Source organism: Photinus pyralis, unplaced genomic scaffold (genome assembly GCF_008802855.1).
Source record: "Photinus pyralis isolate 1611_PpyrPB1 unplaced genomic scaffold, Ppyr1.3 Ppyr1.4_LG4, whole genome shotgun sequence".
In the NCBI taxonomy this organism is placed as follows: domain Eukaryota; kingdom Metazoa; phylum Arthropoda; class Insecta; order Coleoptera; family Lampyridae; genus Photinus; species Photinus pyralis.
The window spans coordinates 3290168-3360119 of record NW_022170511.1 but is presented as its reverse complement, the minus strand read 5'-3'; the positions used below and the strand labels follow the sequence as shown (position 1 = coordinate 3360119).

The 69952-nt window shown below is 35.3% G+C and overlaps 3 protein-coding genes and 1 long non-coding RNA gene across 6 annotated transcripts; 2 read left to right on the top strand and 2 right to left on the bottom strand.

Annotated features, from left to right (window-relative positions):
- The first annotated feature begins 26138 nt into the window (after positions 1-26138).
- Positions 26139-43776, top strand: LOC116167975 (tyrosine-protein phosphatase 10D). Its single transcript, XM_031483601.1, has 18 exons — positions 26139-26175; positions 26253-26510; positions 26779-27063; positions 27115-27490; positions 30902-31089; positions 31137-31670; positions 31721-31990; positions 33866-34147; positions 34192-34470; positions 34521-34930; positions 38131-38397; positions 39278-39584; positions 39774-40008; positions 40057-40243; positions 40294-40551; positions 41018-41166; positions 41213-41448; positions 43329-43776. The coding sequence occupies exons 1-18, from the start codon at positions 26139-26141 to the stop codon at positions 43358-43360; spliced, it is 4590 nt and encodes a 1529-aa protein (XP_031339461.1). The 3' UTR covers positions 43361-43776.
- Positions 43777-46928: 3152 nt separating this feature from the next.
- Positions 46929-49248, bottom strand: LOC116168628 (protein claret segregational-like). Its single transcript, XM_031484560.1, has 3 exons — positions 49115-49248; positions 47824-49058; positions 46929-47531 (listed from the first exon to the last, which is right to left on the bottom strand). Exons 2-3 carry the CDS (start codon positions 49042-49044, stop codon positions 47025-47027), a joined length of 1728 nt encoding a protein of 575 aa, XP_031340420.1. The 5' UTR covers positions 49045-49058; positions 49115-49248; the 3' UTR covers positions 46929-47024.
- A 1334-nt stretch (positions 49249-50582) lies between these two features.
- LOC116168963 lies at positions 50583-51241 on the top strand. Its single transcript, XR_004144889.1, has 2 exons — positions 50583-50637; positions 50926-51241. It is a non-coding gene; the product is annotated as an uncharacterized LOC116168963 (long non-coding RNA).
- Positions 51242-52480: 1239 nt separating this feature from the next.
- Positions 52481-67030, bottom strand: LOC116168962 (leucine repeat adapter protein 25-like). Of its 3 annotated transcripts, none has more exons than XR_004144887.1 (2): positions 66889-67017; positions 52481-53029 (listed from the first exon to the last, which is right to left on the bottom strand). XR_004144887.1 is itself a non-coding variant. In XM_031484991.1 (2 exons), exons 1-2 carry the CDS (start codon positions 67019-67021, stop codon positions 52757-52759), a joined length of 324 nt encoding a protein of 107 aa, XP_031340851.1. In that variant the 5' UTR covers positions 67022-67030; the 3' UTR covers positions 52481-52756. The 3 variants fall into 3 exon arrangements, 1 of the variants encoding a protein (XP_031340851.1); XR_004144888.1 differs by lacking the exon at positions 66889-67017 and adding an exon at positions 56896-57525; XM_031484991.1 differs by having other exon boundaries at positions 66971-67030.
- Between the last annotated feature and the right edge of the window lie 2922 nt (positions 67031-69952).

Sequence of the window (69952 nt, the reverse complement as noted above, 5' to 3'; positions counted from 1 at the left end):
AGGTTTGGATTTAGAGAATATAGGCAACTGGTGATGCACATGTAATTCAATGGGGCGTGCATTGCCTCAGAACTTCATTCACCATTCCATAAGCAAGGGGTGTATATGATCGGAAAAATATGCATTAGGTAGATAGATGTACAGAGCATAGTTTTCCATACAATATAAACTGATATTTTGTCCATTAATATATGTTTAAAAAATCTAGAAAACATGCGTCAAAAGAGTTCATAGTTTAGGAATTAATTGCAAAAATTAAGGAGCATTTTAAGCAATACGAATGTATGGGATCGGTAGCGTGAATACTTATCTATATTTTGGCAATTTATGTGAAGCTCAAAAGTTTTCATAAAAAAAGTGGTGAATGAAGTTCTGAAAAATGGGCATGTAAACTGGAGAAATGGAAATAAACTACGCAGCTGTGACTAATATCGCGGTCAACAGTGTAGCTTCTTTCTCACAGAGGGTGCCACCAAGAGTTTCATGAAGTCGGTAAAAAATACGATAAAGATATGAAATAGGTACCTAAGCGCTTTTATCTTGCGATGGAGTTGTTCTTACTTTTTAACTAGGCTAGTACCGTTGAGCTAGTACTGTGTAATGGGGATAACAAAAGACAAAAATTTACGAGCAAAAAAAAACTAGCAGGCTATGTAAGTTGCCTATGTTAAATCATTTAGCGATTCTCTTTCAAGGTTAAACAGAGCCTGCTTGTAAAAGAATTTGCTGACATCAAGAAAAAGATCGTTCACTTGCTTCGAAATTTATTTGGTTTCTCTTTCCTATTAATTGCAAAAGGTAACCTCCTCTACCTATCGTTTTATGAAATAAATAATAGAAATGGGGATAGGTAACATTCCTTTATAACAAATATCAAAATTTTACGTTATTTTTAGAACAAAGGGCTGTTGAGTGTTGTATATTGTTGTTGATGTCTGGCAAGTTGCGACCTTGTGTGGGTGTTTATTTGTAATGCGATTTGTTTGACCGTCTTCCTTATTCTTTATCTTTGCTTATTGCACTTTGTAGATTAAAATACCGTAATTTATAATCCATACCTTGTTGCAAATTAAATTTTTTGAACTTCAATAGTACCATTGAATAAAGCTCTTTATTCAATGATAGTACCTATTACATGTTATTAGTATTAGTTTAGTCAGTTTAGTGTAATGTGTAATAATTGACCTATACAGGGTGATTCAAATTCAAAGGCCACCATGGGGATCTCGGGAACTGTAAGAGATAGGTAGTTTACATTTGACAAAGTTACCCTTGATGGTAACATCATCTAGTTTTAATAAGAAATAACGTTAATTCGTAAAAACGCAAGAAACTACTTACGTACGTTACTTAAGACAAAGGCAAAAAAGATGTTTTACAAGCATTAAAAACATTGATGTATACATTTTTGAAATCAGAAAAAAATTCTCTATCAAATCACACAAAAAGTAAAAATTACTTCCATAAGAAACAAAGTTGATTATAGTTAACCGGAGACGAAACGTCAAACTTCAAATTTAAAAGTAGCATCTTGTAGAGGGAAAAAAGTGGCCATAATAATGTGTCATTTATTATTAAATATCTTTGTAAACAACTATTAACTTCAGTAAAAAACAAAAACGATTTTCAAAATCTCGTTTTTTCCGGATATCTCCGAAAGTAGTCAGAATTTCAGTTTCAAAACTGTTTTTGTTAAGCATCAAAATACACAACTTTGCCAAATTTACCACCTACCTATCTCTTACATTTCCCGAGATTCCCATGGTGGCCCTCGAATTCGAATCAGCCTGTCAATTACTAATTTACAAAAGACCATCCCTCGAATGTAAGACATTGGGAACAAATGTATATTTAGGTATAAACGGCTAAAAAATTTAAAAAAAATCGGTATACCGTATGTCCCCGGATTGACTTTACAAGAAGAAAAACTTTTACTATACTTTTTGACAAAAATCCATTCTCCATAAAAGCTTTTGCTTGTTCTAATTCGAAATGTCCCTACCGTTTCAGAGAAAAATATAAAAAAACGAAAATATGGTTGAACTCCTAAAAGTCAAAACGCGTCTTTACTGTAATAACATTTCGTTAGTTACAAAGTCTTCGTTACCTGTTATTTGAATAGGCACTAGGATCGTTATAACTTATAAGTATAACAAACACACTTCGTAATGACATTGAATTTCATTAAGTGAAGGAATCAAGAGTTTTACTGAGGGTCCTCCCAAACAAAAAGCCCCTGTCGCCACTTGTGAACCAATTTTACGACCTTAATTTTGAAAGTCCCCCATGCCAATAATTATGCGATTTTTACTTCATAAGTTACGTTACAAGCGTTTCATTATTCTCCTCAAGTTATGTGCGGTAGAGAGCTAATTATAATTTTGTTAACCTAGCAGTCTGTAAGGAGCCGTGAACGACCTTGCGTTTGTGTTTTGTATCTTCTTGTCGACTGTCGTGTGGTTATGCAAATCAAATTGCATTTTTTTTAAAGCACCCTCTGTGTTGTTTGGGGCCCACTTAAAGAGAGTATAATTATTTAAATATTTGTATAGAAAACTGCTGTAGTTACGCTATTCATTATTAGGTACCAGCACATTCTAACGAAAAAAACTTTGTCCTTTACTATGGGTACTTCTCTTTTCAGGCAATCCCAGCCTTAACTCTAATTGCGAAAAAAAACCTTCGCGTCGAATGATACCGGCTCTTAAAAAGTCAACTTTCTCTCGGCGGCTTTTTTCCTAAATTGCATTTTAAAACGAGACGAAACCCTCGGCTGCAGTTGAAGTAGGTAGTTTCGGATGCTGTTGCTATGCGTTTATATCGATCATGAAACCAGACGGCTCAACAGACTGGGTAATTTATTAACAAGTGCGCGACTTACAATTTCATTAACTTTTAACCTCCCGCTCACCGGGAGAATTATGATTCAATTGTTTCCTGTTTTGATATTTATTTCTCCCTAGGTTAATTTTGAGTTAACAAAGCACGCCAATTGCTCACCCACCCCCATGGCACCCCATTTGTATTATGTTATTTCCTTGGTTATTTCTTATGGTCTAATACGCTGGTCCTAGTCTTTTCTTAAAATGTGCGTTTTACATACTACAATTAAGGGTGGCTCTGTAGTAAACTACCCAAGAACTTTCAAAAAGTGGCTAGTATTCGTATTTTCCTTCAGTGAATGAGTCACACAAGATCGTGTCCACAGATTTTTACTGTAACGTTTCGTCTTTGAGAAACCATCATCAGCTTCCTATATTTCTATATGTGGTGTTCATACGACTTTAGTTTACCCTGAGATTCACATACCCACGACTACAGTGCCCTCTATCCGTGACCACCCATTTTGTATTGAAAGCATAGGGCGAATAGCAGTCCATTGCTACTATATGGTTAAGGTTCTTTACCCACTGCAGTCATGTCTTTTTTTCCGGTTCATATTATGAAATTGATGATGATTTCTCCAAAGACGAAACGTTACAATGAAAATTTGTGGGCACCTTGTAGGGCTTAAAAAGTGCCTATTAGCGGAGCGTTGTTGGGCAGAACCCTTCTGACTGATGGGAAATTTCCGAATTTTTAAAACCATTTCACTATGCTAAAATACCCAACTCTGAATCCGAACTCGAAAGGAACTCGACCGAAGGCGAGAGAGGAACTGAGCAGAAATTTTATAATCAGAGAGCAACTTGCATAGATATTTAAGAGACACTTCAATAGAAATAGAATCAAATCTTTAGCCGGAAATGAAGGGATCTGAAAACTTGAGAACTTGAAAGGAAGCATACGAACAATTTGCTAGAAAACTTAAACGAGTCCTGATAGGAACTTAAGAAAAAATGAAGCTTGTGGCGAACGTGAAGAAAGTTTGAGAAGAATTTTGGGAAGACTTGACGACAAATTCGGAGGACACTAACGGTCATTAACGGAAGTAAAACGGCATTAAAAGACTTAAATCTCCAAAATTGTCACCTTATTTTCAAGGTAACTAATTAAAAGAGAAACACATTCCCAAAACCAACACCCTATATCTTTGTTAAATTCTCTTTTAAAAAATATAACACAGAAAGGATGACAAAAAAGGACTGAAGTGATTCAAAAAGATTTAAAAAAATAAAACAGGTGCAAATGAATAAAAAAATACAACAAATGTCAAACAGATTTTTAAATTTTTTAAATATTTATAATCTTTTTGAATCAATGTTGAATTTTTTTTTAATTTTTTAGGAAAGAATTTAATACAGGGTCTCTTAAATTGAGTAGGATAACATGGCTATCTTTGTTATTATTATACTTAACAGATTCGGTTAAATTGGCAAAGTTGTGTAGTTTTTGATGCTAATGGATGTTCCGATACGATATTTTGAAAAAATATATCGTTTCGTAGATAATTAAAAAAAAGTGAAAATCTCCATTTTTAAAAAGTTCAAATATTTTAGTAACAAAGAGAGCTATCGAAAAAAGTCTCAAATAAAAGTTGCAAGATTAGATGGGATAAATTCAATGAACGTAGAAACATTTTTTTAAAATGGCGGTTTCCGAGATATTGACATCAACTTCCTTAATTTAAATGGACGCCAAATTGGATCTTTATGTCCCTCGATAGAGAAAAAAATTACAAAACCAGTGATACTAAACACTTAGTATTTCATTTGGGAATCAACCTTACAGTTTTGCCTCGAAGTTTACAATGTATTTCTTATGGAAATAATTCCATGGCCGTGTCGATGGTGACTATGCGAGACAATAAACGAACGAATTTGGTTTCAATCATAATCAGCCATGGAATTATTGTTGACGTCAATATCTCGAAAAACGCCATTTAAAAATATCCATTGAATTTATCCCATCGAATCTTGCAATTTTTATTTGAAGCTTTTTTGGATAGCTCTCTTTGTTACTAAAATATTTGAACTTTTTAAACATACCGATTTTCACTTTTTTCCAATTATCTATGAAACGAATTATTTTTTTCAAAATATCGCATCGGAATATCTATTAGCATCAAAAACTACAAAACTTTGCCAATTTAACCGAATCTGTAAGTATAAAAATAACAAAGATAGCCAGGCTATCCTACTCAATTTAACACACCCTGTATATAATAATGGCCTACATTCAATTTTAAATGAACAACGAATCATCCATGGCTATTTCTCAATAAACATAACAAACTTGCATGGAATCACAGCATTTTGGATATGGTGTTGAAGTAATAAATTCAGACGATTTTGACATCGCTTTGTCAAAGCCTATGTGGTAATTTGGGACCAAAAGTGCGGGTGCCGGGTGCACAAATGTAGATTATGAGGTTCGTGCATGAGTACGGTCATTCGGTTGACCCACTTTTGGGAAGAAGAGGAGGGATCTCACGTACGTAATGAGTAAAAGAATAACATTCATGTACCTGCCGTACGTTTCTCCGCCAAAATTGGTGCATAAATAAAATCTCTTGATCAGTTTGTATGGGTATTCGGAATTAAATTGCGGGCGCACAAGTGGGTACTTGTATGCTCAATTTGAGCTTAATTAGTTCACTCGCTTCGGAGGAAAAGATGGAACACTGGACGGATATAAAAAAAAAGAACAATATCAAAAACACCTAAAAAAGTCTTAAATATCCATTTAAAATAAACAAGTTGGCATCAACTTCTATGTCATTTTCGAGATAGCTAGCGGGCATTCGTCGTGGGACAGCCTGTATAGTAAATGCAAACTCTTGTTGCTTTTCAGTAGCGCAGCTATTATTATAATTGACCGAAGTCACTGTGCTCCGATGTAGGCAAATAAACATTTACTGACCATCAATACTTGGGATTCAAAAGTGATTGAGAGACCAATTATATTATGTATTAACATTGACTAATGGAGGGGTATTAGTCAATGGTATTAACAAATAGTTTAACTTTTAAGTGGTTATGAGCTTCCTAAAATCGTTTTTGAGTGCATTTCAATCAAATAACTCTTGCATTTTTCAAGATATGGACTTCGGATTTTGTTCAGTGGGAAGATCATCGCTACAACACTTGGATATTATCGAGGATATTATAATCGCAGTTATAATCGATGATGAAGGAACGTAAATTTTTGCCCTCAACGACTTTTGCGTACATCTAAAGTAAGAAACAGTATGGGTTCCAATATAGATCCCTGTGGTACTCCCATTTTAAAATATGGGATTCAATGTTTAGAGTGAATTGTGAACCTGAAAATCACTCAATTACTTGAATTGTGAATAATTCTTACAGATTAATATAATTAATAACAAGAGAAGTTCATGGGAATTCGACCGGATGAATGTTAATGTTAGTTGTAGATTCATATTTATTTACTATTGATATTCCAGGTAACCTTTATAAAACTATAAAAATAATTTTTCATCACTTTCACAGAAACTGATACGAAAGTGACTCACCAACACTATCAATATCAATGCTACGCCACATAAATACTCGTATGTTAAAATTCTTTTTCGCTTTCTAAAAAAATGTGCAATTAACCTTGAATACATGGTTAGTCATCCAATTTGATGTATTTCATTTTTGCGGAAAATTTATGTTATTTTTCGAATTGTAGTACCTACACTTTTAATGGGACTTTGTCTAACCTTCGTCCTTCGTTAATTACGACCTGTTATTAGTACCAATGTTGAAATGCTATCGTTATTACTCTATTACCACAAATTGGATTTTTTTCTAAACCGGAGAATTGAAAACCTATCATTAGTCACGTACTAGTATTGTCTTATGGTTTTGCCAACAGAAGGCATCATTCGAATCCTTGTGGTTTAAGCGTAAGCACCCAAAATGCCAAAATTTTTGTTTCCCATTACAGGTTGATGTCACCGTGCATAAATGTCGAAAAATTACAATTGCCTACTGCAAAAGCAAAGAAGCGAAAATTTAGAATGTTGAGGAAACTTTTACCAGCCCTGAAAGGACAGATCGGCGAAAGTGAGGCAGCCATTAAAAAGTGATAATTGGCCACACGAAGTTTGTGCCTTATTCGTTCCGTTAATTAATTATCAGAGGTCATTGAAATAACAGAACTATTTAAAATATAAGACGGCGCGCAACTTTACGCCCGATTCGCCACTTGAAATCACAAATTTGAAATCGAGTGCTGTGCTGTAGTCTATGAGTACATAGTTGTGCGGAGGTCGAAACGAATATCTCGAAAGTGTTGGAAAAGGATACTCATAAAGGGCGAGTGGAACGACTGGACGAGGCATACCTACTGACCAAGGTGACTTCATAACTGACGATGTGAAAGATTAAATGGAAATATTTCAAAAACGGAGTGCCGAAGGAAGGTTTTCCGAAGAATATAAGGGCTTGATTCTTCTTGCATTTTATAGCTTAGATATAGCAAGTGTTAGCTTTTTATATCCACCATAGTGCCCCTACTAGGTACTAGAACCAGGGGTTACGTCAATAATGAAAATCTTCGTTTCTGTGGCAGTGAAAATCCGTATGTGATGGCCGAAGAGCCATTACATCCACTCAAAGCCACTGTGTGATGTGGCGTTCACACGGGAGCAGTGATTGGACCGTATTATTTTATCATTATGTAGACATGTAGGAGGGGAAATATGACAATAATCTTTATTTATTTATTTAACGAAACGGTTCTTATTTCCTTAATTACTCGCTGAAAGAATTGCAAGTGGCGAGGAGGTCGTAACTGAAATAAATAGAACACATTCGTTCACACTCTTATAAATTCAGGCTGTCGTTGGGCGGTTTTCTGTTTCCTTCAAATACCGGAAAGACTGATGCGAGCGATTTGGTGGTGACGATATCGAAACTCCCCTTCAGAAACCGATGAGAGTGTGGTTAACATTTTTTACCGAAGATGCCGATCTTGTGCAAGCTAACTCAGATCTGAAGGCAACTGATTTCCGACGTGAACTGACCGCTGCTTGTAGCGAATGTTGCGGTTATATAGGTCCCGTTGTAGTGAGATAAGGACGGTTCACCCATTAAGGATAACGCGACCCGTTACAGTTTCTTTGGGCACACCCAAGTGTGCATTATAATTTTTGCTTTGCCGCTGCTGCACGAAAATGCGCCAACATATTTAGAAGCCGTGAGGTAAATCGATTGGATGGACGAAGACAAATATTGGTATTTTTCCAAAACACTTACGCCCGTGATATTGTCTCCCCTTTATTTGTTGTTGACAAAGCATTTTGACCTACGTTTTTCCGGAAATACGCACTCACAATATAGGAACGGCCCTGGTCCACTGTTTTGTAGGAGGCCGTGTTCTCGAATTCTTTATTAAAAGTAGGTGTGTTTGTAATTCTATTTGGAAATAAATGTGTTCAATATTGCATTTGGTCAGTTTCGGACTTCAATCAATTTCTAAGGCGTGTTCTGTATCGAATTTTTGCCATAACACTAATCACGTAAGTCCCACAGGGCACAACATTGGGACCTATAATATTTATTGTAAGTAGTGTGTTAGTCCGTTGGGATATAATGCAGTGCGACGGGGTATAAAGATTTCACCTATCATGCTTTATTTCTTGTTTCACTTAAACATTCGGAAACGAGACGTGGTATACTATACCAAGGTCTTTGTTTACACATAATCGTGATGTAAAAAGAATGTAGCTGATGGAATAACAGACCAATCGAATTGCGGATCAGTAATTTGTCCGTATACAGTTAGCGAAAGCACAACAAATTTGAGTGACAATTAATTATAATAATTATGTTAATCCGTACAGCATAAATCAACGAGCGGAAATTAATGATTTGCACATTTACCATTCTGTTCGAAATAATTTGTATATTTTTATAGCATCTCGTTAACCTCCTGAAAGTGCTAGTTTACGCAATAACTGTAGGGCGGCATGTGTGCTAAACTCTTACGTAACGCTTATAAAATTTCTGATAGTGAAGGTAGCTGACAATGACCATCCAATTATTGGAGCAGGACATATTTGTGCAACGTTACTTTATTATGTATCCTTTTCTGTACGTAAACCATGTAACTACGAACAATAGAACACTAACCATCAATGTCAAGGGTACTGTTATTAAATTTATAATGCATGTAATCAAAATGTAGGTCATTTACTTGTATGATTTTTTCCTGCAGCCTCACTTGTATTTTGTACACAATGGCTCACAAAAATTGTTTTCGTGGCATTCACTTGGACATTTCCGACAAGTTTCGTCAATTTTCGTATAATCTATTAGTGTCCCTTGACCCATGGTACTATTTGTACCACTAATTGTGTGTCCTTGTAACGTTGCAGTCTACTTCTTTCCTATGTGATTACAGCTTATTGAGGCGTTGCATTGCACTCTATTGCATTATAGTTGATAAAGCACTCCTTTCTGTAAAGGAAAGTGAAGGCATCTGTGGAATGTTGGTACCACTGGTACAGGTTGAATCCATTGTAATCATCATGCATATCAACTCGTATACAAGATATTCCTTGTACAAATTCTTCTCCCTTAGCTTTCCCTGTCTCTCTTCTTGGTCCGAAGACTCTTTGATATTAAAACGAATAAACGATCAGACATCGTAAGCCAAAGAATTAACCCCTTCCGTATGTAAGTACATCATATTAGGGAACACCCTCTATATGAAAATTGAGACCGATTCCGCTTACAGAAGGTGGGAAAGAATGAAAAGCATTTGTTTTGTTAAGACTTTTCATTAGAGTACCATCCCCCTATGTGTCGCAACTGTAGAGAATAATTAAAGGAAAAACAGATCTTGGGGTTTCAAAAGGGTAGGGTTTTGTTTGTTTATCGTATGGGTGGCACTCCCGGGTTATAGACGTTTTCAGATCGTATCAACAGCCGTTTGCGTGACCTAACGACCGTCGTGGTATGACTGCCGGAACCGCCAGCTTTACATGGCCTTCGAAGCATGGTAGTCAGGAGATGTTCTGTAACACTAAAGAAAAGGGTAGCCTTGGCTGAAACCCCGCCCACTCAAAAATAAAGACAAAATAAAGAAAATAAAATAAACTGAATGCAGGACCTACCATGAAAAAGGAAAAGCTCAAGAAATAAGCACTAATTAGAAAAAGAAACACATATTAGAGAATGCAGATTGAAAATCGCGACAGAGAATGAGGAACGATTGACACACAACTGAAAGAGTAGAAAAAATTAGTTCACTATACAGTGTGAACATTTTGTCTCGAACACTGAATGCTTATCTTCAAAACTACGTTTTTCTGAACAGAAGCTTTTTATGGAATTCGAAAGTTTGCTACCAATCTACGCCTTTAAATTTATTTGTGGTCAGTGGCGTACTTCTGCATGGCCAAGAGGGGTTATTTTTTTTAATGGCAATTACTTCATTTCATTACATATCCTTAAAGAGTACATTTTTTTTGTATATAGCAGCTTATAAAAAACTTCTTTTTATGCTGCTATATCCAAAAAAGAAGAAGTTAAGAAACCGAAACTGGTTGTTGATATTTAAAAGAACATTAGAACAGTAACTTTCCCGACAACGGCAATCGGCAATACCGCTTTGGAAACACCGGTTTCTGAGTGAAACACTTTCCGAAATTACCACGGAAACGGGAACAGGGAAAAAGAGGATTTATTGACTCTAATAAATAAATTATATTATGTATCGGTAAACACATAAATACAGTCGTTTGCATTAAGATGAGCTTTTTCTTTATTCTCTGTCTCTGTCATCACATGTCGACATGTGAGCGAGAAAGAGATGGAATATAACATAGTTGGAAATTGGTTCACAAACTAGTGACATAAGCAGTCTCATTTTTAGTGCAATCATCCTTCCATGTAAAGAAATGCATATTTTCCATAAAAGTAAAAAAATGCACTATTGTGGCCACTTTGTCCGCCCGTCCCTACGGCTGTCACTATTAGAATATTATTACTTTTGTTATGGTGTCGAAACTGGCACAAAGGAAGGATTTTTTCAGTGGCACTTCTGAAAAAATCTGTTTTTTTTCATCCATTTTGCCGTTTATTGTGCGTACAAAATCCTATATACGCTTGTAGCATTTTGATCCTTGTTTATCCAAGATTCCAACATGAAGCTTGTTAATTTTAATGATAATAATGATAATTCATTTTGGACAGATACATAATCAAATAATCGATTTTTGAGATTACTCGTCAAACGGTAGATAATCAGTAATTGATCTTTTTGATTTTTTTGTTTCGCATTTGGCATCTGTAAATTTTGCAAATTTTTTGGTCTGCGATGTGACTGAATGCTTATTTTTTTGTTTCAGGTGAGTCATAGTTCAATGTCGTTTTAAACTTCGGTAAGTTGACTTCGAGGTTCACTTTGTATGAATACTTCTTGTATTTCGGATGTATATAATTATGTGCGATTTCATACCGAGTAGTAACTTGATCAAGATACCCCAGGAATTTATTTCCATGCGCGGGCGGATAGGGGACGCTAGGCATTTGTGCAACAGAAAGTCACATGATGCAATAGCCGGTCCGGTGTATATGGGGAGGGAGTTCTATTTCCTTATTCTAACACATTTAAATTTATTATTTAATTCATAAATTATTATTAATTTCAGGAATCGCTTTTCAGACTATGCGATGCGGGAATAACACGATGCCGAAAACCCGAAAGTTCTACGATATTCCGTTGCTTAGATCTTGATCGATTAAAATGCCCCCGAATAGCCGACAATAAGCTCCTTTTTGAGAATAAAAAATGCGCCCTTGTATGAGCATCCTATGTGAATCATTTCCTAAGCTATTTGGGCAAGTAATAGGTTAATAACATTTAGGTTCGTGCGACAGCTATATGTTTTACAACTTTTGGAAAAAAGGGTACGAAACTTCGATGGTCGACAACTAAAAATTTAATAATCAGCTTGTTGGTCAACATTTAGAGGTGGTTTTCTTTTTACACGTTGAATTATTATTATTTAAAATCGGACTCGCAATTTTGCAATTTTGCCGCCGAAAGGTTTACATAATGAGAATCACATTTTTGCTTACAAACTAATTTCGACGCTAATCCGACATAAAACAATGCCTACCAGGATCCTTAATTTTACGCCTCCTCCGGCAGAAAGTTGTGAAGTCATCAACTTGAATTTAGGTTCTCTGTGAGACAAATTAGCTGCATGAAATACCATGAGTGCCAAAAGGGTCAGACAAAATAAGCGTGTATTATCTCATATTCTCAGTGTGTAGAAGATGTTCGACCACTATTACAATTTGGGTTAAATCACTGAATCTGATGTATTTGAGAAATCAGAAATTTTGATGGAAGCAACGCGTACCTATTATGGCAACAAACACCAAGTCCTATTGAAACACTACAATTCCCTACGACATACGTAACGAAAATTTGGGCGCTATATAAAGCTGTAATTACAGGGAAGATCGCAGTATTTTGCTCTGAAAATTGTGTAGAATTTTACAAACGGCGCGTCCGGCGCTTGTTCAAAATAACGGAATTTTTCCGGCTTGGACAACTTCCAATTGGCAACCTTCATACACTATAACTATAACGATTTTGCTTACTTTTATATAATATAATTTATAATCATTTTTCTGCCTAAAAAATAGACTAACGAATTTCTCTTCATTTGTATATCCATGACCGTTTTTGGAAAACAAAACTCGCCTAAAAATGTCTATTTAAGTGCGTGGAGGTGGATACATATTTCGATTTGCCATTCGAATAGATTTGAACTTTTAATGTTTTCAATAGCCACAAATTATATAAAAGGTAGGCTTAGTATTATTAGACCACCTACATTAGACGCGTTTGTGAGTCACTGACTTCACTGTTTATGGAATTATAGAGGTTGTTAATCTAATTATTTTGTATTGGTATCATCACATTTCAAATAGAACCCGCCGTTTTTTTTAATTTAAATTAATTAAAACAAAATCGTTTAAGTATTGCGTAACGCAACTCCATTTAACTTTTCTTGAGCCGATGATGGTGTTGTGGCTATTATCAAAATAGAATCGAGTTTAGTGTCAGATCATCGACACTTCTAGGGCTGCCTACTCTAATTCTCAGGTCGACATTCACCTTGTCATAAAAGCGGATACATACTTGAATTTATCTGCAATTGATTTCCTCCCACATTTAAACCAAAGTGCTGGCACTTATGACAAAGGACTTTTTTTGCAAATGAAGAAGGTTTGAGACTAATTCTGCCCAGGTGTTGGTGTAGCTGTAGACCACTACGTCACAACTATCACCTTAAAATAAATGCAACTGTTAACAAACCCTACTCTTTGCAACTTGCAACTTCCATGATTATATACAAGTAAATTGGCGTTTTTGCCAAAAATTCTATGAAGCAATTAGAACAAGACGATAACGAAGACGAACATCTTGGAACCTAGTGAATACAAGGACACTATTGAATGACCTTCAATGTCAATATCAAGGTCGAATTCAAGGTCATTGGATTCGCAACTTTTTGTACTCGTGTAACATTCGACGTTCCACAGTGCTGTTGGGAATATAGATTAAAATAATCCACTCGGTAGAAAGGAAAATATTGTACGTACTTAAGTAAGTGTATCCTTGAGTAAGTGTAATGTATCGCAAACGATTTTTTTTACGTGTGCCATGATTTTTGTAATTTTTCTAATGGCGAGCCTATCCGATGATACAATAGAGAATGTTATATTTATTCGCGATTCAGATTAAAAGTACAGTTATGAGAAGACCTCCATTTTGATAACGATTCTTTATTTACAATGGCCAAAAGTAATCAATATGGTGATGGAAATATATACAAAACAATAATTTCGCACACAATACAAAAATTTGCAATTAATGTAATTACTCCTTAAAGAGCAAGGATACTTTAAAACGTCACATTTTATCACAGTACTTTCAAAAATTTTAAATGAGACCAATGTAATTATGCAACCAACAATAAGGGTAATTTAAGAAATCAATCTTTAATTGTCAACAGTGCAATTACACAACAAAAAATAGGAAATCCTTTAAATATCTTCAGCTGCTATCAGTGTAATTACGCTACAATTAATACCTTCTCAAAAATTTGATTTGCGATCACATAACTTAAAGCGGCATATATTAAAACATGCCGCATCCAAGTATATTACGTCCATTCTATGTGTCAGAAAAATTTAAATCGTCATTTATTAAAGCACGATACATCGAAAAGTACCTATTATTCATTTTGTGGTCAGTGTAATTATGCCACAAATAGTATGGTTTTTAATCGACGTAAGGGAATGTCGGCGAATTGTAAAGTTGTACGAGTGCGCTAGTAATTAATTGAATGATAAATTGTGATCTTTATTTGTAAATAGAAAATAGCGTGTTCAAGCTAATTCAAGACAGCCTCGAGTTCTGAAGAAAAATGCCTTTCAGGTATGATATTAGGATGAAGGGATTATATTTTCAAGTCTCAAAAACGGCATGATAAACGCAATTGTCTTTAAAATTAGTACTTCACCTAAAGATCTGATAGACTCACCCTATGTTTACAAAACGGTCCCAACTACATTCGCCATTTGTAAATTACATCAACGCCTCTAAGTAGTGTTAATGTGAATCGCGTATTAATTTATGACTGTTTCAAACTGTTCCAAGTAATTCCCAATGGAAACATCAATGAAAAAATGCATCTCGATTAATCGTGGTTCGAAAATTAACAAATTTTATTAAATTTTGCTAATGTTACTTATATGTCAACTCGTATGTCAAGTAGTATCAGTGATACCTGTCTGTAGTTTCCATTAAAAGAAAAACAAATTAAGCGTGTGAACATTTTGTCTGAATGAGGTACTTTTGGATACATCTCAAGAAAATGTATCACTTTTCCTTTGTAAGTATCGACTTCCGACACTCCGGTCTCGAGATATTCGCATTTGGCTCAATCAACAGGTGCGTTTTGTCAAGACTCAAGACTTTCCATCATATTTCGAAAAGTTCATAGAAATCAATTACACAAATTTTGCACACCTGAGGTAAATCTTGGGCACAAATAGACAAATCTGATCACGAGAACTCTATCTGGATCGTACAATGGATTCAACTAAACTCACAATTAACTGATTGATAAAGAAAAGAATTTATTTCGAAACTCGTACGCAAAAACTACTGAACAAGAACATGAAATAAAGAGGGACACAAGCCCGTTACATTTACCCCGCACGCAGGTGGTCGACACAAATAAAGAAAAGTCAGTTTTATCAAACAATAATCCCTTAATCAGGAAACTTCCACTTTTCTACTCCATTGAAACAAGCTGGCTTAACACAATTTCTAATTTTTAATGCAATAGCTGTTCAAACGGGAAAACACTTTGACTTCTATCACATTCTAACCAAGTCTCGTTATACACTACAAACTGCTTTTACAATGTAACCACATTAATTTCTCACAAGACACTTCAACTGCATCTGCACTGATTAATCCAATATCGACGAAACTGCGTTTTAAACAAAGAAATAACAATTGCTCGACCGGACGGCGAGACAGCCGCCTTAGGCTAACCAGCCCCCCTTCTTCATCTTTTTTGCTATTTAAGGTAAACCATTACTCCACAAATTCTTACTTCCGACAATTTCAATACATTAATAAAACACAGCGCAACGCCCGTCCCCACTTACGCCGGAACTAATGCGCAAAGGAATCTGTATTTTCGTTATCTCTTCTAACAGCGATAAAGACATGTTCTTTAATTAATTTTTGACCAGATGTTTAACGTTCTAACACGTAATTTTTACATCTGACCATTTAAATAAACAAATTTACACGAACGATTAAATTTAACCAAAAATTAAACAATTAAAAACAAAGCTAAAAAAATAATAAATTCCGATAAAATAAACCAATTCCATGCAACTTTTATTTGATACATTTTTATGTAACGGCTGATTAAACCTGCAGACCTATTGTTGCATACCGTTGGGGCACTCTGTAGAGGACACAATGTTGGAAATCGAACGTTGTGTTCCATTACGGTAAGTTTGTTTTTTCGATTATGTATGTTGGCGAGTGGTCCTGGAATACGGTTTGTGAAAGCTTGAAGCGCGGTAAAGTCCTTGATGTCGGTGAATCGGATTGGTGGTGTAAAATTAATTTTATTGGTGAAAACAGTTGTCAGTCCCAGAATGGGCGTCAATCAGAAATGTAAAGTAGTGGGATTTTGGTTGTTCGGAGAGAGCCGTCCGGCAATTGAGGTTGAGTCCCGAGGGAGTCCGCGCCAAACCGTGATAGACAATTAGCGCTAAGTTGCCAGTTAAGTCGATCACCCGTGGAATAACCGTGCGGGGTTGTTTTTATTTTGTGTTAGAAAAGCACGCGTGGAGCCGCCAACGAACTTAAGTCAGCCACCGGGAATTTGTCGCAGGGTGGGTTTTATTGTGTTATTTGAATTTGAATCGCAATTAAGTCGACCACTTGTACCGGGGAAACTATTACGATAAATGCGAACAATACCGTAATATTATAAGCTTCTTCAAACATTTTCAGTTCTTCTCCATAGATCCCTCCAATGCATATCATCCTTTCGATTTTTTCCTTTCTTAAAATTCTTTAGATGTATCACATTGTTTGCAGTTTCCTGTTCTTTTGTAATTCTTACGATTTTTCAGCTTTCACAGCTTTCATAATCTTCCATTTCGTCGGATCCTTCGTGAACATTATTTACTTTTTTCCAATTTTTCAAATTTTTCGTATTCATCTGATTTCTTTGATTCGCAAGGGCCTTCGGATTATTACGTTACTTCAAAAAAATACACTGATTCCATAAATCGTTCAAGTTTTTCCAGTCTATAATGTTCTTTTGATTCTTATGATTTGTCGGATTCCTCGTCAGATTCCTAAGTCCCTACGTGCTCCAGATTTTTCAATTTTTAATTTTTTTAATTTTGGGATTTTCATATTCTTCTTTTTTTTAAATTCTCCCAATTCGGTTCTTTTGAATTCGTTTAATTTTATTTTTCTCTTTGAATTCTTTAGATTCCTATTATCTATCCGCGCAGATTTTTGAGATCCTACAAAGATGTTGGATTTCTAAGTTGATTTAAATTCTTCAGATTGAGATTCTTGTGTATTTTGTATGTTGTGACCAATAATGAGGAGGGCCATACACTCGTTATTTTAAATGCTATTGTATTTAAGTGCTATTGAAAATAAGCAGGATTAAAAGTTATAATCGAACAAAAGAAATATAAAAAAGTCTCAACGTATCCGTGATTTTCAGTAACTTCACATTGTGCAAAGGTAGTTTGAAAATTAACACTAACGAAACAAGAGTAACAATAAATCATATTTTGAAACTGGCATGACATTTAACCAAACCATGACTTTATAGGTTAATTAAATTAAAGACATTTTCATGGAGTTGAGGCGTTGAACTTGTTTTCGATTCAATTTCTTAATCATTAAATTAGTCGACAACCACAAACATTGCGTTGCACATCGATGAAATTTAAGAAAGATAATTTTCAATTGTAAAACTTGCTATGTTATAGTTTGTTAAATCTCACACATCCATACACCATGTTTAATGTTTTTTAATTACACGCTCGTTATTCGAGCAATTGTCGCATTTCTAATTTTAACCATGAAGTTAAAAGGTAGGATTACGACACATATAAATTTCACATTTCAATTAGCAGCCGCTTTTACTTTGGCAATTACGAATTGTCTTATATAACAACACTATTCATTATGATTCATTTTTCGTCGTGTTCCTTCTGTGTTGAACATCATCTTGTACCATTCGTATTTTCGTAATTTTATGGTCAATTTTTTTTAAGTGTCAGACTGACTTCTTGCCAACGCACTCTTTATGTCACATCCCTACAAACATTAAAGTTTGGGTTTCTGGTGGCAGGTGGCACTGTTATAGGTTATACGAGGTGAGCTCAATTGTTTTATGATGGACTGTACTATGTAACGATCGTGTTCTTAATACTGTTCTATGTAGACGGCACCAACAATTAAATGGTTACCTACACGTTATACAATTGCCTTACTTTCCTTATTTACTCTTCCTGTAAATCGTAAGTTTATTTTCTCAATTGAAATTCCTACTACCAAATACAATGCTGGAGGTTACCGCGTTTTCTACCTATATTTAAGTAATACGAATAGCATTCTACCTCTTGACTAGATATTAAATTCGGGAATCTTTCGAATAGAAAGAGTCGTTGTCAAGCTAAAATAAATAAGAAAGAAGAAATTCTTAACTTTAGGCCGATTTCAATATCCTTTGGAGCGGTATAGTCTATGGGTCTAGTTGTTGAAAACCAAACACTTCTAAAAGGCGAAGGGGCAGTACAGAAAAGTCGTTGTCAAAGAATGGTTGGAACATTTTTAAACAAATTGGTCACTACACAATCTCACAAAACACCTGTCCAGCTAGCTCAAAACAAATCAAACTTGAAACTTAGAATTTAATAATCTCTCCTTATACACTTCCAGCATCTGTAATAAAGAAAGATCCCAATATTGACTTAAATTAATAATTTAGAACTCGGTAATCTCGGGCACCAATAGAAAACAATCTGACATGAAAACTATCCAGATTCAAATAAACGTACGATTAATTGGCAATGGCAAACATTTATTCCGAATCACAATGTAACGAAATTAAGACAAAAATCCCTGAAAAAAAAAGAAAAGCTTACAAAGCTTGTTTGGGCATATTCCCCACACGCAGGCGGCGGCAAATAAAATAAGAAATCTTAAAATTACTTACAGTTTTTATTCAGTAATCTAAACAATCTGGTCGTACAAAGTTCGCGATATTTAGGCGTACTTGCCTCACACAATACTCGCTTCCGGAAACTTCACTTTATAACAAAGAATTACCTAGATGGCAAACAAAACTGGCTTGATTAATATGACCAGATTTTCGTTGGCTGTTCAGGTGGTAGAACCTTTTAACTTTTAATAAGAAGAGAACCTCAACAACAGTTTTCGTCGTACTACACTGGTTCCTTTTTCAAGTCCACGAACATTTTTCCGAAATCGGATAACACACAAACTTCTATACCACTTTAATGAACTTGCTTCTGAATGACGAATTGCGTCCTCAATTAAACAAATAGAATTGAATGCCCGTAATTTAACGTAACAAGATGTACACTTTTTTACCGTCGCGAAAACTTCAGGCGCAACAGCCCTGTTTTTTCGTTGTCTCCAGTATTTAACGAATCACCATCACAAACATCAAACGCGCAATTCTTCCAAACACCATCCTACTCTGTCATTAGCACCAGGACACGGGCGTTAGGGAAGTAATTAATTTTTACCTGGCAAAGCTCCTTATCGCAAACGACCACATTAAAGCATCTTATCTAAATTTAATAAACTTCACAAAAGCGGTAGAGTTTAAACAACAAGTAAAACGAAAATTACACAACTACAAACGATTCCAAAAGTAAAAACAAACACGGGAATATAAATTCAATACACAATCCCTTAGATTTACTTATTAAATTGAACTAATCTCATGTACAGGATGTTTGAAAAATTAAAATCGTCACACCTGTGTTCTGCTTTTTAGAACTGGCGAATTGCGGAAGTCGCACACTGATACATGCCAATTTAAAACGTTCATACTCAAATATACAAGGGTGATAACCAAATCGCGAAAAAAGCGTTTAAAAAGCATCGTGATATATTTATAAGAAAAGGCAGGAGTGATAGATATATAAAAGTAAAACAAATGTCACCACGTGTACATTACGGCTAATATCGTGGTGACTGCTCGGCTATTTGTATAGCTGTAATTCCCGCAATCAACAATAATAATCTATTTTATGTTTCAATCCAGCTAATTCTGTTATAAATAATACGCTCAAAAGTCGTAATATATTGTTGTGTAAACAACGTCATGTAGACGTTACTTCGATCTAAACACCAAAAATAATGGCGGAACACCCTGTGTATGAATGATTCATTATTAAGTGTAAGTGTGCGGGATTATCTACGAATAAGTACAAAGTTGGTTTATTGCGTTTGAATTGGAATCTCAGTGTTTTTTTCCTTTTAGTAAATGCGTGCTCAGATATGATCGCTTTTGTAAATTGTTTCTTTAGATTTGTGCATTTGATTGTAAAATATGAAATTGCGTGTTAAAACGTAGGGACATCTGGTCGTTTGCGATAAGAAATTTTGTTTTCGAACGAAATTTAGTTAAGGCACGTGTTCTTATCGCTGTTACGATGATGTTCCTTCGAAAATGTGATTATCTGATCTGATTGTGTTTGGCGGTTGTAATCTTTCGCTTGTATTCCATATAGACCGTTTGATTTTTGGAGGGCTGTAGATGAAGATCGAAATTGATTGATTTTTAGCGCATTTTCCGACTTATACCATAACGTATATTGTAAAAATCAGATGTGCGCATGCATAAACTGGGCAATGACATCTTTCTTATTTATAGAGATATTTTTTGGAAATTTTAACCACAGCTAGTAAAGACAAGCATATCGCATATTATAAAAATCAGATGTGGGCATTCGCCATACTGCGCAATGTCAAGTTTATTATGTATTTATATATATTTTTTGTTGAAATTTTAACCAAAGATTCTTCCAGTAAAGGCGAACATATAGACTGTAAACATCAGGTGTGCGCATGCGCCTCGGCATGCGCAGACTGCAAAATGCTAACTTTCTTATTTATAAGAATATTTATACCATATCTCATTTTCCTTTGTACACATAAATAATCTGTTACATGATTTCGGGAAGTACTCAATTCATGGAAAATGCGCTAAATTTTGTCATTTTGAATTTTTGTTGCATTCTTATTAGTTTTCTTCAGCCGCAATCCTTTAGTATTAAGTTGTTTTTTTTTTAATCAGCTGGATATGAATGTATTTATCACCTACTGACTTCATATCTCTGGAAGTGAGCATATCTGCAGCTAAAAAAAGCACATTGTTTAGCATGCATGCTTCATTGGGAGTGAAAATAAGCTAAGAAAATAGTTTGGATTCGATTTCAATCACTCTTGTCAAAAAGGTGACACGTTCCAGAAAGACATTTAGAAATCACATAAAAAAAGATGAAAGGCGATTGATGTAAAAATAAGGGACCACCTTCGTGAGTATTGTTCTATTTTAGTACAAGTAGAAATGACACATTATTGGCAAGCGGATACTCTCTGTTTTAGTACATCTCGGTAAAGTGAAATCCTTTCACACAAGGTCTTTGACGGATAAACAATCGAGGAATGACTTACATACAATGTAAACCTTTTACATATCTACCTATTTGCGATTATATTGTAAATAAGATCAACTTTCTAGCTACCTACTTTTCGACAAATCAGATGTATTACGTTCGTAAAAGTGTAATACACACACACATTACGCTCGAAACAAATAATTGTGATTCAACCTCCAATAAGTAATTTGAAATTCTATAAACAAACGCTATTGTTCATGCTGAATGTTAATTCCACTATTCTTTAAACAAAGAATTTCGAAAATGAAAAAATGTCAGTATGTTGTTAATTACTTAGAATGTGCAATTAAGTCACATCAATGGGATTTTCTATTTAAATGAAAAAACGAACAACCAAAAATATTCCTGCAATGCAGAAAACTGAAAATCTGTAGCGTAGTTAGATTAAAATCCAAAATAAAGCACATTTATAATATGTACTTGAATGAAGCGATTCCGATTGGCTCTTAAAGAAAGTAATTACTAGACGTCATTTTGAACAGGCTGTCAATTAAAGGATAGGTAGGGATTGATATGGAGAAAATTTTAAGGGCATTCGGAATTGAGATACGGAAGCGTTAACCGTACTGGTCCAAATATAGTTTTTTCGGATGATTTGATTTTCAACCACGCAAGTAACCACGTTGGTTGCCGCCATAGAATTTGTTCTAAGGTCTCCAGGGTGATAGTTGCTATTTTTCTGGCATAATACAGCCAATTTTTGCAATTTTAAAAATGTGAATTTTAAAATTTTGAGAAATTTTTGAAATTTGGGAGTTTGGAATTTTTAACATTTTGACAATTTGGGTCTGGAATTTGAGATTATAGATCGATCTTTGACAGTTTGGTGATTTCGTGACTAACATTTCTGATGATTTGGGAATGTTTGATTTTTGAAATTTTGGATTTTGAGATTTTTTAAATTTTGGGAATAGGTGTACAATTCTAGAATTTTTGAAATTTTAGGAATTTGGAAGTCGCAAAATCTCAAATTTTTTAGTTCCCAACCCAAATTTTAGAATTCCTAAAATCTTAAAATTATAAGATTCCCAAAATCTTAAATTCTAAAAATTCGTAAGATTTTGTGATTTCTGAGTTTTGGAATTTTGAGATTTTGCGATTTGTGAAATAATATTTTACTTTATATTCTTGAAATAATATACTTATTATAATCTGAAAGGTTTTAGTAAGCTGAGAAAAAGGATCGGTGCAATCGGCAAAAAAGAATGGAATGATTCTGAAACTGAAGCTGAAGAAGCGGAAGAATTCGAAGAACCCTCTTCAGTAAAAAAAACGTGCACCGAGACTGATGGCATTTGGACCGTATAAAAAAACATAAATCTTCACACAAAATTGCTAGAAAACGAGCGAAGAGAATGTGTTTGCACTGAATTACCTAATAGATTTCAAAATGGGGACACTGAATGTCAAAGTTTTTCGATTGATAGACTTTGAAGCTATAAAAAATATTTAAATTTCGCGGAAATATGTTCCCACCCAATCTTTCAATTGGAGCAAATCCAAGAATTAGTATGTTTAAAAATCTTGCTTTAGTGTTAATTTATGTTGAGAATAAAATAGCGTCGCATGTGTACGACATTTGATCGCATAGTCCCGTAGAGGACTCCCGATGATATTTAATCACCCATGAACACCAGCTTTGGTAATCCCGGAAGGTAGTATTTAATCGGGAAGCCTTGACCAACTCCTCTCGAAATAAAACCACAATCTTTAAATTCGCACCTGTGCTGTGCGTATTTAAATTAAATCTGATCGGCCGGTGACAAGTAGGTTAAATTCATTTTAAGTACACAATGTTGCCGCAGATGTAACTTTAAATGAAAAGTTAATTGGTGGTGAGAATAGAAAAGAAAGTTTACAGTTTGTACAAATTTTCGTTCATACCGACCACAATTCGAATTGCGACCTAGATAATGAAATAGTACATTTTAATGAGATTGAGATTTTTAATAAATTACAGTTTTAAGGTCGCTCGTTTGAATAATTTAATTGGTATCTCCATGGAAACGTAATGGTTTTTTAATTTCCAATCTACCTACAATGACGAACAATGTATAGCCAGAAGCTCAAAACAAGGAAATAACAGAAATCCGGGAAATGCCAAAGTTACGATGAGTGAAAAACAACGACCATTATATCAACAATGTCACAGCACGTTTAGTGTAAAGCAGGACAATGTCATAACACGTAAACAGGACGTTACAACAATTAAATGTGTGTTTTTTTGTTTAAACATTAACACAAACTGGAAAAGACAGACGGTAGCGTGTAATAAGAAGAAAGCTAGACGAGTCACGCGTTGAAAGGTGATGATTGCCAAAATATTTATTTTACAACCAACCACTACATTGATTGAATCGCGCTAATATTAGCAACGGCTGGATTATAACATTCTCAATATTTGCCAAACATTGTAGTGGAGCCGCTTTTAGTTTATCTCCAGAAATAAACATATTTCTAATTAATTTAAAGAATTTTGGAAATGTTTTTCAACATCGAAAAGGGCATACCAAAACCTTATATCCCTCTGTACAAGGTTTTAAGGAAAGTGGTCGAAGCATAAAAAAGTTATGGATGTTTAGCTGTTTGGTAGGGACAGGTGGACTCTAAACACTTATATGCAAGAAGAATCAAGTTCTTAGGAAAATTCTTCGCAGTATTGCATCTTCCCTTTGTAAATACCTTTCATTGACACTGCGTTTTTGAGATATTCACACTTAAGCTTCCACAGCACTAGTAAATATGTCTCGTCCAGATGTTCCCATGGTTTTTTGTAAATATCCTCCTCCGGCACTCCGTTTTGGAGATCTTTGCACTTAACATCACATTGACATCACCATCAGTAGCTATGTCTTCGCATTCGTACTTTGTGAGTAGATACCTCCGTTTTCGGGATATGAGAGATTATAACCAATTTGGACCAGACCGAGGACCAGACGCATTAGTTGATAGAATTAAAACTTTAAATGTGAATATTTCAAGAAAGGAATGTCGGAAGAAGGTACTTGGAAAGAAAAAAAGAGAATGAGATCTAACTGTCGGTGCTGTCAAAACTTGGAACACCTCGAGAGCCGAGTGTGGTAGGAGACAGATGTTTTATTAAGTGAAATTTGACGGTCAAATTTGTCTTAAACATTATGGCGAGTAACGGTGAACTGATTTTATTTTACTTTTAGCGCGTGAGACAAACATTTGTTTGTTTTATATTTTAGTGAAACTCCGATAGACACCGAGGCGCCATGTCAGATTAGTCATCGGTGATAAAGAACGAAAGATGAATGTGACGCAATCTTTCCGGGAAATATGTTATTCTCTCGGTTATTCTAGAATGCTCGAGAATATTAGGCAGCACTCGAGAACAATGGGATTTGCTATATATAAGCAAACCAAATTGCGATTCAGGACAGTTCCAGTTTCAACGCGAAAGTAATAAATATTTTGCGCTGTTATAAGTTGTGTATATGCGGGTGATAAATAATTTCTTAACTTATAAATCAATTTATTATAAATTTATTGTTAATTAATTGTAAATAAAATAAATCATGCAATTAAATTACGTTACAATATGATATACACCTTACTTTGCACCAAAAATACTGTAGTGAATAGTGGCTGAGAATTTCGTGTGAACATTTAAAAGTGACCATAACTTCTAGAATTACGTTCTGAGACGTGTTCACGTAGTACTACTGCACCGATAATGATTGTTATTAATTATTATGATCAAATATATGGTGTAAGTACACATTATAAGATTGATGGCAAGCAATTAAAATTAGCTCTCTTAAGTAATAATTACCCTCGAGTGACTAGTCAGGCATTAGTTTAGGTTTCTCCATTTCTAATGCATTATGTAATTAATAAATTTGCATATTTCAATATAAAAAAGTACTTACATATCTTTGTAATAACGCAATTAATTATGGAATACCTGGAGGTAAAAAGGATTACATTACACATTTTAATTATTTATTAATTTAGATAAGCGCATATCGTGCATACAAACGCTGATTATTATCATCTCAATGAGGAAAAGAGTTCCGTCATTTGTTTATCAAGACAATCACTGTATACAGAGTGTGAAACAACTTTTTTATAGGTAAACAAATTTCATTGGCATGCTTTATTTATATCCTGTTTCACACAGTAACATTGGAAGCATCTGCGCTTCTTGCTCGGTACCACATGGATTAATTACTTTCGTGTATTCGACTTCCACAGACGATCTATTTGATAAGTGATAAAGCATAATGATTGTGAAGCCGTGAAGGATATTTATTTACATAACATTATCGTTAGCAGATTCAATACCTATTGTATTCTGTGCAAAGATCATACTATACAAAAAACAGAAGTTGGAAACTGTTGCTTTCAACAGGATGGTGCACCCGCACATATCGCTCTGATCGTGCGAGCATACCTATCGCACAATCTCCTGGCAAATGGAAAATATGTCCAATAGATCGTACGATTGAGGCGTTGCGCGCGGGTGCACCGTCCTGTTGAAACCAACAGTTTCCAACTTGTGTGCCGTATATCGTTTTATTCGTAATAAAAAATATTGGCCAATACAGTATGTACTTTTTTACGGCCTATTTAAAAAAATCAAGCTGATGATGATCTCTTCGAAACAAAACGTATTGAAAATCTCTCGTAGGGCTCAAATAGTGATAATGAGAAAGTGTTTTTTTGTATCTGTTCAAATAACATCAGAATCGGCCAATATCGGCTTTTCTGGCATAATAATCGGAATTTTCTGGTTTCCTTTACATACTCTTTAATTTTACAACTTTGCCCTAATTTGACCATCTTCGTATCTTCTGTGATTTCCCGGTTTCCGAGATCCCCAAGATAGACATCCTTATCTTGGACACAGTACATACCTACATACCCGAGTACATACCTACATCGTTAAAATCGTATGAATTAAAACACTCCATGACTACCGCTTCAAGTGCGCCAAGTAACGAAAGATGTACCCCGCTATAGTCAAGTAGATACCACCAAGTGTACATTTACTACAAACAAGTGAATATTACTAATGATATTCTGTTTTGTTGCAGGTTTGCGTAGACAGTGCCGAATTAGTAATCCACATTCCAGGGAACTTGGGACAAGACGGAGTCGTTTACCGCTTAGATTATTATCCTCCTCATGGCTATCCCGCACCCAACACAACGATTGCGTCTAAGAATATTAGAGATGTTATCAAATTTTCGCAGGCCTTACCTGGGACCAAATACGACTTTTGGCTGTATTATTCTAATGCAACTCATAATACGCTTACATGGACTGCTAATTTTACAACAGGTAGGTAGCGATATGTAATTGAAATATATTCAATGCTAATTTCCAGGTGGTAACAATGGAAATTAATTTTTACTACTATAATCAATTATAAAGTTACTAAGATTGTAATTAATTCAGTTTGTGGTTTATGTTCTATCCAGTGCTAATGCTAAAAGATCACAACCAGAGTATTTTAGATCGCTTTAAATGCTGCAAACAAAGTGTCAGTTGGTTTGAAAGATCTGAGCAGAGACATAATTTTGATTAACATGTATCTGTATCATTCCAGTGCCTGATCCACCATCGAACCTGTCAGTATCGGTTCGAAGTGGTAAAACCGCAGTTATAACATGGAACCCTCCGCTTCACGGCAGCTTTTCAAGTTTCAAGTTAAAAATAAATCCTCTCACACCATCTCTAGATCCAAAATCGGAGTCTCTAACCATAGAGAATTTGGAAACGTCATCCTACATTTTAAGAGATCGTACACCTGGCGCTACGTATCAGGTGCAGGCGTTCACAGTTTTTGAAGGAAAGGAAAGCGCAGCATATACGTCTAGGAACTTTACCACGAGTACTATATTGCAATTGTTGTATTGCCCACGCTAATATACCTCATTTTCAGAACCCAACACTCCCGGAAAGTTTATTGTTTGGTTCCGAAACGAGACAACTTTATTAGTTTTATGGCAACCTCCATATCCGGCAGCGGTTTATTCACATTACAAAGTATCTATAGAACCTCCTGACGCAATAGATAGCGTGCTGTACGTTGAAAAAGAAGGTGAACCGCCTGGACCGGCGCAGGCGGCTTTTAAAGGTTTGGTTCCGGGGAGAGCGTACAATATATCAGTACAAACAATGTCCGAGGATGAAATATCGACACCGACAACTGCACAGTATAGAACGGTACCATTAAGGCCGCTGAATGTTTCATTCGAAAAAAATTCAGTAACGTCAAATTCGTTTATTGTTCACTGGGAAGCACCTAATGGCAAAAGGTAGAAAATTTTAGTCATAGTTGATTTAGGTACAGGGAAAGAAATTCACTCTTATGTTTCCTTTTTTAGAACAAAATTGCATACAAATTTAATAAAATAAGTTACGCGCATTTCATTGTCAAAATCGTCTTGTTATTTTCGAAAATGCAGTCTTCGCTTGAAAGTGTCGCGCATGCGCAAATCGAATTGAGCCTACAAAAGTTTTTTTTAGTTTCTGTTTATAGAATATTCGAGTGAAGTATTTCTCATACAACGTGTGTGTTTTAACTGAACACTATCTAAAATAGCCCATTTTATTATAAAATTAGTGATAAGGATTTTTATTGTATTTCCTTAATTAGTGGCGATCCTTGCTCTTCTATGACTACTTACTCTGTTACTACCTTTTCAAAAAATTGATTTTTTAAGAGAAGTTAATACATTTTGCGTTTCATTATGTATGAAGCAACTATTCCAACGACCATTTTCCTTGAGGTTAAATGATCTTTGGAGCGCATGGGGGGAAGAGGGGGGAGAGCGAGTTTTTAAATAATGAATTGTTTGGAGTTGAATTTGGGATGAATTTGTAACCTTTTAATTCAATACTAAGGTATGAGTGGGCAGGGGTGTAGAGAATGGAAACTGTCAAATTCTGGAAGAAGTGGATCTTTTCATACCCCAATTTTACACTACTGCATCAATTTTAAATGTAGAAGCGTCCCAACCTGATGTAGGTATCCCAGCTTCACATATGGATTCAAAAGAAAGTGTTGTCATTTGCTCCATAGAACTGACTACCTAATTAATCACCCACGAGACAAATTCTCTACCGGAACTCGAACTGATAAGTGTAATGTTGGCGGAAAAGTTTTGGTAGAGAACAAAATCATCATCATATTTATCTGGTTGCTCGTTATCTGTCTCCTGGTGAACCATTTGGGATCGTATTCTATTGTGTGAGGGTATAAAGGTGCGTTTAGACTTGAGCACATACGAACTGAGCGTGCGCGCACGAGCAATCATCCGCGTTCGGACATGTGCGTTTAGATTTGAGCACGCACGAACTGATCCACTGCGAATGGGCTGATCCGAATTGTTTGCATACAAACATAGCAGGCTTAGTTAGTTACTTTTTTCCCGATGATCTCATAAGATTTTTAACATTTTTTGAACTTCCTAGGTGTCTCATATATTTTGTGCTAAAAGTACATTACTGTATTTACACTTGTCACATTTAAAAATAAAACAATTTAAAAATAACATCAAAGCTTGGAGGATGTTTTACATGCCATAAAACAGAAAGCTTTTGATACTCTTGCAGCAAAATAAGTACCATATCTGATATCATTGCTTTACTTCATGCCGAAACAATAGAAAGTACAACAATGCTCGCTACTATTCCACCAGAGCATTTACTTCTCCTGTAGGTATCCCCACCGAGTCTCCCAGGAAGTGGGCCAAGGCCACTATGGCCCCTTTCTCACCCTGTAACCGTGGTAATTTCTACTGCAACCAGGAGCCTTAACACAAACTATAGTCCAGGCTATGTAATATTTTTTACAGAGAAAATTAGTTACCGGTTCAAACCGGGTTTTTGCATGCTGCTGAAACGATTAGAAATTGGGGAAAAATAATTAAAACAGCTGAATTTTTCCGCGGGTGAAATCACGGGGGTTGAAAGGGGTGGAAACTGGTATTTTGCAATTTGTGGCAAAACTATTAATTTTACGCGAAAATGTTCAATATAAAAGTTGTAGAGAATAAAAAAATGAACAATTTTGTATCTGCACTATTTACACATAACCTCCAATTTTCCTAGAAAAACCGGAAAACCCTTTTTTTAAATTTTTATTCTTATTTTTGCGAAAAAAGGTCGTAGAGGCTTGAAATTTGGAGAACATAGCTTGTTGTGATAAAAAAGGAGACAACATTTTTTTGCCCCTTAAATTGAACAGTTTCCGAGATCTCACGATTTCTGAAAAAAACACCTCTTTTTTAAGGGGATGAAAAATCTATTTTTTCATCGTACAGAGGTGCGCGGGGTAGCAAAATTTTCTGGAAGACTTATATTTTAATAAACAAAAATAAAAAAATATTATTCCTATAGCAAAAATTCGAGAAAATCGCCAAAAACACAGTTTTAAGATATACACGGTTTTTGACGTGATAAATCAACGTTATGGATGTTAAGAAAGATTTTTTCGAAATCTGTCTACTCTTTAATGTTTGCTTAAATATTCTCTTTTGTTATCTTATACTCAACTGCATTTTTCCCAGACCCAGCGTAATCGCATCAGCCGTAAAACAGGCAGGAAGAATAGTTAGTTCAAGAAGCAAAAGAATTCGATTTTACTTCGAATTGCTTTTATTGCGGTAAAAATGCAGAAAAAAGAAATAATAAAGACGTTTCAATTAAGGCAGTCTTAAAACTGTTCCCCCAGTTTTTGCCGCTTTTCTTAAAATTTTTCTATTGGAATAATATTTTTTATTTTTGATTAATAAATGTAATTCCTTACGAAAATTTTGCTACCCCGCGCACCTCTATACGATGAAAAAAATAGATTTTTCATCCCCTTGAAAAAGAGGGGTTTTATTCAGAAATCGTGGGATCTTGGAAACGGTTCAACTTTACGGGCCCAAAAAATTATCTCCTTTTTTGTCATAATACAAGCTATGTTTCCTCCAAATTTCAAACCCCTTTTTCGCAAAAATAAGATTAAAAAACGAAAAAAACAGTTTCCGGTTTTTCTAGGAAAATTGGAGGTTATGTGAAAATAGTGCAGATACAAAAGTGGCTCATTTGTTTAATCTCTATAACTTTTACATTGAACCTTTTCGTCTAAAATTAATAGTTTTACCACAATTTGCAAAACACTACTTTCCACTGTTTTAATTATTTTTTCCCAATGTCTAATCATTTCACCTGCCTGAAAAACCCGGTTTCGCCCAGTAATAAATTTTTTTTGAAAATAAATTATTTTAGAGCTATTTAGCCTGGACTACGTTTGTGTCGTTACAGGTTAACTAATATAATACTTAACTAATAATAACTACAAGTTATAAGTAATCTGCCTGTAACTACAACTACAAGGGCCTACTTAATTCGGTATATGCAAATGAGTTGTGTTATGAAAAAGCAAGCCAGCTTCTTCGAGGGGTTGTTCCGTTTGGCCTTTTTGTTCCTCTTCTGGGATCTGGGATGGTGCATTTAGTTTGCGTTTTCACTTGTGGTAGTGCGTTATATTCTTAATTTTCTATCTGTCTATTCATATTCATGGTGATGATTTTAGATACCAGAATTTTGTGGGTACTAGCATTGCTAATTTTACAACAAAAAAATGCCATAGAAACAATTATTGTGTAATTGATAACATTTTCTTGCGCGTAAGCGAAAACAACAGAAATATTTTACAAACTCGCCTTTTTTTTCAGTGAATTTGACAAATATCAGATTTCGCTGGGATCTGGCCGAAAGCAACCGCCCGTTACAAAATTAAGGGAGGAGCCACAGGTTTGGGAATTTAAGGATAATCTAGAACCGGGAAGAACCTACCAGGTGATTGTCAAAACTGTATCTGGAAAAGTTACATCATGGCCTATGTCCGCGGATGTAACCTTGAGTAAGTAAATCTTGTTCTATGATCATTTTATATTATTTTGTGTGCAGAACCTTTGGCTGTAATCAACTTACGCGCTCATAGCGCCGACCAAGATGGTAACATCAATATTTCATGGTCGGAAAATCCTGACAGTTCGCAGGATGGATACATCATATCTTATCATGAGGTTGAGAGTTCCAATGGCGACAGCAACACAGTTACTACCAATAAAACCAACTTGACGCTCGATACTTTACTTCCCGGTCGAAATTATTCCATTGCTGTTAGAGCAGTTTCAAAAAAGGTTGAATCAAACGAGAGTAGTTTATATGTAATCACCAGACCGAGTGCACCAATAATTGAAGATTCTAGACCTCTCATTGACGGTTTGAATATTAGTTGGAAATCGGACGTCAACTCTAAGCAGGATAAATACGAAATTCATTTGGTCAGAAATGACACATTGGAAAAAATTGTTAAAACGACCTACGATTCACGGATTATTCTCACCAACCTGTATCCCGGGGCTGGATACACCGTTCGACTGTATGCCATATCTCACGTGCTGAAAAGTGAGCCTCACGAGTACTTCCAGCCTGTCTGTAAGTTTATAACGTAATTGTTTTCCGTGTTTCTAGCATTTGCGTTTTAGTTCCTAGACCTCCACGTAACATGATAATCGAGAAAACGACCACCAACTCTGTCATAGTTCAGTGGGTTGCGCCGAGCGATTCTTTAATTACAGAATACGCAATTAGATATCGCACGGACACAGACCGAACCTGGGTTCGTCTGCCGGCAGTCCAGAATACGGAAGCGGAAGTAACAGATATGACGCCAGGAGAAAGGTACACAATACAGGTCAATACGGTCAGTTATGGTTTGGAAAGTAACGAGCCACAGCAGTTAAATCATACTGTTCGTAAGTATTACAATTTTCTTAGTTGTGCTCAGATAAAGCGCCAATTTTAAACATACCATAAAGATCAAAATCAATACATTACCTGAATTATACGCTTAAATCAATAAATATTGTCAGATGCAGGTAATACATCGTCAGGTTTATTTATGATGCAAACTTTATAAGTTACAATTTAAAAAACATAAATAATTCAATGTAAATTTCGAATTGTAACTGAAAAATCTCTCATAAATTTAATACACAATTTAAACGAATATTCTATTGATAAATTGAATTATAATTTACTCCAAACTGCAACGATATAAAAACAATTGTACAGAGAAAAGCAAACGCAATTCAGTTTATTTAATATACGAAGAATGCAAGACCAACCTTATCTCAGCTGGTGTAACTGTGACGTCATAGGACAATGCAGAAAAATGACCTTGGTTTCCAACATAATTATGGCAATGTAGAAACGACGACAAAGGCAAGATTATGACGAGAAAGGCCTCTTTCTAATCTTGCATCCTTTTCATAGTAATCTTCAATTTCAATCGTATTAACAACAAAAGCTTTCCATGTATTGGCGGTCCTCTTCGTACGTGTTGTTGAAAATTATTTCTCATTTGTTGATGTGTATGGAAAAGCACTCTTGGAACAATACTTAATACTTTTTCCACTAACTAATTAGACGCCACATAAAAATATACGTCAAGCTCGCCCTGCATGCTTCAATGAATGCGAATAAAGCGCGCGCACGCTCCCATTTGCCTGCGAAACCGATAATCCCGACAATTTAAATTACAAATGGAAAATGTAGCTGTATTCAGTAGAACGTTTGATATTGCAAATTTCTATATACAAAGTAATTCAAAAATATATATTCAAGGTTGTTACTTGCATTAAACAATATGCTCTACTCCTGTATCACCTTTTTTTAAACTTACACTATTGGGGGTGGGAAATGCTTGCAATGAGTGCACCATTTATTACTAGAATGCGAGCAAACTAGAATTATGAAATCTGGCTCTGACCCGAACAAAAAACTTTTTTGTCAGTCTGGCCCCTCCAGTATCCAGAAATCTGTTGCTTCTTCAGCCCAGTCAGAACTCAATTAATCTCGATTTGTATTGCTATGTGCCCCACGTTGGGCACCAAGTAAAAATGCTATGTGCAATGGAAAACAGTCACTAAACCACCCACAAGCCCCTACCCAGCTAGCTCAATTTAAACTCTTGTATTAACAAAACCTTTAAAGGAAATAATTATAATATTTCTAGGGCATGCCGCATGCCCCGCCTCTCCCTTGACGAAAATCCGATATTGACGTAAACGTTACAAATTTGAAAAATTCATCAGCCTGAATCGCCTCCACAAAATTCTAAAGAATTAAGAAATTTTTAATTTGCACCTGTTATAATTCTGGGTACAAAATAAAAAAGTTTAACACGTTAATTTAAATCATAGTGTTGGGCTCGATTAATCACAGATGAAACAATGAATTTGACATAAAATAATCAGACTGAAAGAAAAACAGACACTCAGAACCAGAATATCACATACCACGCAAACAAGCGATCGATAGATTAACGCAAATCTTAATTACGTAAGGGTCAATAATCCAAAATCTTCGGTCGTAACTGCGATTTTCAAACAAACAGACACAAAATTATGATTCCTTGGGACTTCACTTCTTCGACTACAGTGAAACTTCCATTTAAACGCAACCGACTTCGTTATAATTACCATTATACTATTGACCCTTTGATAGTGGATCTATCTAGTATCTAGTTAATATCTACAATTAAAGCAGATTTAGGTGATCAGAAACCTAAATTTATAATTAGAATGTCATTTGATTGCAATGAATTGGACTAATTGGGTTTATTTTAGGCCCTAATCCGGTATCAAATATCGCACCACTTGTTGATTCGAACAATGTCACACTGGAATGGCCACGTCCCGAAGGACGTGTCGAAACTTACATTGTAAGATGGTGGGAGGGCGGCAATTCTAGTCAAATTAATAAGCGCAACGTAAGCCAAAATCAAAGTGGCACCGGACCTGTTCGATTGTTGGTCGGCGATCTTATGCCAGGTCTAGAATATATCTTTGACATACAAGCGGTCTCGAATGGTCTTCAAAGTGATGTTACAGTTCTAAGAACTCGAACAAGTAAGTGTGACTGTTGAAGAAGACGTATTCATTCTGTTTTTTAGTGCCATTAATACAGTCTGAAGTTGTGGTGGTTAATAACCAGCAATCCACCGACTCTATAAGCCTTAGATATACACCTACTCCGCAGGTGACTTCCAAATTTGATTTGTACAGATTTTCGTTAACGGAACCAAGTATACCAAACCAAGAAAAAGCGGCTAACGATTCTGATAGATTGGTCACTTTCAAGGGTCTTATTCCAGGTCGTCTCTATAATATTACAGTGTGGACTGTTTCGAACAATGTTGCCAGTCAACCACTACAGCGCCAAGATCGACTATGTATGACTAACCGGTCATCTTCTCGACTTATGGTATATTTCTGCTTACAGATCCTGAACCGATTACCAGAATTAACGCTACAAACATTAGGGACACAGAAATTACGTTAATATGGGATTCTCCACGTGGCGAGTACAATGCGTTTGAAGTGCAGTACTTAACATCCGAAAATTTCCTTATACAAAATTTAACACTGCACAACTCCGTAACAATCCACGATCTAAAACCTCACCGCAATTATACATTTACTGTTGTTGTTAGAAGCGGTACTGAATCAAGCATCTTACGAAGATCTCTTCCGGTGTCTGCTATTTTTACGACTAAAGAATCCATACCGGGGAAAGTCGAGAAGTTTGAGCCCATTGACATACAACCGAGTGATATAACATTTGAATGGTCTCTTCCAAGTGCAGAACAAAACGGTATCATCAGAAAGTTTACCATCACTTACGGTTTAGAGGTAAGCTTTTAGTGGCACAAAAACTACCTAGACTTAAATTTGAGACATCTAAAAACTATCCATTTGCTAGGTGTAAATGATTAATACTATGTTGTTTAGATGAAACATATTTGATGTTTGACAACCAAAGTTTTCTGCGTAACAACTAAATTTAGAGCATCCTAAGAAAACCATCTGACCAAATCGTATCAAATTTAACTGACATTGTAACTGTAAAAGACTGCAAACCGCAATGCTATCTAGCTTGTGACGTACCCAGGCCAGCCCCGAGAGACCGCGCAACTCGCGATTTAAATTCAAAACTTTCCCTCCTAAACCAACTGAACCCATCATGGCACATGATCGTCTAGACAAAGCTACCTAACCTGGCTAGCAAAAGACTAGGACCACTTACTATGTTGTGTTTTTAGAGTAGGTACAAGATATGTGTTGCTTGTCAGAGTGAGGATCAAGTAAGGAATACAAATAAAACTAGTACATGCGTTAAAAACAGAGATTTAATCAAAATAATTCGCATTGCAAGATTAAATTTAGAAAATGGTAGTTCACTGAGTACAAATATAATATAACAATAGGCTGGGGAAAAAAGAACTGAGCAAGAAAAAACCAGCTAACAAATAATAATAATAATAATAATATTGAACTTGATAGCATTAGTTGTCTGTAATGACATGAATGCATATTATGATGGTTGTCAAGTAAATTATATACTGTCGAATCATAGACTCCATTGGAATTCCTAAAGAATTAATATTTAAAACATAGCATTAAAACATTGCAATAAATTCACATAATAAATCCCACACGGAGTAGTTGGCCTCTCAGAAGAGCCAGAAAGGATACCTCAATGAATACAAAACAACAAAGGGCCCAACGAGAACACGCCGTACGCTTTTAGCAGATCCCTGCGCAAGTGAGGCCGGGACTTGCCTGCGCCCTTATGTACAACTAAGCGGGCCCCAACTCTTTCATTCACACATGTCTAGGGCCAGTTCAACAAACTAGTTATAAAGTGCAGGGTTATAAAAAACTGAACGCTAGGCTCTCCCCCATGAGTACTGACAGTAACCGATCAAAAGACAAATCATGACATAACAAAAATAACAGAGCAAACTAGCATGCATACATAATCATAAACAAAATATATAGCATTTATGTAGGCTTCGACAGTTGACATATTTGCCTTGGCGTAACAAAGATTGACACAAACTCTATATTCGGTTGACTACATGTCAAAGGTCGACTAAACGAATTGATTAGCAATATCGGCAAGAGGGCTCTTTTCTAAGACACAAAAAAGCAGTACAAAACATACAGGGTGTTTCCAAATTCGCGCACACGGACTGTGGGATGGTGTTATACAACGAAAACTGAATAAAAAGTTCCTCTACCAGTTTTTGATTAGACCGGCATTTTTTTTTCGACGTGCTGAAGCTTGTTTACTAGCCGACGGCGGAGATTTTGAACAACTGTTGTAATTACGTACTCGTCATAATTATAGTTTATTTTGAACCTTCTTTTGTTTTTAAAAATGTGTTATTATTAAGTTTAACCAGTGGCGCAGCGTAGGGGGGGCGGATATTTTTTAAACCGCGGTAGCTCGAAAAATAGCGGTCTGATGGAAAACTGGTAGAGGAACTTTTTATTCAGATTTTGTCGTATAACACCATCCCATAGTCCGTGTGCGCGAATTTCGAAGCACCCTGTATATCTTTGCGTATGTCAGTTGTGAAATTTAGCCACCCTCTGCTACGTCAAAGCGAGATTGTATATCGGTATCAAATATAGCACAATACATATTTGAAACAAGTCATCCAGCCAAATATTAATAATCATAATTACCCGGTTCAAATACATAGAAGGAGCATAATGTTAAGTATCACATTACAACAAAACAAAGAAACATGTTGTGGCAAAATATTAATATAAAGTAATTAATTCTCAATGCCAAGTGCAATATGAAACAATCAACGACCTAACGTACGTCATCGCTCCCAGAGGAAGCACCCTGTAAGTAAACAGTAAAATATTCATGCAAAAGAAAAGAAGTGTGCTGCAAAAAAATCAATTACAAATTAACAATGTGGTGTCGATGTTTGCAAATACAGCATCATCCATGAATCGCTATAATATTTATTAGATTGTTTAATTCTGCATACTCTCATGGATCATCGTCTCTAAGAGAACATACTGTACCTAAATATAAATAACAGCACCTAAATCTGTCAGGAATTCATACTGCGGGTTGGCAGGTAAAACCAGCCCTAGGAATAAAGGGATACTGTAAATTGAAAAACAACATTTGCGCAGAAAACATAATGGAATCTTGCATTTAATTCAAAGTATGATCAACATAATTATTTAAGAGCAATTTGTATTTGTAATGCGCTATAAATGACAATGCCCATGCTGTATTGGAATGTCGTTAATTTGGCAAATAATCTAACACGATCATATAATTACTAGATGGATGCGATAAATGTAAAGATAAAGAATACAGCACCAGAGTAATTACAATCGAAACATCCACAGTAACGTAACACTATGTTTGGCACTTTTATTGTAAATTATGGCCCATTTGAATGTAGGGCGGAGAAGAAAAAAACACGTGTTCCACGGAAACGAAACAAAGCGCAATCTTGAATGGGACGGATTCGGGAATCGAATTTTAGCGGGCAAATGTGGTTCCATTACAATCTATAAGTAGGATAGTAAGAAACAATGGAAGGAAAGTGGAGAAGAAATTATTAAAATGGTATGGATATGGTCCTAATAGGAAAATAAGGGAATACTTGCAGGCTAAATCATTAGAAAAGAAAATGTTGGGAATCCCAAGAAAAAAGTTAATAACATAATCACACAATAGTACACTAAAACAAAAAATAGCTATTAACTGGAAAAATAGGTAATAGGTTATAGGTCAATTAAAAATTGATTTACAACAGAGTAGCAGAATTACAGGAAGATAGTAGTGGCTCTTTAACTTTTCGTTTTTGAAATAGGAACACAAATCTGTGTTAGACAACGTTACATTAACATCGAAAATGTGATATGATCTGATCAGGTGGTTATCTTCGGGCTAGTCTTTCAAAAAAATGTTGTCCCAATGAAACATAGAATTGATCATTCAAATCTTTGGTACTTGAATGAGACTACACACTTGTTTGCAACGTCAGAATGTTGGCACACCTTTTTTGCAGGGTTCAACTCATACGTTACATAGCGATTTTGCCTCGCACGAATTTAGGGGAGTTATAAAGCAGCTGATTCCCGGTCGTACTTACATGTTCAGAATACAGGCAGAGACGCGAGTCGGCTTTGGCCAAGAAAGCGTATGGAAACAGAAAATGCCTATCTTGCCTCCGCCTGTGCCCGGAACGCAGGTGTTAGCGACGGAAGTTTGCAAAAGTTCAACTACTATACAAATTAGATTTAGGAAGAACTACTTCAGTGAAGCAAATGGACCGGTAAGTTTCTCATTTCTTTTTGTCATTGATCTTCTTCTAGCTTCACTTCTTTTTTTAAATTTGTACTGTGCAAGTGCGTTGTTCTACTCGAACTTTTCCAATCAACCCCATTCCAATCATTACTTTTAAATGCAGGTGTAATTCAAATTGTCAATGTATAGTTTGTAGTTAAAAATTGGAGAAAATATTGATTAGGTTTTATCTCTACTATTAACCCTAGTTACAATGTTTTCAATATATTTAGTTCGTTATTTTTGAGTTCGATGACGATTAAGGTGCGCATGCGCAGGCCGGACAATATCATCTTTCTTATGTATTTCAATATTTTGTAAACATTTTAACCACAGATGTTTCTAATAAAGTTTCAAACATATCGCATATAGTAAGTATTAGTTGTGCGCATGCGCAGACTGCACAATGCCAACTTTCCTATTTATGGAGATATTTTTTGAAATTTTTAAAGATGCTTCTTGTAAGGTTAAACATCAGTTGTGCGCATGCGCAGACTGCGCAATGTTAACTTTTTTGTTTATAGATATTTTTTGGAATTTTAACCACTGATGTTTCTAGTAAACGCAAATATATCACATATTGTAAAAATCAGATGTGCGCATGCGCATTGCCATCTTTATATATATTTCGTTTAAACGTTAACCAGAGACTTCCCTTTTGGGAAGTACTGGTCAATTCATGGAAAATGTGCCTTAGCGCGAAAGTATTTTTGCTTGTTCATTCCTCTCAATGTTTTTGGAGATGCAGTGACCAAAAATGCGCTTGGAAATTCCTTTCCCATTGATAATTATTTGTTAATCCACTGTTTATCAATCCATCCTAAGGTGTACTTTAACGAGTACGCTAAACCTGAGATTTTGCCTTTCAGGTGGTATCATATGCGATTATTGTGGCGGAAGACGACTCCAAAAATTCATCCGGTCTCGAAATGCCATCGTGGCGCGACGTTCAAGCTTATTCAGTGTGGCCACCGTACCAAGTAACCGAACCGTATTATCCATTCCAAAACAGCACCATTGAAGATTTTACTGTTGGAAGCGAAGTGTGCGATGTACGCCAGCCCGGCTATTGCAACGGCCCTCTTAAATCAGGCGCTACATATGTTGTCAAAATTAGAGCGTTTACCGCGCCGGATAAATTTACAGACACATATTACAGTTTCCCAATTCAAACCGGTATGTTATACTTGTTTATTATACGTTATTTGATTAATAAGTTTTATGCTGGCTACCTATTTAGGATTACTGAAAGTGCGTAAGTAGACCTTCACCTAATTCCAAAATTGATTACTGTGATGAAAATAGTTTTCTCAGTAATCAATATATTGATTACCACAAAAGGAATTTTGTTTTCTTTTTTTTTAGATCAAGACAACACGCCAATCATTCTGGGAATAATAATACCAATAGTGCTGATAGTTTTCTCATTTATCGTAATGATATTTATAAGACGTAGGCGAGCGGCCGGCAGGAAGGCGACCGAATCTCGCACAAATGATAATATGTCGTTGCCCGATTCTGTTATAGAAACAAACCGTCCTATACGAATAGAGAACTTCTCAAATCACTATCGAATTATGTCTGCCGATTCTGACTTTAGGTACCTTGACAATTTGAAGAGCCTTCGGTTTTAACGCTATTGTTGTAGGTTCAGTGAGGAATTTGAGGAATTAAAGCATGTGGGACGAGATCAACCTTGCACGTTTGCAGATTTACCTTGCAATAGACCAAAGAATCGATTTACCAACATTTTACCATACGATCACTCGAGGTTTAAATTACAACCGGTCGATGATGAAGAAGGTTCCGATTATATAAATGCAAATTATGTTCCTGTAAGTTTTCAATTCTTGTTATTTACATCCACTACTGGTAGAGTTTGTAGGGGCATAATTCGCCGAGAGAGTTCATAGTAACACAGGGACCTTTGCATTCTACAAGAGACGATTTCTGGCGTATGTGTTGGGAATCAAATTCACGTGCAATTATTATGTTAACACGGTGTGTTGAGAAGGGACGAGAAAAGTGTGATCATTATTGGCCATATGACACAATGCCTGTGTATTATGGTGACATATCTGTACAAATTTTAAATGAATCCAGATATCCAGATTGGAATATATCTGAATTTATGGTGTGTCGGGTGAGTATACTTCTCTTTTACTTTTACCATGCAAATAACTAGTAGTTCGACATAACGCCACAAGGTGGTGCCAGTTCTGTTGAATGCGCGCACAACCCCCGTATACTACAGAAGTAGTATATTTCGTATATAGAATTGATGTGAGGGCTAAGGCCTCAATATTTTGTGACTTACTGCTTTAGAACAACGACTTTGAGGTCCTCTTCCATTATATTGTTAGAGATTAGCTTGTCCTTACCGAAGACGCTGTGAAAGCCGCATGACGGTCACAGAAGACCGTCATATATAGCATCCTCAGCTACACTGACCTTGTGTAAATGATATTTGAGAGGAAGAAGACCTGTAAGGGTCCAAACATCTATCTTGTTGAGGGCTGTAGGTAGATATAGGGAGTCATATTCTCATCACTTTCAGAACTAACGAAGTTAATGATTGAGGTGGCTGACATAGTATCATTTTGTTCCAGGGTGATATACAACGTGTAATACGACACTTCCATTTCACAACATGGCCCGATTTCGGGGTGCCAAGTCCACCACACACCTTAGTTAGATTTGTAAGGGCATTTAGGGAAAGAATTGGCGCTGACCAACGTCCGATTGTGGTTCATTGCAGGTAACTTCGTAGTTACTTGTCCATTTTTAATCCACTTTTATTTTAGTGCGGGTGTCGGAAGATCGGGAACGTTTATTTGTTTAGATCGTATTATACAACAAATACAAATTGCAGATTATGTTGATATATTTAGTATAGTTTATCAAATGAGAAAGGAGCGTGTATGGATGGTACAAACAGAGCAACAGTATATATGCATACATCAATGCTTATTAGCTGTCCTTGAAGGAAAGGAAGTCGGCGGTCAACCGCGCGAAATTCACGAGAATCAAGGATTTGAAGGTAATGGATTGTGGTGCGATTGGTACGTTTCCTGTTTGTCTGCAGAATGTGTTTTTTGTTGCTAAATTTTTTAATATTGAAATCGTCTAGAAAACATCATCACATCCTGCATTCAGTAGGAAGTAATACTTTCTTTGTAAATAAATGTATGTGATGATACGAATATAGAAATGGTTATCCAGATCGTTTGGCATTGTATAAAATTTTTACACTGTGGTTCAGGAAAAGGTGTCGGAAACGGTGGACTAAACCCCGCGATAGGTTCAGGGGAAAAGGAAAGATAGTCAGTGTACTGGATAACAACACACCTTATCACTTTTGATGGTAACTGCTTTATATCTTAGCACGCTTTCGTATTAATTTGTTTATAATTTGTTTGCATGCTGAAATGTAATTAATGCTTCTGTATCAAATAAGCTGCTACATTTGGTAATTTATTACTTAGCTACATTTAACATTTTGAAAATTTTTGCTTGCCGCATGGTGTAAAATTGGACGATAATACGGGAATTCTTAATTTTTAAAAGTATGGTTCAAGATAGGATGTATCTTTACAGGGCATTATTAGCGATTTGCGTTTTCTACATTATTATTTCAACAATGTAGAGGTCCCTTTACGACATTTACTCATGGACAGAACACAAACGGATGGTAGGTAATTGCAGGATATTATCTAGAGATTGAAGGATAGATTGGTACACTTGAAAACAAGAGATGAAGAATGGCATACGATTTTCAGGAAATTTTTTGATCACATCTTATCCATAAAATTATTAATAGAACAATAGTAAAAATAACGAGAAGCGGAAGCGTCACGTTGAGACCGTTTTTTCCCTTTGTGAGTACCTTGTTTGGATACTCTGCTCTTCAAAATTTGTCCTACCTCTGTTACTATAGTGATCCGAGTCGAATGTGGTACGGTTTATATGCGTCTTAGGGAGACTTATTACTTTCCACTTGAGAGTGCTGACTTCTGACATTTCGTTCTAGAGATATTCCCATTTGAAGTGTTGTAATGTCTAGTCATTCTCCTTTTGGAGTATCCTCTTTCGACACTTCGTTTGTAAAATACACACATTTGAAGTTTTAACCCTTAACAAATTTTAAATGGAACCCCCTGTATATTCTAATATATTTCAATAGAACATAACATTTTGGATAGAATGACGCCTCATACGTCAACTTTTCACATTTTTAAAATATTTAAATTTATAGATACCATATTTCGTCGAGATAGCTTTGTATCTCTGTTTAGACCCCATTTAAGTAAGTAGGTTATACAAGGGCGAACCTGGCTCAGTTCAAAGTTGCTCGTCTTGGAAAGTAGGTCAAGGTGGTGCTCACGGTCAGTCGCAGTTTCAAGGTCGTTTGACATTTGGCGGTTACCTTGGAAAGCAGGTCAAGGTGAAACAGAGGGCAGTTTGATCAATTCCCCTCTAGGGCGCCACGTGGACGGCGACGCGTGTGTATGTACCTACTCCCCGCATTGGGACATCGAATAATGTTAATCATGTCATAGATAGCGGATAGCTGTGCTTGATGCAATTCTGTAGAGCTTTCAATTGTAAAGCGAATAAATGCATGCTGTAAGGCTCATTTCATGGTTTCTCCAATTATTAAAAAAACTTGTAGGTAACACATTCCTTTTTGCTATGCTTTAGTCAAGTAACAAAATTTGTATGCTTTTCAAATTCTGTAAGAAAACTGGATATTTTTCTTTATAATTGAGTTGGATCAATCTATAGACTGTGAGTGATTATTTCCTCTAATTTGAAAATTGTTGTGAGTAGTAAGATGTGTTGCCTATAATTTCAATATTGGTTGGAGAAAAATACCGACTTCCCATAATCAAATGCTGATTTGTATTTTTCTTTTTTTAGATGACGAGGGAATAGCAGAATCGGGCATGTAATCTGTGAACTGAAGAAGCTGATTTCTGAGTAACAAGGCAAAAACAATTTATACATCATATGTACAATTAGATTGTTTACGTAGTGATTTTGATACTCCGTATATGAACCCAATAGAATTTTTGATTTTGGAAGTAACTTGTAACGTATTTGGATTTGCCGACAACCTCACTCAGATTTTGTAAGGAAATGTATTAGTTACAGAAGCAAGCGATTTGAAATCTGTATTTATTGTCTATTTTGAATTCAGTTATCGGTGAAAGAGTAATGGTTAATTGTAGAACGTTTATCCAAACTGATTTCAATTTTAGTGATCGAAAGTAATTATTTTTTATAAGTTACAGTATTTTGTTTATACTCATTTTTTAATATAAAAGTTATTATTAGACATATCTAAATAAAATTGCATACTGATTTATTTTAAATTTTCGGCCCTCCCCCAATGGATGTAGCAGGTGCTGTTGAAATAGGACAGTGTAAAAGCAATGTTTTTTGCTGCAATAATAAATATTAATCATTCAAAGGTTTTTTTTTATTTTGTTCCAATGCCAAGTTAGTTTTTGTATTTTCTGTATAGTGTACTCTAGATACTCACTATAGTATGACAATATGTAGGAAGATTTATTGTTAAAATGAAAAGTATGTTAAACATTTTACGTAATGCTACCCTACTCTGGGATTGCTAGAGGTTGTTCAATGTGTACACTCTGACACCAGAAAATATCTTCATGCCTAACAGGTAAAAATGAGATGCTGGATGTTTACCTTTTGTTGAATTACTGTTGAAGGAGAATGGGAACTTTTTTTAAAATTTGAATGGTAGTTACCCCTATTAGTAGCAAAATAATCGGGGCAAATAAAGTCTTATGAATCACAGTCTGCATATTTTTTTAATATACTGATAATTACAGGAAGTTTTGTAAAATCAAAGCCAACTGAAAATTATAAATTACAGGTCCTCAGTGGCAAAAGAATGTTTCCATTCCAACGTTTACATATTTTAAAAATTGAGAACTTGAATGAGGCATGAATTCTCAAGCATTCTGTATATCAACTTTTGAACAATTGTTATAGGTAGGTAGGTACCTATGTTATTTAAGGCATGTGCTTGTTCCATAAATCCTACAAATAATACGCCGGCATTGTGATTATTATTTCTAAGAACCAAAATATAAAACAAGTTAAAGGGGCGACAAAAAATGATAATAACTGCACGCAAGAAATATAAAATTGCACAACAAAGTGGTTCAAAAAATAAAAAGATTCATAGAAATAAATCAAGAGAGAGAGAGACTTCACAAACAAATGATTCATAAGGTCAAAATTGTAAACAATTCTCGCATACACTTTCTTTAGTCAGAAACGCCCTTGAAATTGTTAATCTGAGAGGAGCGGTCGTTTTTTTGCGTAAAGTAAAAGGTTCAATTCAAAGCGGCTGTACTCCCACTGATCTGGTATTCCCATATAGTCTAGTACCTTTTCATGCAATGTCGAAGGCTGTATCTCAAAAACTACTTATCGTATCGATATCAATTTGATGTTGCTGTTTAGGAAATTTAATGTAGATTAACTTCTTATTAGACAATTTGGCCCTATCTGTAACCGTTTCCCTGTAAAATGGTAAAAACCACGGCGAGGGACACTTCAGTGAGGAGAAGGGGGGAGGGGAGGGGTTGGCAACCGGCATTTTTGGATTCAGCAGGGTCGAATTAGTAAAAAAAACACCAGTTACCAAAAAGTAATACGATTTGCTTCTAGCACTTCATTATTTCCAATTCAGGTCTTGTCTAATAACGGGCGATCAAAAATGAGTTGCTGTCGAGTCGCCTTTGGAAGTTCAATTTAAGTACGATTTCCCATGCAAACAAAAATTCCAAAGGTGACTCGACAGCAACTCATTTTTGATCGCATAGTATATACAAAAGGGTACTCCCTGTGAATTGAAGTCAGCCATGACAGTTGCCAGAGAACATTCCTCGACTCATGCGCCGCCCATGACGGCTTTTGGTACTACGCGACAGTCGACGCGTAACGGCCTCACTTCTTAATTACTATGCGATCAAAATTGATTTGCTGTCGAGTCACCCTTGGAATTTTTGTTTACGTGGGAAATCATATACCTATTATATATTTATTATTACATATCGGACAAATTTCCTGGAAAATATAAAAATTTGTCCGATAAGTATTCTAGCACGATTAGGGTATTGTGCGCGGGTGCACCATCCTGTTGAAACCAATAGTTTCCAACTTTGTATTTTTTGTGTGCCTTACATCGTAGTATTGGTAATAAAAACGCTACTCAATACAGTATGCACTTTTTTACGGGCCATATAAAAAAATAAAGTTGATGATGATTTCTCCAAAACGAAACGTTGTATTGAACATCTCTTAACGCTATCTTGTATACTTAGCTCAAAGAGCGGCAACAAGATTTTTTTATTTTTTGTATGTATTCAAATAACACCAGAAAAAAAATAAAAGCCAGACCGGCAAATTTCGGTTTCTCTAGCATTTCTTCCAAAGTAATCGGAATTTTCTCGTTTTCTTCACAGTATGATAATAATAACATAGAAGAGAAGTTATATTTTTATGTGCACTAAAAGGATAGTGTGTAGAACCAGTAAACAAAAATTCAACATTGAAACAAAAATATTCGTTGTTGGTAGGTACTACCATTGAATTTATAGTTATAAATTCAATGGTACTACCACACACAACAACGAATTTTACATGGAAATTATAATCCTCCGAAAAAAAAAGTGCCTATAGAAGGTGCTAACAGGAACCGTCCGTTTCCAACCGTTTAAGCTATGGCAAATGAAAACAAAATTTGACATATTAAGTTTTACCGTGATATTTGTTATTTTCAAAAGTAATTTTCTCAGTCACAAAAAGGGTCAATTTACACTATCTCCTATCGTTATGGAGATCCCAGTGGTGAGCCACGAATAACCACCCTGTATAGTGTACAGGAGAGTAGCAATAACAGTTAAGTTCTTGGAGCCTATTTCAAACACTGGGACCTGTTCTACTATGGGATTTGACCTCTGATTCTGCCAATGTGAGTTAACCCCTGAATTCCCAAGTTCAAATTGGACTTGGCTAATGCGTATACCCTTAGACTATGAAAAAATTCCTTCTCTAAGCGTATACCAAGCTAAATTGAATTCATCTCTGAAATTACTGGAGATCTACCTATTGAAGTCCTTGAATATCTATTTAAATCATTTAAAATCATCTCCAACTGGTTTTGCTCTCTGTTATGGCGGAAGGGTAACCTAGCTGTATCTGTATGGTCCATGATCTTCATATAATTTAGCTTGGTATTTAGATGGGTTAGGCCAAAGATCATAATACAGTCACTGAATATGTTATTTATGCTGCAGTTTGGTATGATCTTTGGTTATACCTGGAAGTTATGTAAATGTAAGGCTCTAAGAGCCTTAGTAAATGTATGGGAATGGAATGGGTCGCATCTCAGATTAACAATTAAGGTAGCATTCGCATAGCAGTTTTCGCAGAACTATAGACAAAAAAGCAATGGATTAGTAACATAAAAAAACCCAAAAATCTATAGTTTTTATTTAATGTAACACACAATATATTATATAATCATAAATTATAAAAACATTAAAAACTACTACATGCAAACTTAATTACAAACTAATTTCTTATTACAGTCTTATTTTTCTTTGACATTAATTTAACTTCTTTGACTTTAGACGCAAACCTCAATGCGTTAACAGACTCACCGTAACACTCCTGAAAAGGCGCAATGTTGACAAACATTAAAGTTTTCGAATTACCACCCAAACTGCTTTGTAGCAAGTAGGTCAATTTCGAATTACGATAAGGAACGTGATTCTCCTTGTTCTGCAGCGCCGACATAACCGACCCTAAAGCGGTCAAACTCTTATTTATATTTTTCGTTTCGGTGATACGCTCCGAGGTTTTGGCACTTTCGGAACCGGCCAAATCGACCAAACTCAACGAGCCGTTGTGTACTGTATTGAGATGAACGCCTGTTAGACTAATTTTGGTGACGACGTGCGATCTTGAACTGTGTTCGTTGTAATTTGTAGATGCTACCGCACGATTTTGGATGGCACGTGATATGAGAGTGTGCAATTCCTGAGGCGAATGTACGGGATTAATCGTCAAATTTCTTACCTGTAAGAATTAATATTTAGGCTTGACCAGTGATCATATAATTTAACAAAACTTGATGGCGACTTCACTATTATGTATTTTGAATATCAATGGTACATTATCGCTATGTCTATTTAATTTGAAGGTTTAATAAATTTCAATCATAGATATAGCCCCCTTCAAAATTGTCACATATTCGCAAATTCAAAAAGAGATGCTTATAATGGGCAAACAAATTATAAACGATCTCGAGAATTGTTAATAATCACTAATTAGGTTGTTAACAATTACAATAAAATATGTTACACATTACCGTTATGCCTTTCCCCTCGTTGAAGCAAATGTCCAAATGCTCTTTACTCTGAAGTTTCAGTAAATCTCGAATACTTTCATTGTAAATTTCCAAAAAACTGGCTTCAACAGTGTAACGCCAGCCGATTTTCTCATACTTTGCAATCAAGTTGAATATAAAGTCGACAGTCTGAGGAATCATACCTGGAGAAGAGCCATCACCGCCCTGCATCGTGTAAGTTTTACCCGAGCCAGTCTGACCATATGCAAAAACGCAGACGTGATAACCGTCCATCGCGCTTTGGATTAGTTGTGATAACTCGTGAAAGACATCAACTTGGGATGCCTCCGGTTGAAAAACTTTATCAAATACGAACTGCAAACAAGCGTCGTTTATCCTTGAGCCATTAAGCTCGTTGGTTTTTTTGATTTCCAGCATGTCTTCGTCGATAAACCCGATGTTGCATAATTGTTTACTGTCTTCAGAGAAAAGCGCAGGCCGAACACGGCAGAATACACGTATCGTACCTTTCAGATCTTGGATTTGATTATGCATAATACGCCGAACATGTTCATGTTCTTGTATTCTACCCTCATAAAGCTCCAGCAGTTGTTGTTGCGCATAATTAGTGTCCTGCAACTTTAATAAATCTTGACGAAGGAGAGACTGTGTGTTCTCCAATTCTCTTATTCTTGCCTCATTTACTGCGCCAGCTTGAATTGCCCGATTCAAATCATCTTCGAGATTCGCCGACTTTTTCTTTAACAGTGCAAATTCATTTAGTGCATCTCCAAGTTGGTCAGTAGTGGAACTTAAAGCAGCATCTTTGTCAAGCAAAGTTTGTTGTAATATTTTATGTTTTTCCAAGAGTGCATTGAAACGTGCCTTGTAATCATAAGGTGGAATTTTTGCAACTTTGGTATTGGTAGGTGCCTGCGCAGGAGGATCTACGGCTACTCTTTTACTTCCAAGCTTCACGGATGGAACCGTCTTCAAATTTGGTTTGGCAAAAGCTGGCCTCTTGTTGATTGTGGTTAAGTTAATTGTTGATTGTGCATTTAAACGAGACACTGGTGTTGCACCAAAATTAAGATCGGAGCATGAATTCGAGCGTCGTACAATTCTCCTGGCGGGTGGGTGAACGATGTTGTTGTTTGAACGAGTAACTGATACGCTGTGAGGTACACGAGGATTAAGAGGTTGTTTTCTAGAAGAAAGAGGAATTCGTGTTCTATCCATCATCTAAATCCGTAAGTCTATAAACAAAACAAGTACATTAAATGTACAAAATACGTAGGAGTTAATTACATACATGTAATAGGCAAGTAAATCCCTTTTGCAAGCCAATCAAGTAAATAATTTACCTATTCATTTTGCATGCCCCCTTTAATGTTTCAATAAAAAAAAGTTCGTTACATTTTAAATTTAAGCGTCGTTAAAAGGAAGTCTCTCAAGTATCGTCCACGAGATTGTACAACAATGGGTGCGTTCAGCAGAACAAACCGCGTTTGCGCTTTGATCCAGTGTTGTTACCTAATATGAGGGAAATTTCCCTTTTCGAGGGAAATTCCGCGGCAATTTTAGATGGTGTGGGAAAGTGTAGGGAAATGCGAATTTCTACGATTTTTGGGGGAAATTGACGAATTTCGACAATTTTCAAGGAAAATTTGAAATCCATGATCCAGTTTACTTATTTTTTGCATTGGCAATTGGCATCGGGAGTTAATGTCGAATTTAGCAGCAGGAGCCAGAACCAGACCACATCCACGCGCCTGCCGCTGTGTCTCATATACCTACATAAACTTTTTGATAAAGCAATATTCAAAAACCAATGCAAAGAAAATTGAAAAGGAGTAATAACGAAGAGATAATTTTATTTTTGTTATAGCGCATATCTTTTATTTTATTATACATATATTTTATATTATTATTTTTGTAACAAGAAAGAAATACATTAATTTTATTTTTCCATTTCCTGTTCGAGTATATAATTATATATAGATGGCACCATTGTTGCATTGCACTGTCTGTGCGGTGAAAGGATGAGAGAAATTACGGAACCGACGAGAGAATTTACACCGGAGTGAAAGGGAAAAAGAGGGAAATATGGAAACCTGGCAAGGGAAACGCCATAGAAAATATTAACAACACTGCTTTGACCTAGGTAAAATAAACATGACCACGTGATCACGTCTATTGCATTCTCTTATGAGATGGAGTGTTTGGAGTTAACTCCTTTTACTCTCTCTTGTAATAAAAAACGATACGGTGTAAACATTTTGTTGTGTTGATCCTCTTGAGTAAAAAATAAAAGGAGAGAACCTTGCATTAAAAGGGGTCGACACGGTAATGGACATGGCTATTTCCCACCACCATATATTCTCTCCTCATATTTCACTCGTAGTTGATCAAAACATCCAGAAGTATTATGTGAAGTTAGCGTCAGAGTCATATGGAAATAAAAATAAATTACCAGTAAAAATAGTATATTATATACCGCGGGACTGAAGTAGTACTTTTAATCCCGAAGGTAAAGTTTATGGCCCGACCGAAGGGAGGGCCATAATTTACCTGAGGGATTAAGACCACTCCTTCAGTCGCAAGGTATATACGATATTTTTCGTACTTCCGAAACCGAAACACTTAATATGTATGAAGTTAGAGAACGCGTTCTTTCAAAAAATCGCTGCTTAACAAGTTACCATAGGAACGTTGCGTTGGTATGACAATCCCTATGCCATGGTAACAAAATAATTTGGAAACTGTCATTGCTAGTGTCATAATTTTGGTGGTGGGTGACAAAGGTGTATTTGATATTGATAAAAAGCAGCCAAAGTAGGTATAGAATTGATACCACCGAAATCCAAAAAACTATATGAGCAGCAGTACGATGCGTTTAAGAAGTAGTGCCACATACAAAATGTGGAACAACCTACTGAAATTGCCTTGTTAGTAATTTCATCCTTCCGGGATTTTCGTCTAAATTTAATCCCGGCGGGACAAAAAGTGACACTTCAGTACTTGTCATAATGGAGTGAAGTTGTTACTTTAGTCCCGGAAGTACGAAAACATATATAAAAAAATAAGAGCTCGCCCCACATTTATTTATAACATTTTTGTTAGGTATGGATGAAGATAAAACACTACTCATGAAAATCGAACCAAAACAAGAAGAAGAAATCCATTCCTTCCTTCAGGGACACATTTCAGTAAGCAATGAAGTTGTGGTGAAAATAAAGGACGAAATTACCATTAGTACACCATCTTCTAAATCTTGCAATGAAGAAGTACGGCAAAACTCTGACTTTCAACGTCACTTTTTAACCCTGTGTAAAACAGTGTCTAACGATTTTAAATGTACTAATTGTGATTATCGGACAAATGTTAAAAGCAACTCAAACAACATCTTTTAATACCTAAAGTTTCTGAGGATTTTAAATGTGCTGCTTGTGATTATGGGACTAATATTAAATACCTCTTTAAACGATATCTTTTAAAACATAAAGTTTCTAAGGATTTTAAATGTGCCGATTGTGATTACGGGACAAATGTTAAAAGCAGATTCCAACAACATCTTTTAATACATAGAGTTTCTAAAGATTTTAAATGTGGTAATTGTGATTCTCATTTTGCCTTTTCCTATTTTTTTTAACAACGTTATTGTTTATTTAAACCCAGACTTATATTAATTTTATTCCTGAAAGTGAAAGCTGAAGAGATTACCTATTAATAGCGATAAAGGACTGGTTGCTCTTATCTAAAATGCTAAATCCCTCACGGTTTTCTTTGCAGTTACTTATCAGTTATCATCCTTGGGATTGTCTCCACACACCTGTCCATACGAACATCAAGTACCTACCTTTAATAATTTTTACATACCTACCTACATGAAGATATGTACTTAGGTAAATTAAACTTCCTAGAAAGACCATGTAAACAAGCATAACGCATAACCGTAAATTGATCAAACATTACACCAAAATATAAACTGTAAATGACTAAGTAATAAGAGGATGCATTTCCGTGTTGACGCCAGCAATACCTTTAACGGTTTAAGATAAATTATAATTTATATTATAGCAGACCTATCGTGGTGAACCTCATATAATATGGCGCATAAGCTTGGTTTTGGAGGATGTGCCACCTCACCTCGCACAAGTATGCCATTGTGCCTGCTCATCTTAAGCTTAAATTTCCAACTCTGTAAATACATTGTTTTTATTATTTCTTGTATTTGTTATAGTTATTTTTCTTCTGCTATTCAGGATACACACAAATTAGTCAGGAATCTGAGTACCTATCTAAAAGATGCTTCTAAAATATTGCAGACAAAAATAATTTGTAAAAAATTTTGCACTTCTCAAGACTGTGATAGCAAGTACAAAATGTAAATCTTAATTCGGACACTTTCGGGTACGGTTAAGGCTGCATTCAGGCACGGCTATAATCTAATAAAATTTAGTTGGGAATTTCGACCTCCAGATTCCCAATTAAATCCAACAAATTAAACATCATGAAAATCTATCCTAATGTATTAGAATACAAGAGACCTCAGACTTACTACTTATGAGCAACTGTTATGGATTTTTGGAAATACACATCAGCAATAATTTTACAAGCACTGGAACCAAGGTCAAATTTTAAGCAAAATGTCTATTGCACTTTTAAACTGCTGAAATAGAAAATTACACTTTTATTTTGAAATAATTACAAACACCTTAAAAATTAATTCGATTTACACCAACAACATTAAGATCCAAACACACATTTCGCTAGTCTACTTTTGATTGTACAAATTAGAGATGGAATAAAACTATAATCTACAATAGTCTTGGAACACAGTTTACTATAAATTAAGATTATTATAAGTATCACACATCTACCGATTTGGTTATGGATTAAACTTGTACGAAATATCGCTCTTTCCTAAACAGTTTACTTTTACTTAAAAATATTAAACAGTCCCGTATTCACTGGAATTAGCCGACGAACTATTACTCGTCCGTCGCAAGGGGGGAGGAGGCGGGGCCGGTCTCAGTCTCAGCGGCGAGGGCGAGAAGAATTCGTCCGCGTCACCGTCATCACAGGACGATGGTGAGGGAGAAGGCGATGGCGGCGATAAGGCTCTGTCATCTTGGTCTTGCAGCATTTGTCGAAAGTCCTGAATCGACTCGTTCAACGACCACAGTTGAGATAGCAGGGACAGATCAAGTTGCCGCAAGCTGTACTGTAACAGAAAAAAGAATGTTAGGTAATAATAATTGACAAAATGTTATGGAAAATGTTTCCATGTTTGGCAAATAAATAATTAAGATGGCGTTCATAAGCAAGCTTTTACATCTAGCATGTTTTGGAAAAGTTGATAACCCATTCACATTCTCCGAAAAAAAGTGCCAACGAGAACCTTCAATTCCGACCGTTTAAGCTAGGGAAAATGGAATCGATATCTTAATTATTATCAAAAAAATATTTAAAAAATTTAAAATGCGTTTTTTTCGAGGTTTTTCAGACAAAAAGATAGATATCTTAAACATACGAAGCAACTAAAAATGAAAAATTCAAACAATTTTAAAGCATTTGAAGAATTTCCAGAACTGGAAGAATTTAAAGAAAAAAGTTAAGAACTTGGAACAGTCCGAAAAATTCAATTAATCAGAAGAGTCTAAGGAACCAGAAACTCGGCAAATCGCCAGCACCCAAAGCATTTAAAAAATCGGAAGCACTCTGAAGATTTCGTTATGAACTGAAGAACAAAAAATTAAAGGAACCGAAGGTGGGAACAATTGTGGAATTTAGAGAATTCAAAGGATCGGTAACTTTCAAAGAATTGGAAAAATCTAGATTCGGAAGAATCCAAAAAATGAGAAACATCTGTGATCTGAAGGGTCCGGAATCTAACAAAAAAATGGAAGTAGCCGCTAGAGTTTGCAAAATGGATCTGAAGAGTAGAAAAGCGTTGAAGAATCGGAATAATTTAAAGTGCGACGAACCTAAAAAACTAAAGGATCAGTAAGAATCCAATCAATGTTAAAAACGAGGTTAAAAATATAAAGAATTAGAGAAATAGAAATAGCTGAAGATATACAAAGAATCAATGTATTCCGTAGAATCAAAAAGCTTTAAAGAATGTAAAGAATTGACCGAATCAAAAGAAGTTGGAGAATTAAAAGAAACTAAAACCTTTAAAAATCATACCATTTTGAACCACATGAAGTATTTTAAGGAAATTTGAAATCTGAAGAATTTGTATAATTTAAAAAAATGTGTAAATTTCGAAGACATGCAATGGATCTAACAAATCTAAAGAACCGAAGCGTTCTAGAAGACGGATTGAAGGACATTGAAGAGATGGAAATAGCTACCCTCGGAAGTACCTATTTGAAATATCAAAAAAATCGTACCTTATGAGAAATAAAAAAGAATGAAAGAATTCGAAGAAACGGAAATTGGAGAATTATAAAATATCCCAAGGATCTTGAAGGATATCAAAAATGTAAAAAGTTTAACCCCAAGAAAGAATTTGAAACCTGAAGAAGGACCAGAAGAATTGTAGACAATTAATAATCTCAAGGAACTGAAAACTAGGAATTTTTTGAAGAAATGAAAGAGTCCAAAAGCTAAATAAAATGGGAATTGACGAAGGTCACGAATCTCAAGGATCCAAGTAGCTGAGAAACAGAAGAACCCAATGAAAATGGTAAATGAGAAAAAATGAAAGGGTTTAAAAATTTTTGAAAAGCCTCAGGAATGTAAAATTTGACGAACATAAAAGAAACTGAAGTATTAAAAAGATCCGAACAATTTAACGAATCCGAAAAAAAGCTGAAGAATCAGAAGAAACTAAAATCTTCGAGAAATACAAAAAATCTCACCATTGTGATGAAGATTTCAAGTAAATCTTAATTTATAGACCTTGTAGAGTATAGCGGAAGAACCCCAAAAAACGAAGTATTTAAGGAGAAGAAGTACTAGAATAGAAATTTAAAAAAATTTCAAGAACATAAAAATTCTCAAAAGTCCGGAGAATATGAAGAATCCAAAAAATTGCAAAAAATCTGAAAACGAAAAATCAAGCAGTCCTCAGAATCTTAAAAAGTGAAAAAAATCTCAAATCGCATTCAAAAAATCCGTAGAAATGGAATAATGGAAAAAAATTAAGAATTTTACGAAAGGAACGGCAAAAATGGATTAATGGGGAAAATCGGAAAATTACAAAGAATTGCAAAAATCTGAGAAATGCGAAGCATATGAAGAATCCAAACTAGGTATCTTAAAAGTCTGATATACTCAAAGAATTTGAAGAACCTGAACAATCAGAAAAATTAAAACATTAGATACATTTCAGGCATCTGACGAAGTCGAAGAATATAAGAAATATGAAAAAACGACGATCAGCAAAAATCTGATAGACCGACGATTTCTTCGGCCTACCGATTTTTGTTTCTTAATAAATCAAGTCAAGCCGCAAGAAAACACTTCCACGGAAAGGTAAAAAATTAGACAGCTTTCATATCGAGATTACAAGCAAGTTCGTTTTTAAATTACACACGATACAGTAAAACAGAAAGAAGAAACTGAGCGTGAGCATGCCAGCTGCAGTCGCAAGAGTGTGCTCTACTTGTGAAATTTAAAAGTACGAGTATAAAATTTTGTATAATATGCACATTGCACAATGCTGTTGTGGTGAGAATCTACTTGTCAAAATAGTGTTCTTTGTATAGAAATGCCAATTTATTAGTTAATAAAAGGCCAAACTTAAGGTTTCGATGGCCAAGAACTAAAAATTAATGCTGCACTTTCTTAGTCATCATTTGGACGATTGGCAGGTAGGTCAAAAATTTCCTTGAAGAATACCAATACCCTGAAAATTCTTAGTAAGAATCCCACGTTGGAATATACACAAAAATTAATGGGCATTTTGAATTTTATAAAAAGCTCAAGATCTTAAATGAGTGTGGTTATTAGCTCATAAAAAGTTTAAAATACAATAGTTAACCTTGGCAATAATAATAAAACAATAATTTAAAAACAAAATGCGTCACATACCTACTAAATTATTAAAATAAACAATGAAATATCATTAGCAACATTTTTCTGCGATTAAAGTGAGGAGCAGTTTTTCGCGAATAATAAATTTGAACTTTTCCAAATGCAGGTCATTTATTTACTTCTAATCGAGGAGAATTGTCGAGGTTACAACAGTTCACGATGTAGGAGCGTAAAGTAACAGTATCACAGGTAGGAGGACATGTTTGAGGTTTCCAGGGCAACATTAATACACGCCACTCGAAAAACAAAATTAAACCAATAAGTATTACATTACTGGCTTTAATTGATACGATCGAAAATTTATAAGACTATAAAAAACCACAAATTGTCGGTAGATATGCAAAATTATTTTCAGTCGGTATTAAGTTAAAAACGTACCCACGCATCTTATCTCGTGAATACTGATTTTTGGTAATGCCTGGCAGAGTGTTTTATTGCTCTTCCGAACATTTTTTACAGTTCCGATTCATCTCTGCTCTGCAAGGTGGTTTAAATTTCTAATTTATTGCAACATTACTAAAAGGTGCAGTACCATTTACATAATGTGTACTCCATAAAACAATTTAAATAACATACGGCATTGTGCTATCGGAAAATACTGCAGATCATTAGCATAAATTTATTTTGAATCAAATACTACTAACAAGAGTGCATGCAGATTTTGGCTAGAAACGAGCAACCCACAAAACAATATAAATCCCCGCAACGATTTTACTCCTACCCAACAAAATTACAAAATAAATATCGATTATTGCCACGTTAATCGATATTTATTTTGTAATTGTTATTGTTATATAATGCCACATAATCCCATAATGCATTTAATTAGCCATAATGCACGCATCATACTACGGTGGCACCTCGAGCAACAATATCTAATCCCAGTAAACAACTGAAAATCACTCATCGCACTCATGTGGTCACATTACACGATTGTACCTCGTGCTGTATGCATCTTTAAACTTTGCTAAAATGTTTGTCATCAGGTCCTTTTACTCCTATAATGTAAGAGTATAAAAAGTACCATTTTTGACGTGTCCGTACCATCGAAATCGCGCCTCACGCATCTTCACATCAATTGGCGACACCTCTGGACTTTCATTCGCCGATCACACAAAACGCTTGTGACAGCGCCACTTCGCCCATGCCGCGTTGACGCTGGCTCGAACGTCAGGGATCTCGCTGTCACTGCTGATAGTGGAGCCGAGGTATTTCAATTTGTTGACCTTCTTCATGGTGATAGTTCCATTGGTCTGCGGCCTGCACTGCATATATTCGGTCTTTGCCGTGTCAATAAATGAGTTGTTTAGTTATCTATTCATTTATTGTCACAAATATGCTGCATCCTTGTCTAGTTTGTTAACGATGGGACACCCTGTATGTGCATTTCAATTTTTTAATTGGTTGGTTGTAATTTGAGATTGGGATTAAGTGTCATTCGAGGACAATGTTGATGTTGTATTAGTTGTTAATTTTGTTTGAATAATCACCTATTTATTTGTTCAATTTTATTACGTGTTGGAAGGCCTATTCAGTTAGGAATTATTCGCGTAGTTTTTTTCCGGTTAACGGAACCTAATAATTGGGCAGCCCAAGAATTCCGGATAGCTCAAGAAGATCACCGCAATTGACTCATAAGGGTAAACTGGAAAATGGAAGACAGAAGGCCAACCTGGGAAAAGGTACCTCGATACGATTCAGTTTTAAAGGCGTATTGGGTTCAGTGAGACACGTTAAGGCTACTATATAAGGTGTTTCAATAACAATGTGGCTAGTGATCTCGGAATCCTGGTTAAGGTGCGGGAAGAAGATGTGAAGGATTGGTGCAGAAAATGTAAAGTTTGTGCCACAAGCAACGGACCAATTGGAAACAAGAAAACACAAATGGGGCAATATAATGTGGGTGTTTGAAACAAGTATAAATTGTGCACAGCTCTTGTGCAGATAAAGCGCATTTTTTAAAACCGAAATAGCTTTTGTTTTGACATCACCAATAGATATATTTCTTGCAGACGCCTCAATCGCCCTTTGTGAGTACCCTCTTCCGACAATCCGTTCATGAGGTATAAGGGAATATACCCGATCACGATAAGAGGTCGAGGAGGGCTATGGTTGGTAGAAATTAATTCCTTTCGTTGAGACCTTTCATTAGAGTACCATGAAGGATAAAACTAGTTCCACCCCCCCCTCGCCCTCCACCCCGTATTTTGATGAGGATAGAAAGAAGGGCAGTAGTTGGTAGAAAACGGTTCCTTTCGTTGAGACCTTTAATTAGCACAATGAGAGATAGAATTAATTTTTATGAATGGTAGAACATCCCCCTCCTCCATTTTCTAAAGTTTAACTTGGCACCACTAAATCATGCGTATGCAAAATCTGAGACCAATTGGTTGTCGTATGTAAAAGCTATGCACGTTTTACTTTCAAAAACAGCATCTTAGGAAATAATTTGTGGGAGAGCCCCCCTTTTAGACAGCGAAATTTGATGGCCGTCTGGCACACCTTCAAGGTATAGGCTAATTACTGCAACAAATTCCAGGACTCTAGGACCATACCTCATTCCGGTAGAAACGCAAACAATAGCACATTTTCTTTAATTCTTAAAAAATGCGCTAAAAATAGCTATTGATATCGCATGCCCCTTCCCAGAGACAGATTCTGGAAACAAATACGAGGGGTCGTTTTGATATTCAAGCACTAGGCATGAAAGGAAACGACTAGAGCAACAATAAAATGTTTTTTTCAATATAGTTCCCTGCTTTTGAATTCAGGTATAACAATAAATCAATTACATGTTTAATCCAGTATAACAATATTCATTTGGTTTTTCCGCAAAATGGCGCTCAACAGCTGCTATAAGTTCGTCATTGTCTCTAAATTTCCCTTTTTCGCATTTTTTTATTATTTTTTGGGTGGCGCCCGAAGCACGTGCTTAGTCTGCTTATGCATTAATCCGGCCCTGCAAAGAGCTTTAAATGATAGGTGAGTATACAGTAGATTTGTTGTATTGTAATAATTGAGCTCTAACGAACTATCAGTCCCCAATTAATTATACAGGGTGGGCCATTAGTGTGTGGGTGGAAGATTGTGGGTTTATTAACGCGCATACTTAAAATTCATTGTGGGGTAATGTTGAAGGACTCTTCAGGCTACAACCTAAAAATATTTTCAACGAAATTGCAATGCTATACAGGGTGATTTATATCAAAGTTGCATTTTTTTAATGGAACCCTCTGTATATTATTACATATTTGGATTCCTTGGTCAATTATGGTGTGACTTTATGTATTACACATGTGACATGATATCTCAAATGAGTCGTTTAGCCGCAATTCGTCGTTTTTTCAAAAAATAGATGTCCAGTAAAAATTGAATATCGCAGTTATCATTAAACTTAGAAGGCCGTGACTTTGCAATGGCATCAATCATGAAATGTACTAACATACGCCGAACGGCTAAAGTGAAACTTCCTCCGTCAATTTTCAAAATTTCAATCAAAGGTAACTTGATTTTTTTAAATGAAACTACCAAGTTTTTTGATCGCATCGAATGTAGGATTTTATTACCTTTTGAATAAAATAAGCATGTCGATATTAATCTTTTACATATTTTTTGTAATTCAACAATTTCTAATAATTCACAGTGTTTTTCGATTTCCAAAGCCTATCAGTAATTAATAGGCCGTTAAAAATTATAAACAATTGAATTAATAACAAATTTACTCCAAATAAAATAAAACAAAAACTTAAACAAATCAAAATAAAAAGGTTAAATAAATATAAGAGAAAAATAATTATTTAAATAAATGTTGAAGATCACACCTCCCAGGAAATTGTTGATTCAGCCATTCTTTAACGTTTATAGGAAAATGAGGTAGGACACCATCGTGCTGAAACCACATTTCTTGTACGATGTGCACCAGAACATTTTGAAGAAGAGCAAAAACAAGAGTACTTAAAAATTTAAAGTAAAGAGAACCGTTTAAAATATGTTAGGTATTCAAATTCCATTTTTCTAACACAACAATCAACAACAGAATTGTAAATGCTAATAAACTAAACTGACAGGTTTATTTCATTTTATTTTGTGTTAATATTTTCTAATATGGCTTTCGTGGCTTACTATTCAAATTGATTTATTTATAAGTTCATGCAAATTCATTATTTTATCTTTTAAAATGGGCTACGACAAACAAGAGTTTTTGTTTTGTTTTGTTGGGGGTCAGTTGGTCTTCTTAATTTTTAACGGCCTACTGATTACTGAGAGGCTTTAAAAATCGCAAAAACACTCAATTATTAGAAATTGTTGAATTACAAAAAATAGGTAAGAGATACATACCGACATGCTTATATTGTTAGAAAGGTAATAAAATGTTACTTCTCATGCAATAAAAAAACTTCGTAGTTCTATTTAAAAAAATCAAGTTACCTCTGATTGAAATTTTGAAAATTGACGGAGTGATTTATTTTAACACAAAAAAAAGTTTTAACTTTAGCTGTTCAGCGTATGTTAGTACATTTCATGATTGGTGCCATTGCAAAGTCACGGCCTTCTAAGTTTTATGATAACTGCGATATTCAATTTTTACTGGACTTCTACTTTTGGAAAAAACGACGAATTGCGGCTAAACTACTCATTTTAGATATCATGAATACATAAAGTCACACTAAAATTGACCAAGGAATCGAAATATGTAATAATATACAGGGAGTTGCATTTAAAAAATGCAACTTTGATATAAATCTCCCTGTACAACAATTGCAATTTTGGTGAAAATATTTTTAGGTTGTAGCCTTAAGGGTTCAACATTCCCCCACAATGAATTTTAAATATGCGCGTTAATAAACCCACAATGGTCCACCCACACACTAATGGCCCACCCTGTATACTTCCTTCGGTAAAAAATACCGGTTCTTAGAACTCAATTTAGTTCCATTTAAATAATAGCCCTGGCACTCTGTCGGAGGAATGGGTAGAAGGGAGTAAATACCAAAAAGGGTACATTTGCAAGAAAATAAACCTGGGTGGAAACTTTTCCATGCGCCACTCTGTAGAAAGAGGTCATTGTACGGCTAAAGTAGACGACGTGTTGGTGTACTTACTTATTAAACATATTTACTTAGGTACCTACTTAGAGATAAAGAATTACAAAATAAATCATTGACATTTCAGAAAAAAATCGATCACTATCGAAGAAGTAATTCCGCAGGGTATAATTATAATAGTGCTCTGACCTATAACACCTTCTCAAGAACAAAGCCCACAGTGCAGAAACTAGAATGTTTAAAGAGCTTAATGGCATTTTTAACATTAGGTCGCATAAAATCCACGAAGATTTCTTATGTAACACAACCAGTTTAAGAACAACTGACCTACAGCCTCCGGGCCAGAATTTTATTGAGAATGGTTACATCCTTGCGCTTGGGAATAAAAGTAATAAAAGATTGGCAATTCCCAAAACAAACTGGCATCTCTTTAGGTAACGTAGATAGACGACGATAACATTAAATCTGTGGTTCTCGCGAAATAAACTTCCGATAAAAACAATTTTTTTGTACAAGTCGGCAAGAACAATGAAGAGTTCTTATCGCAATTTGCAATAAAGCGGAACGTGTTGTGTGAACGCCAACGAGTCGATATTTTAACCTTTCCACTATATTTACTATTACCGCAATCATCCCAGACAAATTTCGAAAAAAAATGAATGAATACATATTTTCCTGTCCATATCATGTTTTTGAATATTTGATACATGCGTCTAGCACACCATGAGCCTTCCCTTCACGCATTCATGAGTAAAAGTAAACAATTTACCATTCACAGATCGATGCACTTAATGCTTCTGCGGTATTTATACAAATGAATGCAAAATGTTTCAAAAATGGATAATAACATTTTTATTTGACTTTAAAATTCGGAACGCTGTAAATTGGTAACTGATTGGTATCAATCGTATCAGTGTGAATTCAGTAACGTATCAGTTTTCACAAACTCATAAAAGGACCCGATTACTATTGTAAACAAAATTTGTAGGAACTAGATGCAGTTTTTTCAATTCAAGAGGATTGTTCAATTCGCCCATTGTTATAATCAAATTTCGTTGCTCTCAAGTAGTTGTCATATAAATACTTCCTGTGAATTTAAATGAAGAGAAGCATACTAGGGGAATACACAATAAGATGGAGAATAATGCACATTATCAAAAAGTATTTTGTAAATCGTGTAACACTAACAGCAATTTTAGGAATGGTCCAAACCTGTAGGAGAAACTAGTGTTTCTATCACCTGCAGTTATTGTAATGCATTGATATTCCTACCATAATTACAGGAAGCCTAAATTGGTAGACATCCTGTTTTAATCAAGATATAAATCTGAATAAACTACGAAACGTATAGGCTAAAGTTCGTGCCTTTACCGGTCGTTTGAGTATTGTAAGGTAATTTTACGAACCGGCCTGTACAAAACGTACAACAGCTCTCTTTCCTTGTCTAAGTACAACAAGATGACGTGATTTAAGTGCAAAATACAATCCTGGTTGAATCGCTGACATTCAATCTGTGTTTTTCTATTGCCTTTACATAGGAATACTGCACAAGAGTCTACAGAATCTAATGAGTAAAGTTAAAAGTGCATTTTACTGTATTACAAATGAAATTGCTAAACAACTGCAGTGTTTGCACAATTTCTTCTCAATAATGACGATCCAGACACGAGTGAAATTAGAATTACTGATTAATGAAAGTTTTGTTGGGTATTGATGAAATAGTGAGAGACTTGAAATTTTAACCACAGATGCTTCTCGTAAAAGCAAGCATATCGCAATGTCAACGTTATTATTTATGGAGATATTTCTTTGACATTTTAACAGAAGATGATTCTCGTAAAGGCAAACATATTGTATATTGTAAACACCAGGTGTGCGCAGACTCCACAATGTTAATTTTCTTGTTTAGAGAGATATGTTCTTGAAATTTTAACCATAGATGCTTGTAGTATAGACTATGTACCTACATAGCTATGGTCTTTTCGGTAGTACCAAACCAATGCCAAATGTACCAAATATTTTTACTTGTTTAAGAGTAGCATATGTTTGCAATATAGCATCTCTCTACTCTCAACTCTCGCTACCTCCACTCGGATTACTTAACTTACATCATATGGAAGTAAAGGTTTCCCCCTTAAGTATTCAACATTTCACTAATATTTATTTGCAATAGTAATAACACTAATAACTAATATGACCGGATTCCCATTTGTGCGTATTTGAACGTGCCCGTTGATTATACCGCTGAATAGGTCATGCTGTCGACCCAATACGAAAAATAAAGGTCTCGTGCCTTCACTGCTAACAAAAAGAGCTTGATCTGCAGGTGTGTTTGCGGACAGGGGAATGAGCGACATAGATCGACGTTACTGATCTATTGGTCGAGGGTGTTTAGTCAGAGGGTGTATCCCAGGGTGCGAAAGACTAAATGCTGCTATACCACCCTTTATGACCGTACTCGTAGATTACAGAGGGCGTTTCAATTTTAAGAAAGTTACACAGGAAGAAGTAAGCCGTGAATTACGGATAATGGAAGTTATAAAGTTATCGTGAATTTCCTAAACGATTTCCGACGGATTGTGTGAATTGTGAAATCTTTTGAAATTCTCAATAAAAGGCAAGCTTCCTCCCATTAAGAAGTACAGGAGTTTTCACCCATTGTTTTTGCCTTGTTCAATGACTTTTTGGAAAAACTAACGCAGTTAACGACCAGTTTAATTGGATTATTATTATGTTTTGTCTATCTAACAATTATCTGTATGTGTAAAAAATAGGCCTATTTATCTTTCAGCTTTGTCAATTTGTATGTAGCTCGAATAAATGTTATTTTATTTGTCGATGAACAATTTTGTGTTTAATCGAACCTTAAATTTTACGATTCAGGATTAGAGTTCTCATTTTGATATTCGTGCCCAGAGTTATTGTGTTATTCAAAATTTGTTTAAATAATTCCTCGAAGTTGTTGAAAGGGATCAAGGCTGCTGGGATTCCTAAATTAATAAGATTGTTTCTTTACTCTTTATTGAAATTCTTTTCAATGTAACGGAGGCCGGGAGTGTCTTATTTAGGTGAGCCAGTTGGATAGGTGTTTTGTGAGTGGATTAGTGACCGTTTGCCATTGCACATAGCAATATGGAAATATGTTAACATTTTTGATTTTGATTGAGAACGGCAATGAAGCGGTTAAGCAGGAGCGCAAAAAGTCGATACATTTTAGAATAAACAGAAAAAGCCACTTTGCTAGGAGGTAATTACAATGAAGTTTTGGAATCATGAGCTAGCCGTCGACATAAAAGTTTTAAGGACAGGTACAATCAAACGAAACATTGTAATTACTTGTTACGTTACCAGGACAACATGATGGACGAAAAGGTCCATAATCATAGAGAAATAGTTCAACACATTATTTTGTCGGGAGAATATAATGTTGGAGGTATTTCAGTTTGCAATGGTGTGGGAAAATCTCTCTGGCTATCAGGAGAACATGATAGACATTGGATGTATTTTCCATTACCTAATACAAATATTTTAATACCATATTTTGGCTTAAACGGTTGCAAATCTAGCATCAGGAACATATAATGTTTGAGGTGTTCCAGTGTACAAAAATAACACAAAGAACACTTGCATTGTACAGGATCGTTCAAATTCGTGGCTCACCATTGGGATCTCCGCAAAGTTGCCTCTTTTTATGAATAAAAAAATGCATTTGAGATTTCTGAAAAATCTTTGAAAGTAACTGAGATATCACCGAAAAATTGAAAATGTCAAATTTCGTTTTCATTTTCTTTATCTCTAAGGTCAGTAACGCACTTGGCAACTGCGGCAGCCGAAATATGTTACAGGCGTATCCGAGATACCACTCTGCAAGGGACTATATCCTCGTGTAAAAACGGTCTTACCTTTTATGTGGTAAGAAACGTAGGACGAAAAAAATATGTTGGGTTCATCCTATATTTTTTGAACGGCACTCAAAGGGATTGTTTCAAAATCATTTTAAGGATTTTCAAAGATATTATTAACGTTTATTTTATTTATTTGCAATTTAAATAGGTTTGAATTACTAGGCTAAAACCGCGAAGATAGATAAAAAGTGAAACATATGATTGTGCATTATAATGACATCTGTCATTCTTATTTTAAATGGGCCGCGAAGCACGATATAAAATATCGTTCAGAACATATGACAATGCTGTTTCTATGGAAACGATCGCGACGGCAGAACCTAAGCTTGCTACTTTGACGTCTAAAATAAATTCCGAATTGTCAGAGACTTTACAATAATTTATGTATGGCTTTGAAATGACTGAAATTTGACATTTTTAGTTTCTCGTTTTCGTGCGAATATTTTTTTCTTTTCTAAATGTGACTTCGTTGGAAAGGTAAGGAGGAACATGTCATATGTAGAGCTCTTCTGTCTAACATTGTCAACCATCGAGACATAAAACTCGAAAAAATTGTCTGGCTACCAGCATAACATGATGGACAAAGAGGTCTTTTTTCCATCACCAAAAGAAATATTGCAACACCTTATTTTGGATGAAACTTTTAGAAATCTTATATCAGAAGAGTATAATATACTCCTCGAGGTACTTTTAATAATTTAACACTCTTGAAAAATGTCTCTGGCTACCACGAGAAAATCACCAACGAGGCGGTCTATTTCCATAACCACAGAGGAATGTTTTAACACATTATTTTGTCTTAAACCTTCACAAATCTTCTATCAGGAGAATATGTGGTTCGAAGAAGTGTTTCAGTTCCTCATACACGGAGTATCAGTACCTGACTATCAGGAGAACATGATGAACCGGAAGGTTTTTTAACATTTTAGAGTTTCAACTTTTATTCACTTGGAATTCTGAATGTCTCTATCAAGAAGTTTTCATGACTCTAGGAGTTCTCTAAATGTTCTCTAGAATTCTTGGAAGTGTTTTGAATCGCTTGGAAATCTCTGGAAATTCTTAGAACGTGTTCAGGAAGTGTTGTGAACTTTGTGAAGGTCTTCGCTATCTCTAATTTTCAATTTCCCACTTATCATTTGAGGATTACTTAGAGGTGCCTGTCTAGATAACCACGACTGCCAACAGAATAGGTCCTGGTCTAATTTTTGTGCAATTCGTTAAATTTAGTAGACTTACAATAATGGCATGCTGAAGTGTGCTCGTTGTATGCGCACATAGTTACACAAGTGAAAGGCTGTTGCAATTTCCCACAGCCATCTCATCTTTTATTTTATTTTAATGCGAATGGTTTTCCATTCGTGATTGCACGATAAGTTTTGTGCGTTTTATTCCGATTTAGCATATTTTCCCAGAAAATGTGGGTAACACTTTTACTTTCCAAAATGGTGTGTAAATTCCCTTTCGGAAAGTTTCTAAAAGCATCAAATTCCTAAACTTTGAAATGCTAAAAGAGAGACAAATCGCTTTGCAATTTGCACAACTAACAATATGAAAGTGCCTATAACAGATAAATGATACAAATTATTCGCTACCTGAAACCAATTTAGTGAAATTTCAATTACTGCGGCAAGTTGTCAAAGTACAGTAAATTGTAACTGTCAAATAGAAAAAAAGTGGTTTCTTTCACGACATGCACATCCGTGTTGGCATTTAGCGATGCATGAACTTTTACAAAGAAAGAAATAGATCAACAAAGAAATATCAATCGCCAATTAACGTAAACTTTTGTATAGAAGTTACACGAACAACAATAAGACGCACTTCAAATTACACAGAAGCCCCTGAAATTAATTTGACTATGAACCGTGCGCAAATTTAATGTTCGTTATTAATCTCATTATAAGGAAGTCATCAAACTCCCACGCACGGATAGTTTGTTAAATGTAGGGTACTTCGATTAAAAATTGCACATAAAATGCGCTTATGTAAGTAGGTAGGTAATTAATTTGCATTGCAAAGTTTCCTTGACAAATTTACTTAAATAATAGAGTGCTGTTAAATAATAAATGAGGATATAAGATACCTACACTGGATGACGTTCCGTAATGGAAAAAATCCAGGGTTCTGTTTGGCCCAACAACGTGAGAACGAAGCACATGATACACTTACCGTAGCATGACGTAACAAGTCAGTGAGCACACCAGGTAGGTGCATAAACATATGAAAATTCCACCTGCAGGAAGCAAGGACGTCCATATAATTTATTTATAACTTATTTACTTCTTAAGTTATTTCTTTGCAGTTGATGTCATAAGTGGTGAAATAAAATGCAAATGTGGTCGTTAATTAATAATACACCAGAATGTCTGATCAATGTTTATCAAGTTAGATAATATTTTTTTTTACATAGAAGCGATATTGCGAACAGTTACTTACGTAGTTCGTATTTTTATCTATACCATAAAATCTAATTTGTTGAGCAAATCTCTGGAAAATCGTTTGAGGATTAATATGACAAGCATACAAGTTGGAATCCTCCTTGGAATCATATACGAAAGCACACCTCGTACGGGTTCAAATTCATGGGGTCTCCGGTGAGAGATACAGGGAAGGTTAAATGGGGAAAGTTGCTCCTTTTTGTGACTATGAAAACGCATTTGAAATTTTTGAAAAATCTTTGAAAATAACTGAGATATCACCGAAAAACTGAAAATGTCAAATTTCTTTTTCATTTCGTCGTTAGCATTTTCATTTCAGTACTTTTTTCGAGAATGTTCTGTTATCAGGATTTCCATAACACGCTAGATGTAGAAGCTACATGTTACCACTGTCTTATTTCTTATGGGCGCCATATTGGACTTTTACAGAATGAGATAAAGAACACAAAAAAATAAACTAGTAGCATGTAGCTTCTGCATTTAGCGTGTTATTAAAATTATGATACCAGATACTCCGAAAAAAAGTTCGGAGATCTCAATGGTGTCACGAATTTGAATCACCCTGTACAGAGCGGACCACTACAAACATCCAATACGGCGTAGAAATTTTTAAACCAAAACTGGGTACGTTACGTACGTAACCGACCTGAGTCCTTTGTCTTCGTTATCTTACTGCACCTTTTCAAACTATAAATAAACTACTCCGTTAAAAAAAAACAATTCCGACCCCAACTATACGGGTTCACTATGTAAAATTACTGCAATATTTTTAATCCCTTCTAAGTGGCCCCGCACATAAAATATAAATCCAATTCCACAATATGAAGGTGCCTTTAAGAGTTTCTTTCTACTACGACAAAAAATTAGATCTTTAAGCCCCTTAAATGCACGGTAATGGGTTGAATATACAAATATAAGAAAAATGTGATTACCTTATTTTTACAGTAGCTAACGAGAACGACAGCGAAATACTCGGGCATGCGACTCAAATAGATTTTCGAGTGTATCTTTAAAAAGGCTACCAAAGGAAAAATCAATGGGTTGAAACTCCTGCACTTTTCCTTGGAAATTTCAAGATCGCACAATTTACGCAATCTGTCGGAAGATGGCACCGGAAATGAGTCATCTGCGCAGAAGTAGCGAAACACGACACCCGAATTTGTTTTCCTCTTAGAAATTTGTTAGATGCGTAATTTTCCGTTTTAATTTTGCCGCTTTTGTAAATTATTCAATTTAGATAGCGTGTAAGGGATCTGGTCGTTTGCGATAAAGAGTTTTATTATCAGGCTAAATTTGATTAACGCACGTGTTCTGTACTGATAAGGAGATGCAGATGTTTCGTAGAATTGCGTTCCGTTGTGATTGGCGATTTATTTAAAAATTCACCTTGTACCTTGTACAACAAGATTATTTGGATTATTAAAAAAGTAATTTTAAGATTTCTTATTTTTATTGTCAACCGTCTGCGTGCGGGGTAATATGTCCAAACAAGCTTTATAAGCTTTTGTCTTTCCAGGATTTTGTTTTTTTTCATGTGTCATTGTTAATCCATTGTGATTATTCCAATCCAATGTGCGACCCGGATCGAGGACATGACCTTAAAAATTGTGCTTCACCGACTCCAGATCATTACAAAATTCCATGTTGACTCATTTATTCAAAAATTTTAAACAATTATAAAAGTAGTTCTATACCTTTGTCATTTTTTTCAAATAGGATGTGCCCAGGTGTTTTGAAGTGCCCTGTATGTATTGTTGTGTTATTTTGTTTTAGTTGTAACTTGAAAGAAATTATAGAGCGTCTGGATGTGACAATTTTGTTTAGTTCATTTAATTAACCGGGGGGGTTATTAATAATTTGAGACACAGGATTGCGTAAATTTCATGTTATAGTTTTGGTTCAATTTCTTAGAAGTGTTCTGTTTTTATTTTATTCCTAGAATTTTTTTCGATGTAAATTTCTTTTTAAATTTTATTTGCCGTTAACGAGGTATAGCGCGAAGTAGAGATAAGGTTCTTCGCAGAATTGCCGGGCGTACGTGCCGTTTAGCAAGAAGTTGAAAAATCGACGCTTCGCGTGATTGGCGGACGGGATGTTGAAGAAAGGAGAAGGGCTTTTGGCTTAAATAGAAAATTTTTGAAGAGAGCGGGGCTTTTTGGTCGTTACAAAGCCAACCGGCGCTTCTTCGGTTACGTTATTTTTTGAATTTTGTGGAAGTTTCTTGCGTAGTGGATCCAGGTTTAATTAGAATTTTTGTTTGCCGTTTAAGAAGAATTTTTTGAAAAGTTTAAGAAGTTTGTCGCCGTCCTGTTTTTTTTTGTTATTTTGCGGAAACACGGAAGTTTTGAATTTAATTGTGGGTACCCGAAGAGAGAAGACGTCGGTGTTTGAGTGTTTGGTTTGCGTGATCGTGTACGGATACCTCTTTGTATCAGAGTACGTTACTCGGACAAATTTAAAAGTAAGTAGTAGGTAGTTAGTGGTTTGTTTTGTCATGTTTTTTTGTAATGTTTGAGTAATTTGTTTTTTTTTTGTGTGTGTCATTTATCTGTTTAAAATTGTAACAATTTGTAAAACAGAAATTTACGCAATTTTTTGTCTGAAATTAAACCAGTCATTGCAATCCAGGTTTTGTTTATTAGAGTCAAAGAGAGATAATTGTCGGCGTCTCTTACTTTGTTTCAAGTTTATTAAATCTGGGGGTAAAGTTTCA

Bases quoted from the DNA above. Each gene is read 5' to 3' on its own strand.
- LOC116167975 (XM_031483601.1), top strand. From the start codon at position 26,139: ATGACTACCGCTTCAAGTGCGCCAAGTAACGAAAGAT. The intron at 26,511-26,778 runs GTAGGTAGCGAT...GTATCATTCCAG, and splicing joins GACTGCTAATTTTACAACAG to TGCCTGATCCACCATCGAAC. The intron at 34,471-34,520 runs GTATGACTAACC...TTCTGCTTACAG, and splicing joins ACAGCGCCAAGATCGACTAT to ATCCTGAACCGATTACCAGA.
- LOC116168628 (XM_031484560.1), bottom strand. From the start codon at position 49,044: ATGATGGATAGAACACGAATTCCTCTTTCTTCTAGAAAACAACCTCTT. The intron at 47,532-47,823 runs GTAATGTGTAAC...TAATTCTTACAG, and splicing joins ACGAGGGGAAAGGCATAACG to GTAAGAAATTTGACGATTAA.
- LOC116168962 (XM_031484991.1), bottom strand. From the start codon at position 67,021: ATGTTTATGCACCTACCTGGTGTGCTCACTGACTTGTTACGTCATGCT. The intron at 53,030-66,970 runs GTAAGTGTATCA...TTTCTGTTACAG, and splicing joins ACTTGTTACGTCATGCTACG to TACAGCTTGCGGCAACTTGA.